Consider the following 72,089-nt stretch of genomic DNA (forward strand, 5'->3'; position numbering starts at 1 on the left):
AATATCTAATGATATAATGCTAGTCATGCACACACTTTGCAAGACTCAAATTGTAACCAAGATTAAACTCTCCAAGGACTTGGTGTACATCATGGCTTTCCCCCAACATGGCCAACCTACACATCATGCTCAACAACTTTGAAGGCAAGTAAATTTGAACTAGTGCTCCAAGCTAGGACTTGTGTAAGTGCATGTCATTAGTGCTCCTATAAAGTAATGGTGTGTATCCTCTCTCTCTCTCTCTCTCTCTCTCTCTCTCTCTCTCTCTCTCTCTCTCTCTCTCTCTCTCTCTCTCTCTCTCTCTCTCTCTCTCTCTCTCTCTCTCTCTCTCTCTCTCTCTCTCTCTCTCTCTCTCTCTCAAAACACCTTCCCCATTAACCATACCCCAAGGTGATTCACATAATTTACATGTAATAATCACACACACACACATTCTCTCTCTCTCTCTCTCTCTCTCTCTCTCTCTCTCTCTCTCTCTCTCTCTCTCTCTCTCTCTCTCTCTCTCTCTCTCTCTCTCTCTCTCTCTCTCTCTCTCTCTCTCTCTCTCTCTCTCTCTCTCTCTCAACACCTTCCCCATTAACCATACCCCAAGGTGATTCACATAATTTACATGTAATAATCGTGTGTGCGTGCGTGCGTGTGCGTGCGTGCGTGCGTGCATGTGTGTGTGTGTGTGTGTGTGTGTGTGTGTGTGTGTGTGTGTGTGTGTGTGTGTGTGTGTGTGTGTGTGTGTGTGTGTGTGTGTGTGTGTGTGTGTGTGTGTGTGTGTGTGTGTGTGTGTGTGTGTGTGTGTGTGTGTGTGTGTGTGTGTGTGTGTGTGTGTGTGTGTGTGTGTTATACAACAAGACATTTAAACTAACATGTAATGCTACAAACTTGATAAAAAACTATATTTGGATGACAAATCAACTATCCAAGTAAACACTTCGATTAAAGTAATCACAAAAGAAATTACAAAGGAAAGATGAAGCCCACACTTTACAAATTTCATTGAACACTATTTTACAATAGAGTACCAAGGAACATAATTGCAAGAGAGAATGGTAGGATATGGGTAGGAGCCATCTTATTATTCTATCAAGATAAGTAGCCTTAGGCATGTTGTAGGTTCAAGAATTTGGGTTATCCTCTATGTATGAGAGAGGATATTTCCATTGCCAAATATCCAACATACATATGAACATATTTCATTAGTAGTATGCATTTTTGTAGCATGATAAAGCCATACCAATCTGATATGAACATTACTCTAAAAAAGGAGTAGTAGAAACCATGGATTAATGGATGCTGCAACCAAAACCTTCTCCAATAGTAGCACTTATTAATACCTAGCTAAACCTAAAAATATGAAATTAATTTTGGGTATAAATGAAAATATTGATAAAATAATATTATTACAAGTAAAACAATTGACTAATGCGTGTGTTGGTGTAAGTGACAAGATATAAGTGCTTCAAAAATTAGCCAAGGTGAGTGGAAGGCTATCCCAAGAAAAACAATTTTGAAATTCACACTTTTGGTAAAGATTTCAAAGTTATTTAGAGCGTATGGCATGTAGGCTTTGTGCATGCTAGAACTTTTGTGAGGTGATTCATATACATGAAAAAATATATAAATTCTCTGTGCCATGTATATATCTCTCTTGTCATAACTCCATATACATTTTTCCAATGTGCATATTTCTATTCTTATTGATTTTCTTTGCTAACCTTAGATTTGGGACCATCAAACCATAACCACGTAAGATCTGGCAATCATATAATTCTTTGAACTTCAAAACCAAATTGACATTGATCAAAAGATATTATAATCATTACTTTTCAAGATCAACTTGAAAGAAAGATAAATTGGTTTTTCGACCTTTAAAAGCTATTTGATAAACAAATTTAGGCTCTAGAATGACAATAAATTAAGCTCTATAATGAGCATCATGCACTAATAAATATGCACAATAATCAATTCACACACAAAGTCAAGTCTAAAACTTGTCAACTAGTATGAACATAGAGTTGCTCACATGGTCATGTGTGTCAATCAAACATATGAATCAAATTATGTGGCATATCTATTACGCATGCTTCTATATTATGTTAATTCTATACTATTTTATAAGAAGACTTCACCAAGGTGCCTCAAACAAATCATCAAACTAATGTGCCCTTTCCCTCCAAGCTAAGAACCAAAAAAAAAATTGCATTCATGACCATGCAACTGAGAATATTAAACCCAATAGTATTAAGCCAAATCTCTCTCTGATTTGAATATGCCCTCTACTTTTACGAGCTACCATTTCCCAAAAACATTTAGGGAGACATAGTTCACATACAACGGCACAACCTAGATCAACAACCCCCTCGTCATAACTCTCTCTCACCAATAATGGATCATAGACTAAAAGTATTCCAATTGAAGGGCACAAAAGAAGGAAGATCTAGCCTCCAATGGGCCATACGATTTGGTGAATGGAGGCCAAGGTAAAATCATACCCTCTTCGACTCACCATCTTGGCCTAGTGGCCCTTGAAATATCCTCTACCCATAAGTATTTGATGTGGGAGGCACAAGAAGGCACACTTACTACATTTATGGTGGCCACCACAAGAGAGAGGAGATGCATGAACTATTTGGAGAGAGAGAGAGAGAGAGAGAGGGGGGGGTGCATGGGTGGGTAGGGTTGTGTGCACACACACTTGTGCATGTGCATGCACATTATAAGAATGCATTTGTGGATGTGGGAGTGAGAATTATTGATAAATAAAATCTAAAACCAACAAAAAAACTAGATGCTTGAATTATTTGAAATTTGAGAGTGAGTGAGTGAGTGAGTGAGTGTGTGTGTGTGTGTGTGTGTGTGTGTGTGTGTGTGTGTGTGTGTGTGTGTGTGTGTGTGTGTGTGTGTGTGTGTGTGTGTGTGTGTGTGTGTGTGTGTGTGTGTGTGTGTGTGTGTGTGTGTGTGTGTGTGTGTGTGTGTGTGTGTGTGTGTTAGAAAACATATCTACAACTATGGAATGTGAGGTTTATCTTTAAATTAAGTATAGAATTAAACAAGGAAATGTGTGATTATGGAATGTCTAAAAATTATTGCTAAGTAAAATCTAACATTAACAAAATTCCAAGAAATTTTTGGTTTAGATCATCTTGTTTATACCATTAGGATGGGCGATCTACCCTCGAACTTGGGAGAGTGCAAAATAATAAAGAATATAGATATAGACAAAAGTAGACATGAGTTGCAATCAAAGTTGTTGAGCATGTGATCATTACAATTTATAAATCTTTATTTTACAAATTAATGTAATCAAGTCATTAAATCCGATGACATGTAGATAAACTTGACTATAAAGGCAACTACATTCTTCATAAATATGATGCTTGCCAAAGTGATATTTTCAAACCTTGTGTTTACTACAAAGTTACAAGTCAAATTTCTCTTTTAAGAAGAGGAATATTTCCAGTCTACTTTCGGAGAACAATGACAACTTTAATCTATTGACAAGGTCACCTGAGTTTGCTAGAACATCAATTCAAGGAGTAACTTGTTTGTTTAATCTATTTTGCTTTTATGTGAAAAGACTCATGTTGTAACCAAGATTAAACTCTCCAAGGACTTGGTGTAAAAGACTCATGTTGTAACCAAGATTAAACTCTCCAAGGACTTGGTGTACATCATGTCTTTCCCCCAACCTAGCCAACCTACACATCATGCTCAACAACTTTGAAGGCAAGTAAATTTTCCAAGCTAGGACTTGTGTAAGTGCATGTCATTAGTGCTCCTATAAAGTAATGGTGTGTATCCTCTCTCTCTCTCTCTCTCTCTCTCTCTCTCTCTCTCTCTCTCTCTCTCTCTCTCTCTCTCTCTCTCTCTCTCTCTCTCTCTCTCTCTCTCTCTCTCTCTCTCTCAACACTTTCCCCATTAACCATACCCCAAGGTGACTCACATAATTTACATATAATAATCGGGTGTGTGTGCATGCGCGTGCGTGCGTGCGTGCGTGCATGTGTGTGTGTGTGTGTGTGTGTGTGTGTGTGTGTGTGTGTGTGTGTGTGTGTGTGTGTGTGTGTGTGTGTGTGTGTGTGTGTGTGTGTGTGTGTGTGTGTGTGTGTGTGTGTGTGTGTGTGTGTGTGTGTGTGTGTGTGTGTGTGTGTGTGTGTGTGTGTGTGTGTGTGTGTGTGTGTGTGTGTGTGTGTGTGTGTGTGTGTGTTACAACAAGACATTGAAACTAACATGTAATGCTACAAACTTGATAAAAAACTATATTTTGATGACATCGACTAGCCAAGTAAATACTTCGATCAAAGTAATCACAAAAGAAATTACAAAGGAAAGATGAAGCCCACACTTTACAAAATAAAAGGAATTTGTTTCATTGAACACTATTTTACAATAGAGTACCAAGGAGCATAATTCCAAGAGAGAATGGTAGGATATGGGTAGGAGCCCTCTTATTATTCTATCAAGATAAGTAGCCTTAGGCATGTTGTAGGTTCAAGAATTTGGGTTATGCTCTATGCATGATAGAGGATATTTCAATTGCCAAATATACAACATACATATGAACATATTTCATTAGTAGTGTGCATTTTTGTAGCATGATAAAGCCATACCAATCTGATATGAACATTACTCTAAAAAAGGAGTAGTAGAAACCATGGACTAATGGATGCTACAACCAAACCTTCTCCAATAGTAGCACTTATTAATACCTAGCTAAACCTAAAAATATGAAATCAATTTTGGGTATAAATGAAAATATTGATAAAATAATATTATTACAAGTAAAACAATTGACTAATGTGTGTGTTGGTGTAGGTGACAAGATATAAGTGCTTCAAAAATTAGCCAAGGTGAGTGGAAGGCTATCCCAAGAAAAACAATTTTGAAATTCACACTTTTGGTAAAGATTTCAAAATATTGAAAGAGTATGGCATGTAGGCTTTGTGCATGCTAGAACTTTTGTGAGGTGATTCATATATGTCAAGAATCGCGTGATGGGGGAATTTGCATGAGCTCCTGCACCAAACACACACTGTATGCATAAGAGGAAGATCACTCAAGAACACAAGAAGAGAGATGGAGGCCAAAACGTTTTCTTGTTGGTTTCTTTTTCTTCTTCCACACACTATACAACGTACACAAAGTATAGATAAGATACAACATAAAGGAAAGTGGCCTACTAAGTCAAGCACTGCATAACCGACTACACTAATTGACTAGCACTATGTCTTTGCCAGCTATAGGTAGGTGTAACAAACTAAATATAATAAGCGATAAGTCAGTGGCCATGTGAGTATCATAATGACCACCAACATGCTAAGTGTAGACGTGCGGACCCATCTAGCTAGGCGGTCCATCATCAATGTCCACACGTGTTGAGCTTGCCATCTCAACACTCCCCCTCAAGCACAACTCTATCTCTACAACTCCAAGTAAGCTTCGGAACTTTCAAATATTCTTTGCACCCAATGCCTTTGTGAAAATTTCAGCTATCTGATCCTGTGTGCTGACATATACCAAGTCAATCTCTCCTGCAAGTACCTTCTCTCTCACAAAGTGGTAGTGCACCTCAATGTGTTTTGTCCTAGCATGGAACATTGGATTCCTAGCTAGCTGTATGCTGCTCATGTTATCACAATGAATGACAATTGGACCATCTCCCTGCACATCCAAATCACCTAATAACTTTTACAGCCATACCACCTCACATGCTGCCATAGTGTCACCTCTATACTCAGCCTCTGTACTCGATAAAGCAATTGTAGGTTGCTTTTTGCTACTCCATGTAACTGCTACACTACCAAGGGAAAACATGAATCCACTTGTAGATCTTCTGTTTGACACGCTACCAGCCCAGTCTGCATTTGTGTATTAGACCTGTATATCCTTACCTGCCTCATAAAAAAGTCTGTAATGTAAAGTGGACTTCACATACCTCAATATACATCTAACTGCATCCAAATGAGGCTTTCTAGGCATCTACATAAACTGACTAAGAAGGCCAACAGCATAGCTCAAGTCTGGCCTTGTGATAGTCATGCAAATCAAACTCCCTACTATCCTCCTGAACATAGTAGGGTCTTCTATCTCATCCCCAACGTCAACACTCAACTTCACATTTTGCTCCAATGGTACTGAAAGAGGCTTATATGCTGTCATACCATACTTGGATAACATATCCAAGCCCTACTGCCTTTGGAACAGCCATATACCATCATCACATCTGATTACCTCAATACCAAGAAAGTATCTTAGCTCACCCAAATCTTTCATCTGAAGATGTGGGGCTGCTCCTTAGTCTCCCAGACCAAGGGCTCACTGTAGGTGTAGTACCAGATGATGTTTCTGATCCACTAAGACTCCGTGATTCTTGTTTATCTCTCTGCACATAGCTATCCTGATCATTATCATCATCCAAAACATCACCACAGCAGGTGTATACCAACTTTCCATCTCATCGAAGATAACATCCCTGCTCACTCTGAACTCACCTGTGATAGGGTTATAACAATGATACCCTTTCTGCTCTAAAGAGTATCCAATAAAAATACATTTTTTTGCCTTTGGATCAAGCTTCTTCCGTAGCTCATCTGGCACATGAACATATGCAACATAGCCAAATACCTTCAAGTGTGATACATCAGGCTTCTTGCGAGTAAAGCGTTCTTTAGGAGTCATCCCATGAACTGCAGCTGTGGGAGTTCTGTTCATAATGTAAACAGCAGTATGGACAGCCTCAGACCAAAAATGTTTGGGCATATTCTTTTTAGCCACCATTAATGCCCATGCAACTTCTGCAATATGCCTGTTTTTTCTTTCTACAATACCATTTTGTTGTGGGATATACCTGCAAGTAAATTTCCTATTTATCCCATGAGTCCTCAAGAAGCCACTGGACTCATTAGAGAGGTACTCTCCTCCTCCATCTAATCTCAAGCACTTTACTTTTAAGCCTAGTTCTCTTTCAATAGAAATGCTGCCTTAAAAGATTTGAAGTGATCAAACACATCACTTTTTTTCTTCATGAAGTATACCTATAACTTCCTTGAACAATCATCAATAAATGTGGCAAAGTATTTGTTACCACTAAGAGATACATTCTGTGTAGGCTCCCAGACATCTGTATGCACGACATCAAGTATTTTTTAACTCACTTCTCTATCATGCAAGAAGGGTTGTCTTGCTTGCTTACCAAACTGGCATGCTTCACAAACTTTATGCAATTCTGCAACTCTAAATGAAGGCAATCATGTAACCAATCCTCTGGACTGTATTAATTTCAACCTTTGCACATTTGCATGTCCAATACGTTTATGCCATATTTCAATATCTGCAACTACTCCTTTTCCTTTACCATACATAGCAGCATCCATTGCAGAAATTCCAACATCTAAAGTAAACATTCGGACAACTCTACTTCCTTTGCGACCAACCTGTACTTATCATTAAAGTCTTCTACAAAACAACCTTTTGCATTGAATCGGACCTGCAACCCCTACTCTACCATTTGGCCAACAGATACTAGATTCTTTGTAATTGATGGCACATGTAATACATCTATCAGACTCTTTGTCTAGCCATCATACAAGGACAAGGGAACCTTTCCAATGTGTAAAATTGGGTGGCATGAATCATCACCCGTCTGCACATAACTTGGGATTTGTAAGTCCTGTATCTCTCCAAACCATTCAACATGGCTGGTCACATGATTAGATGCACCTGAATCGACATATCATACATCATCATGTGTCCCCTTTCATGTAACTACATTCATCATATACTTCATAACAAACAGACCCTCATTTTTATCTTCATTTTGTCATGAAGACGATGCATAGTTTCCTTGCTGCAATTTACCACTGCGAATATCATCCTTCTTAGCATAACAATTGGCTGCAATATGTCCTACTTTGCCACAATAATGGCAAATAATATCAGAATTTCCAGAGCCTCTGTTCTGCCATCCACCTCTTCCTCTAGAGCTCCCCCTACCTCTAAAGTTTCTTCTGCCTTCAAAAACCTGCATTTCACCAAACTGTTGATTGAACCTGTTTTATTGCTTATCACCAACACATCCCATATGACGGCCTCTCGAAGAGGATCTACCACGTCCCCTTTCTGAACTCGAGTAAAATGCTTGGACATATTCACCACTTCTTTCAGATGAATCACCATGCATATTGATCTCTTTAGTAATCATGAGAGAGATCAGCTCATCAAAATCTGAAAATGGCTTCTGTACATATACTGAAGTAACAAATGATTTCCATGCCTTCTCATTGTTAAACCACTCAGAGTGGATGAAATCAAATCATCATCATCCAGCATTGTATCAATCGCTGCTAAAGCATCTGCAATGCTCCTCACCTTCAACTCATACTCATTGACAAACATTTTCTCTTTCTTCAAGGCATTCAACTCTTGCTTGAGTTGAATCTTTCGTGCCTTTGCATTTACTGAAAACATGCTCTCAAAAATTGTCCAAGCTACATGTGAAGTTTCTGCATTCCTGATATGTCCCAGCATAGTATTATCAATGACTGCAAATAGCCAGTACATCACCTTTTTGTCTTTCGCATTCCACTCTTTCCATGCTTTTAACTCATCTGTAAATCGGAGGGATACCCAGCTCTGGCTCCTTTTCTTCACCTGAAACAAACTCATAAAGACCCTTTCCAATGAGAAAGTTCGTCACACAAAACTTCCATGAAGGGTAGTTGTTCTTGTTGAGCTTCTCAATAATGGGATTTCCATTTTTCTCTGCCATTATCACAAACAAGGATACAACATAGCAAGCTAGTCTTCTGCAATCTTTCACAATACGTACACAACAATACACCGAGCAACCTTTTTCACTGATTGCTCAATAGTATATATAATATGCATCCTGTTTGCAGATAAACCTTATGTTTTCTTCCTGCAAACACCTCAAAAATTACAGATTCACAATCTGCAACCTGCGCACCCACTTTCGGTCAAAACAACCGAAATCACACTATACCCTGAAACTGTTGTCTGCAACCTTGCAGCTCTAAAACGGGGCCTGAAACAATCTCAGACGCCCAAAATAACTACGGAAAAGCCATAAATGAATAATTTGCAAAATATACAGTGATTTGCTTGCACACCGAATCTCACAGTAATATGAGATTTCTGCTCGACTAAACCCTGCTCCACAGGCACTATCCAAGAGAGAGAGTGGAAGAATGGGAGAGCTTCTTACCCGTTGCTTGCTTCCTCGAATCTTGCTTCTTCTCCTTCACTTCAACCTTCAAAATCAGCCTCTCTCAGTGGTGCGGCTCTGATACCATGTCAAGAATCGCATGATGGGAGAATTTGCTTAAGCTGATGTGCCAAACACACACTATATATACAAGAGGAAGCTCACTCAATAACACAAGAAGAGAGATGGAGGTCAAAACATTTTCTTGATGGTTTCTTCTTCTTCTTCCATACACTATACAATATATACAAAATATAGATATGATACAATATAAAGGAAAGTGGCCTACTAAGTCAAATAATGCATAACCGACTAAACTAATCGACTGGCGCTATGTCTTTGCTAACTGTAGATAGGTGCAACAAACTAAATATAATAAGTGATAAGTCAGTGGACATGTGAGTATCATAATGACCACCAATGTGCTAAGTGTAGATGTGCAGACCCATCTAGCCAGGCGGTCCATCATCAATGTTCGCACATGTTGAGCTTGCCATCTCAACAATATACATGAAAAAATATACAAATTCTCTATGCCATGTATATATCTCTCTTGTTGCAACTCCATATACATTTTTTCAATGTGCATATTTCTATTCTTATTGATTTTCTTTGCTAACCTTAGATTTGGGACCATCAAACCATAACCACGTAAGATCTGGCAATCAATAATTCTTTGAACTTCAAAACCAAATTGACATTGATCAAAAGATATTACAATCATTACTTTTCAAGATCAACTTGAAAGAAAGATAAATTGTTTTCTAACTTTTAAAAGCTATTTGATAAACAAATTTAGGCTCTAAAATAACAATAAACTAAGCTATATAATGAGCCTCGTGTACTAATAAATATACACGATAATCAATTCACGCACAAGGTCAAGTCTAAAACTTGTCAACTAGTGTTATAGAATCCAGATACATACTCGACTTTCTTATATACTTAAAATATATATATGGCGAATATTATGTTGGCACAGAGGGAGAATAGATGAGAGAAAAGAAAGATGTAGAGAGAGAGAGAGAGAGAGAAATTGGCAACACACTAGGGACTGGAAGATGGGCCAGTCCCCCCCCCCCCCCCCTTGTGGAGTTATATTATATTGACAAGGAGCAAGCTCCTCCGTTACACATAAGCCAATTCTTACTTGTAGATCTTGGAATCAAGATCACGGTTCCTTGCACAATATACAACCAGCTAACACTTGCACAACTTGGAAGTTGGCACCTTTTGATCCTTCTTGAGTCTCCTTCTCTCCTACACAATTTGTGTAGGGCTCTCCTCTTGGTGTTTGATTTTAGCAGAGCTTTCGCAGCGCTTACACCTTCTCTTCTCCTCTTGGAACTTGATTTCAACAAAGCTTCCACAGCACTTGATTTCAACAGGGCTTCTGCAGCACTTACACATTCTCTTCTCCTCTTGGATACATGCAAAGTGATACTTCCTTCACCTCTCCCTTATACCCAAGGAGAGCCTCCTCTTTTATAGGCTTTCAAGAGCTTCTCTTCTTAAAGAGAGAGTTGAGTTTATTTTCATGCAAGATGTGGTTGTTCCACTCTGTATCACTAATTTTGAGATATCTCTTTGTATGTTGTTTGGATGAAAAAACGTCCAACACGAAAGTTGTAGATCTCGCTATTTCTGATAACCCTCCCAGCTCGTTTTTAGAGATCACTTTTCTATTGCGATATATTTTAAAAATAGATTTTCCAAAAAAATAACTTTTTAAACTGTACTCTTAACTTGTGGTCCATGCAACCACCTTGAGTCATAGATAAGGAGAGTTCATTAGATTGCCTTGGGCCTCAACCTTAAGATTGAATTCCACACAAAAGCTTGTGTCATTTTAAACCTTAAAAGGAGAAAATCACTTCTCTCCTCACTTCTAGAGGATCACGTCTCTCATCTTTCTTAATGAAAGAAAATATATGAACCCTTGACTTGTAGGGGACAGGATGACCCCAAATGAATGCAATGCTCATTACACACAAGTAAACATTCCCAGGCGTCCCTAGATGTACACATAAATACATATACACAATGTTAATGCATTTCCTCCTCTTAGAACTCAATCCATCTTCATTTATGTGTAACTCCTTGGTTCTTGTGTATACTCTTACACTTGGCAGACACTTATTTTCCCCTTCATAACTTGTACTGCATGTACCAGATATCCCTGTCACATTGCTTTGATCACCCCATTAAGTGATGCACTAGGAATACTGATCTCTAAATGGTCTCATAGCCATGCTAAATCATCATCAACACTTAAAGAAATGTGAGTCATTAATTAGAGAATGCGTAATAAGCAATCAATTTAGTGACATCCCTTTGGCTTCTAAACAGTTGACCTCAACTGTAGAGGGGATACATAGTCCTTAAGAAGATCTGGAAAGTCTTGTAGTTCCCTCTTAGTCATAAACTGAGCGTCCGATGGAGGATAATTCTTAAATTTAACCAGATACTTCCGTAATACCTTACCTGACCTTAGAGTATTGTCCTGATGGTGTAAAATTCTTTCAAGCACAATTAACTCTTCTATTTCTTCTATGTTAGGTAAATCTTCCTTGATTGGTTCCATTGGAGGTTCTCCAATATAGGAACGTAGCAAACTTATATGGAAAGCATTATGACTGTTCCAATGACTTGGTAGATCCAAACAAAAAGTCACATCGTTTATCATATATATGATCTTGAAAGGGCCATAATAGCGATTAGAAAGCTTAACCACTTTACCCTTTTGACCTTTTTGCTTCTTCAAGTGAGCCTTCTCAAACTTAAGAAGAACATATTGAGAACATATTGTCCCAACTTGAGATCTAACTTACAACGATACTTATGTGCTTTGCATTTATGCTTTTCTTATGTCCTTTGGATAGCAGCTTTTACTTGAGTGAAAGTTGTATCAATGTCTCTAACAAACTCATCTAGTGCAAAGATCCTATCCTTCATAAGAAGAATGGGTGGTAAATGAGGCTTACCATAGATAATCTCAAAGGATGCCTTACCAGTACTAGAGTGCACTATATTATTGTATGCAAACTCTACTAAATGCAAATATTTTTTCCATTCTCTTTGATTATCAGAGACATAGGATTTCAAAAGGTCCAAAACAGTAGAATTAGCACTTTCACTCTGCCCATCCGTTTGAGGATAATAAGAGGATGAAAACTTTAACTTTGACATGAGGTTCTCGAAGAGAGCTTGCCAAAAGAGACTAGTCATTCGGGGATATCGATCACTTATAATGGGCTTAGGCATGCCATGATGCTTGAAAATATGAGCAATGAATATCTTAGCCATATGATCGGGTTTGATTGTCTTTCGCACAAGTATAAAGTGAGCTTACTTACTGAATCTATCGATGATAGTCTAGATTGCATCATTGCCTGCTTGTGTGCGAGGAAGCTCCATGATAAAGTCCATGGCTATACTTTCCCAAGGCTCATTGGGAATAGGTAATGGCTTCAGTAGACTAGATGGCTTATGCCTGTCATACTTTACTTTTTGGCATATCTTGCACTCGTGGACATATCTTTCAATGTCAACTCTAAGTGTGGGCCAAAAGAAATATATTTCCAATTCTTGAGTAGTGGGTAGAATACCCCTATGTCCAACATATGGAGATGCATGTGCTTCATCCATTACCTTGTGTTGCAATGGTAATGCTATGAAAATTGCTTGATGATGATACAAATAGCCATCTCGAATGGAGTAAGGTGTAATCGACTGACCTGAGTTAAGCTGATTCCATATGGTTGCTAAGTCGGAATCAATTGCATACATTTTGGGTAAATCCATGAACTCTTTATGGTAAAGAGTTATGATTGCATTCACTCGAGGTCGCCGTGATAGAGCATCTACTACCACATTCTTAGTTCTAGATGTGTGAAGGATTTGAAAATGAAACATAGACAAGAAATTTGCCCAATGCATCTGTTTCTCTTAGAGCTTCTTCTTAGTGAGGAAGTATCTTAGACTTTGGTGATCTGTTTTAATAACAAAATCTGCACCAAGTAAATAGTGTTTCCATACTTAAATAGCATGTACCACCGCCATAAGCTCTTTCTCATATACTGAAGTATGTAGCTCATGGTCCTTGAGGCATCAACTCTCAAATGCTACTACATGATGATCTTGGTTAGCACAACTCCAATGCAATCCTCAAAAGCAGTACAATGAGCTTCAAAAGGTTTTTGAAGATTCGGAACTATAAGAACTGGTTTCTTGAGTCACAAGAAACTTAATTCTTTCAAAGGCTTGTAGTTGCCTTAATCCCCAACAAAAAGGCATTTGCTTCTTAGTAAGGTCATGTAGAGGAGATGCAACATATGCAAAACCTCGTATGAACCTCTTATAGTATGAACATAGGCCCAAGAAACTTCTAACTTCATGTACATAAGTAGGTGTAGACCATTCAATAATGGCTCGAACCTTCTCAGGATCCATTCTCACCAAATTGTGAGAAACAATATGGCCTAAGTAATGAATTTCCAAAATGTAAAATTCACTCTTCTTAGCAGTGACATGTAGTCTATGCTTGCAAAGCTCTTGAAAAACAATAGATATATATTTTCTATGCTCTTCTTTAGACCATGAAAATATTAGAATGTCATCAAAGAAGACACATGTGAACTTTAAGTGAGGTCTGAAAGTTCTCTCCATCATTCGATTGAATGTGGCAGGTGCATTAGTCAAACCAAATGGCATAACTAAGAACTCTTATAGTCCAAATGTCGTACAAAAAGCTGTCTTATGAACATCTTCAGGTACTATCCATATCTGGTGATAGCCGCTCTTGAGATCAATGCGACTAAAGATACTAGTCCCTTGCAACTTATCCAATATATCATCTATCCTTGGGATAGGAAAACGATTCTTGATTATGATCTTGTTCAAATATCTGTAGTCTATGTACATACGGAAAGAACTGTCTTTCTTTTAAACAAGTAAGACTGGAGAGCAATATAGAGAAGAGCTAGGTTGAACTAACCCTTTTTCCAACAATTCACTTGGGTTAGGATCTCCTCTTGCTAACTTGCACTTACTTGGTAAGGTGGTTGGTTAGGTGGTGAACTGCTTGGGATAAGATCAATTGTGTAATCTTCCGAGCGCTTAGGAGATAACTCTCCTGGGAGTGAATCACTAAAACAATCTTCATATTGTTTAACAAAATCATATCTAGCTTCATCAATTAAAGAGAGGGATTCTTTTAAAGTCTGAGACTTAGAAGCATTAGTTGGTATTGTGTGTTCATTAGAGGCACCAAGTGCCCTTGAATCATTAGTTTCTTTTGACTCTCTCACAAAAACCACGTATGCAGAAATAGCTTTCTTCATTTCTTTAGAAATGCTAACATGACTAACCATTGGCACATGCCAGTCTCCAGCATTAGCAATGCATACTATGTTCTGACCCTTGAATTGAAATGCAAGGGTCTTCTTAGCAAAATCAGGAAGAGATCTAATCTTGTTATGCCAAGGCATGCCTAAGATAACATCACAGTTACCTATGGGTGCAAGTAGAAAAGATTCTTAGTTGCGGTAATCCCCAATTCTAAGATTCAACTTCCCTTGAATAGGAGTAGAATTGGTTATAAGTCCTTCAAATATCAAACCTAATCCAATTGGTGTTTCCAATTGATCCAATGGAATTTATAGCCTTTCAACAGTAATTGCTGACACAAAATTATATGTGGATCCTCGATCAAAGAGTATCAAAACTCGTTGATTGTTAAGTGTCCCCCAACCCTTTAAGAGTTGTCTTTTCTTCTCATTTGAATAAGTGTTAGCTTGCACATCCGGAATAGAATTTGAGGATGGCGAAGAAGGATCTTTAACCACATATGCTTCCTTCCTTTTGTAAGGACAATCAAGCTTCATATGCCCTAACTCACCACAAAGAAAGTATCTTCCTTCCTCTTTGTACTTTTGTATCTCAAAGGGTGAGAGATACTTACATTTCATCTTATTACCCTCTAGCTTTGAATATTGATCATGGATAAAGGTAGGTCTTGAGAGATACTTGCATTTCTTCTTATTACCCTCTGGCTTTGAATATTGGTCATGGATAAAGGTAGGTCTTCTTCGATTAGTCATGTCGCTTGGTTGATCATAGAGCTGCCCTTGTCTAGCTCTATAAGAACTCATCTCCAACTTTCGAGATGTACCAGGTATATGCAAACTTTCAACTATGATGGTAGACTCCATCATGCGAGATAAGGTTTCATGTGGATACACCTTCATGGTTTTGTGTAAATGAGGGAGAGGGCCAGCTTCAAACTTCCTTTTCGTCGCTTCATCGCTGATCTCCGTGAAAGGAGTAACCTTGAGAAGAGTAGACCAAAACTTGTCCACATAACTAGTAACATTTTCATGCTCTTTCTGGCCTAGCCAATCTCACTCCTCCTTGACATCATTCTCAAAATCAGAAGTCAAAAACTTAGAATAAAATTTCTTCTTAAACTTTTCCTAAGTCGTAGGTTTCCTTCCTTTCAAAATAAGAGTCAACCATCAACTGCTAGCAGTGTCTTTCAAGTGCATGCCTACATGCCTTAGCTTGGACTTTTCTAAGAAATTACCATCAAAAAAAGCAACTTCAAATTGCTTGACAAAGGCTACCGCCTTAGCAAGATCTCTCTTACTGAAGTAAGAGTCAAGTCTTAGACTTCTTAAGCTTGCTTCTCTTATGGTCCCTCTTTGTCCGTTTGCGGATTGCACAAAACTTAGAACCAAAAGAGTAGAAACTAGAAGATGAGGACGAGTAGAACCAAGAAGGTAGCTGGTTGCTGAGGGAGATGACTCCCTCCTTATCCGCCTCACTCTAGGTGAGGTCTTTTTATTCTTCTCTTCTTCCTTATAGGAAGCTTCTCAACAATTGAATGCTTTGCATCTTCACCATTAATTGGTGCAATGGTGTTTCAGTATCACCATCTTTTGGAGGATTCAATCCTTCATAAGTAGCTTCTTCCCTTTCGCTTAAGCTGTCAATCAATTGACATACTTTGAGAATCTCCAACAAGCTACGATACTCTATCAATTGAGCTTGTAATTGCTCACTTGTAGATGCTACATCAATTGCCATCTTTCCCTTCTTCTTGCAAGGATCACCTTTACCTTGAGGAAAGCAAAGAAACCTGCTCTAATACCACTGTTATAAAATCCAGATACACGCTCGACTTTCTTGTATACTTAAAATATATATATGGCAAATATTATGTTGACACAAAGAGAGAATTGATGAGAGAAAAGAAAGATATAGAGAGAGGTAGAGAAATTGGCAACACTCTAGGGACTAGAAGATGGGCCAATCCTCCCCTTGTGGAGTTATATTTTTGACAAGGAGCAAGCTTCTCCATTACACATAAGCCAATTCTTACTTCTAGATAAGATCCTTTAAAAAATTTTCCAACCACCATCATGCAACTGAGAATATTAAACCCAATAGTATTAAGCTCTGTTATTTGAATGTGCCCTCCACTTTTACGAGCTACTATTTCCCAAAAACATTTAGGCACACTCACTACATTTATGGTGGCCACCACTAGAGAGAAGAGAGAGAGCATCGATGGATAGGGCTATATGCGCACGCACTTGTGCATGTGCATGCACATTATAAAAATGCATTTCTAAATGTGAAAGTGAGAATTACTGATAATTAAAATCTAAAACCAACAAAAAAAACTAGATGCTTAAACTATTTGAAAATTGAGAGAGGAGTGATTGATAAATAAAATCTAAAACCAACAAAAAAAACTAAATGCTTGAACTATTTGAAAATTGAGAGAGAAAGAGTGTGTGTGTGTGTGTGTGTGTGTGTATGTGTGTGTGTATGTGTGTTAGAAAACACATCTACAACTATGGAATTTGAGGTTTATCTTTAAATAAGTATAGAATTAACAAGGAAATATGTGATTTTGGAATGTCTAACAATTATTTCCAAGTAAAATCCAACATTAACAAAATTCCAAGAAATTTTTGGCTTAGATCATATTGTATATACCATATAGGGTAGGTGGTATACCCTCAAACTTGGGAGAGCGCAAAATAATAAACAACAAAGATACATACAAAAGTAGACATGAGTAGCAATCAAAGTTGTTGAGCACGTGTTTATTACAATTTATAAATCTTTGTTTTACAAATTAATGTAATCAAACTATTGACATGTTGATAAACTTAACTATAAAGGCAAATACATTCTTCATAAATATGATGCTTGCCGAATTGATATTTTCAAACCTGGTGTTTACTACGAGGTTACAAGTCAAATTCTTGGGTAACATAATATGTAGAAAACGAGGTATGTCACAATCCATTCTCAAACATCGTTACAATTTTTTGTGAGAAAAAAGATATCACATTTTTATTTTTCTTCAGGTACTCTCTAGTTGCCATGTAGCTCGAGTACATATATTTTGGTGCTCTCATGATTGCATCAATGTCTTTATATATGGATAGATAGTAGAAAAACGAGCTCCGTATAGTGCTCTCATATAGAAGATCTTGCTAGGATGTATGAGAAGAAAATGTATAACTTTTGAGAAAAACATTGAGAAAAACATTATTATTATTACTTTCCGTTTCTCTTCTAAGATCGACATTACCTACAAATAATTGTAACTGCCGTGTCTTTTACAACATATTATAATTTCTCTTTTAAGAAGAGGAATATTTTCACGTCTACTTTACTCTCGGAGAACGAGGACAGCTTTAATCTATTGACAAGGGCACCTGAGTTTGCTAGAAAATCAATTCAAGGAGTAACTTGTCTGTTTAATCTATTTCGCTTTTATGTGAAAAGACTGACATAAGAGTCGGACAAAGAGAGGGTCTTGAGCTGTACTGAGATTATGGCTAATCAGCTCGAGGAACACAAAATGGATTGAAGATATACATGCCAGTTATTGCTCCTATGAAACCGAATGTACTGCTGCAAATCATTGAGCAAGCAATTCGTTCTGTTTTTGGCGAATTATCTCTAAGCAATCTGTCATGCTGCACGAAAAGGCGGACCCATGTAAGTTTTGATTGATGTTGGACCCTTTCACCTACACATATTGATCAAGATACTCGCTTGCAGTAGTATATTTCACGTCTGGGTAAAGCTCTGAGGCCTCTGCTCCTTCTGGCCCGATCTCAAAGTTGTACTGATCTCCTCTCACAAATATGTTGTGCACTGTTGCTAGCACAATATTCTTCGGAATGGGCGAAGCTGAAAGAAAACAGGACAAACATATCATCATTCATGCAACCATTTATCAATTTGACATGCAGTACATAAAAGGGCTGCAAGACAAACAGGACAAATATGTCTATCACTGATGCAACCATTTCTCAATTTGACATGCAGTTAATACACAGGCTACAACAGTACTTGTTATGGTAAAATCACCACGACTCATCCATGTGACAATCTACAATCAGAACCTCTGAATGCACTGCAATCATCTCAATCATGCTACAATTAAACAGGTTAACACTAGTAAAATCCACAACTACATAATCATGCAACTATCTGTCATCGGACTCTGTCAATGCACTGTAATCATCAAACCATCATCTTAACTCTCACTGCACTATACTCACTTTTGATCAGCTCGATCATGTCCTCCTCCTTCACATATTCCCTCTCAAGCTTTGAACCAATCTTGCCCTCCCACAAGCTCACAAGCTCATTCACAGTCAAAATATTAGCAGGTGGTCTGATGTACACGATCTTGTTCAAAGTCCTCGGGTCATCAATGGTCTTGATGGTGTAGGAACCAATATCCTCTTCTTTCACAAAGATCGCTGCAAGCAAATCCAAAACTCCATCATCACATTATTTGTACGCCAAATGTAGATTAGTAAAAGACAAACTCACCAAAGCCACGTACCAAAAGACAAACTCACCAAAGCCACGTACCTTTGACATCTCCTGTGCCGTAGATAGTGACCTTGTCTCTGGGAGGGGCAGGCTTCCCAAACTGCACCAAGTTGCTGAGAGTATACCCTGCGAAAGCATTGCTGGAGACGTATGTGTAAGGAATTCCTGCAGCCTCGATTTTGCGACGAATGGCAACCTTCTTGCCATACATTGTGTTTACAGGCTCCATGGCCTTGGCTCGATCCACATCGTTGCCAAACTCCGAAGGCAAGAACCTCTGCACAAGCCATAAACCTTCACTTTCCCGGAAACCTTGCTCAGGGTGACATCTCGGCATTTCAAAGAAACATCACTGAGAAACTTGCGAGAAATTAAATGCCTACACCCTCCTGAGAAGCCAAAACCTTCAATGCAGATTCCTACTATTGCATTTGCGCATCATGAGAATTCAGGCTTACCTTCACAGTACCAACTTCTTTGATGGCAACAATGATCTTCTCCTGCTCGGGGATAGCCGGCCCTCCGACAGTCGAGATGACAACATCTACCTCTTTAATGGCGGCGACGAGGCAGGCGTGGTCATCGAGGGAGCCCTACAATGGAAGCAAGACACCAAGGATCTCTCTCTCTCTCTCTCTCTCTCTCTCTCTCTCTCTCTCTCTCTCTCTCTCTCTCTCTCTCTCTCTCTCTCTCTCTCTCTCTCTCTCTCTCTCTCTCTCTCTCTCTCTCTCTCTCTCTCTCTCCACACACAAACAAACAAACTATAAGCACCTCGATAAGCTTGATGCCTAGGGATTTGAAAGACTCGACAAGCTCGGCTTTGGCAGAAATGGTGGCGGGACGGATGAGGATGGAGGTCGGGTGGCCGTGGGCAATGCTGGCGCGGGCAACATGCTTGCCGATGTAGCCGGTGGCGCCGATGATGAGGACACGGCTCTTGACATCGGCCATGGCAGCAGCAGCAGCTCTGGATGGTGATGCCTCCTGATATCAAGATGAGACAAATGTAGGCCCTTGAAGCACACACGGACTCTGAGAGAGAGAGAGAGAGAGAGAGAGAGAGAGAGAGAGAGGACAGGCAAAAGCAAAGATAGGTTCAGTTGGATGTCTGTTGCAGGCAAGGCAAATCGTCACGCAGTAAGTCTAGAGACAACACTAGTGCAGAAATGCTACTGAGCCGATGCATGCAAGGGGCATATATAGGACTGTGACAGTGATGAAATGAGAGAGAGAGAGAGAGAGAGAGGGGGGTGCTTTATTCCTTATTCTATTCGTGGCCCGTGGGGCTTTTGAATTGAAATTCCTTACCGTTCCACGAGGCCTGGCCGCCCCCTCCCTCGTGGCCTTCAACACACTAAAATCCCCTCTCCCATTTAATGATGTTGCTTACATTTCCCATAACCCAACCTTACAAATACAATGCAATAGGTCACAACACCTACAATAAAGGGGCCAATAGTGCCATCTAAGGGTCTCAATACCTAGCATAAAGGGGCCAATACATTTACCATAACCCAACCTTACTAATACAATACAATACGTCACAATACCTAAAATAAAGGGGCCAATAGTGTCATCTAAGGGTCATGTCCCACATAACATAGGTCATGACTCGGCCTTTTCAATCTCTATCCCTCTTTTATGCCAAGTGTAAGGCTTAAAACGCTGCCACATGCAGCTAATTTTACTTGCTATCCATGCAAGTAGTGCATGTGATGTCACCCTAACAATTCCCCATTATATCTTTTTTTTTCCTTTCCATGACCTACATAAAGTGTTTCCAATAGTTGAACTCTATACATCACAGAACAGTAAAATAAAAAGTATTTGGGGCATTCTCATATTTTTATCGATGTGGATGTAGCTATAAATCAAGGACCAGGTGCTCCACAAATCCAATTGGCTACAAATGGATTCAAAAATTAGATGTTATGTTTATGGCAGCATAAGGAAATACAAAGCACGATTGATGGCAAAAAGTTATGCAATGAGGTATAGGATTGATTATGAGATAACATTCACTTTGATAGCTAAAATGGTTGCTATTTGTGCTATTTGTTGTTGTGGTTGCATCAAAAGGATGGGTTTTTAGATGGATGTGAAGCATCCTAGAGAAGCAAGTGTCAATAGCATGGCAAGCGAGGATTTCTTCAAACTTGTTGTGTATTGGATTCTTTATGGATGATGTAGATCATTTGTTGTATGTCAATGAGAACCAGAAATTATTGTTATCATTTGCATTTACATTGATGTTTTGATTGTTGGGGGGTGACAGTGGTGGTGAAGTAGAGAGAAAGGCTCTCTTGAAGTAGGAATTTGACATGAAGGACTTGGGTGAGCTACTTCCTCAACATTAAGTTCACATGCACCAAAGAGGGCATGTGGCTTTTGCAAATATATTTTGCTTTGGATATTTTATCCAATTTGGATATTTTATCCAAATATGATTTGGGTGTTTGTAAGTATATTTCTATGCCCTTAGATTGAAATTTAAATATGAGAGTCGATAACCAATGAAGTGCTTTAGAATACTACCACGTATAGGAAGATTATGAGTAGCTTCACCTACTTGATGCCTTCAAAAGTCAAGACCTAATTTGAGTTGTGTAGTTGGATTAGAGAATCGATTCATGCAACTTCTAAGGAAGCCACACATGGATGCTATGAGGCAAACATTAGACTATATGAGTGCTGCTTTGTATTTTGCACTCTTTTATAAGGCTAGCATAAGGTTGCAATTGTTTGGATACATAGATGCAATTTGGGATGATAATACATCCAATAGATGATCTACTTGTGGGTCATGTTTTCCTTTAAGAGTTTTGTTGACACATGGAGTAGCAAGAACTAACCCATAATGGCCTTATTGAGTATGCATGCAAAGTGTAGGGGTGCTTCTGTGGTAACATGCGAGGTAGCTTGGCTACATATATTACTTGGAGATTTTGTGCTATATGTGTGACAATCTTAGCAAAGCACAATTGGTAGAGAACCTAGTATTTTCTCTGAAGATGAAATACATTGAAGTGCACTACCACTTCATCAATGAGATGCTCTTGGCTAGTGATAGCAACCTTATGTACATGAGCATAGATGATCATGTTGTCATTATCTTCATGAAGGCCCTCAAAGTAGAGAAGTTTTCTGGATTTTGAGCCATGCTTGGGGTGTGAGAGTTCGTGTTGAGGTCGGGGGGGGGGGGGGGGGGGGGGGGGGAACTATCAAGATATCAAGCTCAACACATGCATGGTTTTCTTTTTATAACGAGCACATGGTAGCAAATATGAAGACCTTCACCAATGATATTGCCATTAGACTACATCAACTTGGTCTATCTACAAAGGGGGATAACATTCTTATCATGCTAAGTCACTCACAGGTGGTCTCACATATTTACCATGGTATATAATCTCATTTTTATCAAGTATTCACCTATGTTGTACAGACCTTTCTTGTTATGTTTGAGTGAAGAAGAAGGGGATGAAGATTCTAGTCTTCATCTTTATGTGTGCTCTCTTGTGTGTATGTGAGCTCTCTCTCTCTCTCTCTCTCTCTCTCTCTCTCTCTCTCTCTCTCTCTCTCTCTCTCTCTCTCTCTCTCTCTCTCTCTCTCTCTCTCTCTCTCTCTCTCTCTCTCTGGAGCCGACAGTGTGAGAGTTTTAATATGGAGCAGCCAGAGATCATGAGAGCATTAGACCCTGAGGAGTTGGGGATCAGTCGGGAGTCAGCAGATACTGGGCCAGACGCCACAGGGTATGGAGGGCATTTACTTGAGCTTGGTAGTAGACATCATCTCGTTATTTATAACGGGATGGCACGATGGCCATATTCAGGAGGTCTTACATGCTTCCCACATGGGGGGGCGAGAGTACTGTGGATTATCTGCTCGGACCGATCGATGGGATGCATACTATCGAGTCCTTCGGCCTTGGGAGACTTCCACTCGGTGCCGATCACACCTTTCTCAGTTTCTCACTCCTCACCTCATTACCATCACCACCTGCAGATATCATACCCCACATGCATACTACCATACACTTCACTCATGAGCTCTCACATGTTTACTCACAGCATTTGGAGGAGCACATCACGTCACTTGATCCATACGCACCCCTTGATACACTGACCACTGATATCACACGCATTCTGCATGATTCTGCTACACTCAGTTTTCCACATCACACATACACGCACCCCCCTCGGACCGGTACCATGCCACAGAACAAGTGGTATGATGATGAGTGCAGAGATCTACGTCGACAGCTACGCGATTTGGAGGCTAGAGGAGAGATCACACACAGACAGGCGCAGAGACGCATGCACCGCTTGACACGCCGTAAAAAGCGGGAATGGGAGGAGGAGAGATATTGGGATATATACCACCTTCTTATGAGCAGAGATTGTGCAGAGGCATGGAGGCAGATCAAAGAACCACGCTCACCCACACCGATACATGACCTTGCAGTATGGCATGGATACGCACAGAGTTTATATCATGTACCCGCACAGCCGCTGGTACCCACACCATGTACACCAAGACCAGGTATTTCATCCTTTTTCACCACTAGTATGGTGAAACATGCTATCTCACGGTTACAGCATGGCCGCGCTCGAGACCAGTTTGATCTTCAGACAGAGCATATTATATATGGCAGAGACACATTGGCTCCACTCATTGCTCACCTCTTCAACCGTGCATTGTCTGAGGGGTTCCCTGACTCATGGACAGAGCACACCATTGTACCTATCCACAAGTCAGGGGATCCTATGGATCCTAACACATATAGGACCATCATGATTGGGCTAGTTTTGGCCAAACTTTATGGCACGGTGATGGAGGAGGAGCTCAGCACGCTGGCAGAGAGAGAGTGCATGCACACACCCGGACAGGCAGGGTTCAGACGGGCATTTTCTACCATAGACCACATCTTCACTCTCCGTTGTCTGATCGACCAGACACGAGTGAAGAAACAGAGATTATATTGTTGCTTTGTGGACTTCCGCAAAGCCTTTGACATGGTTCCGAGAGAGAGAGGCTTTTCAGATGCCTACTTGATCTGGGGGTGGATGATGACATGATGTGGGGTATTTATGCACTATATGAGCAGGTTACTAGCAGAGTCAGATGTCCGGGAGGTATATCAGATCCCCTTGTGAGCACCATTGGTGTGAAACAAGGATGCCCACTCTCACCGACTCTATTTGGGCTATACATTGATGAGATAGTAGAGTTTATTCAACAGCGAGCTGGTGGAGGTATAGATCTCAGTGGAGCCACAGTTCATATCTTACTATATGCAGATGACATTGTGTTGGTCTCAGATTCAGCTCAGGGATTACAGTAGCATTTATTAGCATTGGATGATTTTTGCATACAGAGAGGCATGATAGTGAACCTTGGTAAAACCAAGGTTCTTATATTCCATACATCAGCTCAGATACGCAGACAAAGTATTTTCATGGCAGCAGGAGGGAGTATTGAGGTCACTGGATCATATGTATATTTGGGAGTCACCTTTACAACAGCTTCAAGGACTTTCTCAATGACACAGGCAGCTCGTGACCTCCTCACTAGAGGATACTCAGCATTGGCTCTTATGGATCGACAGTGTCATCAGGCACATTTCCAGGAGCCCCGCACCAAGGGGTGGCTCTTTGATACTCTAGTCACTCCAGCACTGATGTATGGAGCAGCTATATAGGGGCCAGGCCTTGCCGATTATGTATGGACATTGATGGAGAGACCTCAGGTGATCATGATATCTAGATTGATTAGCAGCAAGGCCTCAGTTCCACATGACATTGTGCGAGCAAAGCTTGCCACACCGCCCATGCTAGTCGAGGAATTATTTCAGACAGTCTGCTTCCTACACAGATTTCAGGATATGGATAGAGATCGCATTGCATACAGAGCATATATGGCATCTCAGGAGATGGCTCGAGCGGGGGATACCACATCATGGTATTCATAGACTAGAGCTTGGTTTGACAGACATGGGCTGGACATTGATAGACTCCCACCTCTTCTATATGATACTCAGGCTCCCACTTACACCCTCTCTCTCTCTGAGAGGAACAGAGTCATCAGACAGGAGATATGGCATATTTATATACAGAGGACATGGGTCAGCCCTGCACTGCCACTGCCATCGAAGATGGCACATTATTATACACAGTTCTTGAGCATATCAGAGCAGGGATTCATAGAGATTCCGAGATATATGCATATCTATATGCCACATCGATTGAGAGTTCTTATTGGACAGCTCAGGGTATCATCACATCAGCTTATGATTGAGAGTGGCAGAGCCAGTGGCATCCCACGGGAGGAGAGGATATGCCCCCTTTGCAGATCAGAGGTGGAGAGTGAGGAGCATTTTGTTCTTAGATGCTCGGCATACTTAGAGTTGAGATCTAGATACACATTGAGCAGCTCACTTCAGGGATGTATGACTGATATGGATCAGAGATCATTTGGCCGTTTTCTGGGAGAGGCATGGCACATCAGAGAGCAAAGCACACAGCGGGTCCCAGTCAGAGAGGGGCCCACCCAGATGACTATTACACAGTTCTTTTAGACAGAAAGAGTGAGAGCTACTGTACCAGCCTCCAGCCAGACCTCCGGGCTCACACTACAACAGGATGAGGACCAGCGTACCCAATGCCGCACGAGGATCCGTGGGTTTCGGATCCCACAGCCACACCAATAGGAGATCCGGAGGATTCTTGATCTACATCGACAGCAGACTGAGATCCGACAACACTCGACACATTGGATCTCAGATCTCCAGTTTGCTCTTTCTCCATCACCGATGTACCACATCCTGCATCCAGGAGGGATCACCTGCTATTAGCGACTTTGACGACTGCTACTACATCCCAGGATAGTATATCTCCCTGCATCTGTTACATATACACATCGCACCACTTTATCACAGCCGACAGTTGTTCCCCTATCACAGCCGACATTTGTTCCCCTTTTGTAGCCATTATCTAGAGTACCAGAGCTACATACGCACATACACATACATGACACTTATCACACTCACAACACCGTATTTTCAGTTTCCAGTTTTTAGCTTTTCATTCAGCACTTTTATTTTTGGATAGCTGGACCTCATTAGTTGTATCACAGTTTGTCTCATAGGCCAGTTTTGGTCTTTAGAAGACGTTAATATAACTTTCTCTCTCTCTCTCTCTCTCTCTCAACTTTAAATCTAGTTGGAGTTAAAATGATCATGAAAGAGTAAAGCCATATATCCATTAACTCTCTCAACTTTAAATCTATTTGGAGTTAAAATGATCATGAAAGAGTAAAGCCCTATATCCATTAAATGCAATAACTAAATCTCAAAGCAAATAGAACTCCAAAAAAAAAAAGAAAAAGAAAATATTTTTAAAGATTGAGAAAAAGCAATACAACATAGTTTGATAAGCCAATTGTACACCATCTAAGGAGCATGTCTAAACCACATGTATATGTATTCCAAACGCCAATATTGGTAGAAAAATCCATGAATCCCAATCATTAGCTAGAGGCCATAAATGAAATGAAAAATTGGATCAAAGAAGTGGAAAACTAATTCGAGGCAAGAATTAAGGAGGTGGAGAGCAACAATGATGAGTGCTTAAGAACAAGAACACCTTAAGACCTCAATAGAGATAGATCTCTTGAAAACCCTAGTACCATTTCTCTAGAGCAAGAAAAATCCTATATCATCATAGAGATCCCTTGCATGTCACCTAGATCTTAGTACCTAACCATAGGTAGCATATCACCTAGATCTCAATACTTAACCATAGGTAGCATATATCACATTAATTTGAGGAAGTCGATTTAGAGCTATCATGATAACTACTATAATTTCCATCAATGTTAGTGTGCCTCTACCATTACTACTTAAGGGTAATTCAAGTATCAAGAAAGCCTCTAAAGATTGGCTAGAAGGAAAATAAGGAGAACCACAAGATGTAGAAAGACGATCACCTAGCCTACTAATATCAAATCTGATGCCACATCAAACTTTAGGTGCATTACATGTCAAAACTTAGGGGATGGATTTCAGAGCCACATTAGTTCCATCTCTAGGAGACACAAAAAAAAGAATGACACATTCATGCATTGGATTTAGCATAGTTGATAGGTAATTCTTGAAGAGAAAAGTCACCCATCAAGAATGCACACTTCAACTTGATTGTGGATGATGGCTCAAAGATAAAGCCAATTGAATTTCTAAAATATTAGCCAATGCAAATTAGAAGAGTACAATTTTGAAAATCCCAAAAAATAACAAATGGAATAGATGTCAATATTTTCTTAGGAAGATGTTGGATCAAGAATTCAAGATTCATAAAAGATTGGAACAATAGTGTAGTGTGTTCTTTACCTCAACATGATAAAGGCAATGCATCGTAGAAATGGAAAGCTAGAAAAACTCTCCTATGGATCTAGATGTTATCAAGATAGGAAGACCATCTTCTAAGGATTAGCTATGTAAAAAAAGGATATTCCCTTTATAGAGTTAAAATGAGATTAGATGCATATTCTAGCAACCCTAGACCTACCATTCATGAACAAAAAGAATGTAGATGTATTAACTCTAAGTTGATAAGATCAATGTAGATAATATATCTCAACTCTAAAAGATAACCCATGATACAATCAACTTACCTCAAGGTTAGATTGATTGAGAAGAAAGAGTGCATATTGGATGTTATCATGGATGAAGAGATAGACCCTAATACCCTACCTATGATTTTAGAACCCAAATTGGACAACTTAAGCTTGTACCAACTAATGCTAACCTCAACCCATACAAGTGTACACATTATCGACTATTAGGGCGGTACACGATAGTGATGAATATTGAACTTAAAAATCCATTGATATCACTTCTATATCTACCGAACTATGAAGAAGTTAGAGAATAAGTATTGCTTTGGTGGGCATTTTAAGATCTAGTGTCAAAAGAAGGAATTGTGATAGATCTTGCCAAGGTCAAAGATGTACAAGAATAGTTTCCCCCAACAACAATCAAAGAAAAGCACAGTTTCTTAAGATTGACTAGATGGCACTAAATCTTTATTAAAGATTATACCTTGATTGATACACTTCTCACAAACTTGCTAAAGAAAAAGACTTACATTATATGGACACAAATTTAGCAATCCAATTTTGAAAGACTCAAGAAAAGTTTAGTAACAAACCCCCTTTTGAAGATTCCTAGACCTAAACTAAGGGTTTGAGGTTATGATAGATGCAAACTCACTACAAGATACAGGCTTCATACCGACGTTCAAAGCGATGAAAAATTTCACCAAAAAAATTGCCCTTGTCGTCGCTAAACATGTCGGTATTAGCGTCTCCATAGAACCGTCACTATCAGCGTAGCTATTGGCGTCCCTATTTGAAACGTTATTTGTGTCGCAAATAACAACACAAATAGCGACGCCAATTGCGATGCAAATAACGATGCCAATAGCAACGCATGCAGTAAATTTGTGATGCTAATAGTGACAGTTACAGAGAAAAAAAAATATGTGGCAGGATAGCACTATGTGTTGTATTTACGTTCTACAAATGGGTTACATGTAAAGTATACAATGGTCATCAAAATGAAGGCAAAGTGTACTTGAATCCACAAGACTGATACATAAAGTAAATACAAGATTGTTTAATGAAAGTACTCATGGAATCATGGCAAGATACAAAGGATGATAATAATATAGTGCATAGAAAATGCCTACATAAATCATAGGACCAAAAAAGAAGAGGATGTGTGCTCCACGAATCCAAGCGCAAGCTATAGATCCTCGCCATCGGAAAGCTTGTCCCGCCGCAAAGGAGCATCGAAGTGACTCTACAAAAAAAGAAACAAGTACACATCAATCCACCATACAATAATGCATTTTAATTAAAATTAGTAACTACAAATAAGAAAGATGAGTGACTTACTGGGCCACTGCATGCATACAATCTATCGATCAATGTAGTGAGACAGTGTCTCTCTGCATATCAAATCTCTAGGACGATGGGATCACGGTTTGTAATGGAGTACTGCAAAGAAAGAAAAATACAACTGTTAAAAACCACAATTGTCGGTACAAGCGATATTCCAAAAAAATAAGCAAGAAGAACAAAAGAAAAACTTACAAAGTCCTCCAGATAAGTCATGTGGCCACTACTCCCAAGATGATGGACCACTCCCGCCTCTAGTTGTGCCCTCAATGCCTCGCGTTGCTATCTCCAATGTCCTGGAGAATCTGTAGCTTCCTTCCTGAGTCAGCACCAGTCATCTACATCTAGCCACTCGGGCTTTGAGGCCCCACTCTTAAGTGCCTTGCGTGTGTTTGATCAACTATGTGACATGTACACACGCATGCACTCCATCATCTAGTCTGTGGAAAACCTATCTAATGTGGTGGGTACTAGAAACTCCTTATGCAAGGATGCTACTACGTAGTCCTTGCTCCCCTCCGGTATGTTCTTCCAATGATCCAAGACGTGCTGCTGAAAAACTTGTTGGCACAACTCTCTCATGCGAGCCATCACCCTCCTTCCCTCATCATTCATGATGACGGCTCCTGTCCTATCATCTACAAGGTATCCATACCCCTCTGGGGTATATCTAAGATGTGTCCTCTCCCATTTGCGACCACACTTTTAGGCATATCCAAGAGATCCATGTACATTTGGTGTACCCACGAGAGTGGTATCTCTTAGAGTAGCATCCATAGGGATGCCACCTTTGCGGACGACTGAGCAAAAGCTAGAGTAACTAGAGTAGATGTCCCCATAGGTGTGACAAATCCCACAAGTGATGCAACTCTAGCAAAATAACGAGATAGAGACACTACATCGATACCTCCACAACAACCACTTAAGCCACCCTCTCTCGAACCTGTACGAGAACGAGGAGAAGCACTTGTATCTCGAGTTGACCGTAGGCTCACCGCATCCATGTCTCCACAGCATCCCCTAGAACCACTCCCTTCATCTGCGCTGGAGTGTCAACCTCGTTACTGGAAGCTGAAGCATCAGAGCATGCCGAAGTAAATCTAATGAAATGGCCTGATGGTATTTAAGACAACTCTTGGTCCGCCATATCTCTGAATCAAGCCATCTGATCTGGAGACATATGTGTGAAGATCTCCTGCAGCTCCTTGTCACTCATCCCTCAACTCATCCTACTATCTAAATATTCATAAAGGTTACTTGTACATACAAAAATTGATATTAACATAATCAATATAAAGATTCAAGCAAAGCACAGCAATATAACTCTAAAATTTTTTATCTTACTCAAAATGCATATTCTAAAGTACCCTTATAAGCGATTCATCAATGAATTGAGTAGGTGGATGCTTCAAGTATGACATAGCCTATGGTCCCATGTCAATCTCTTGATACAACTCTGTATACACTGAAAGGCCGATAGAAAGGTCACTACAAAAGGATGAGTCCACCTCGTTCTCAAAGAATTATTTGTCTCATGTCTTTCCATCATCGTTACCTGATTCTGCCTCCATCTCAGGCTCTAATATTGTAGGAAAGTCTGAAAGGATGTCTATCTCCTCTGGTATTGATGGTATAGAATGGATAATGCCTTCCAAGTGGTAGATTGGCTCAGGCACTCCATCCATCGAATGCCTAGAACTCTTCTAACTGGCCACAATAGGTATACTCCTTCTTGGGGTGAGATGTCACCTCCCTAGAAAAAATTTTACGACCATATCCAATGTTTTTTATATGATATTCAATTAGTTTGTGAATATAATGCATGATTGATATACACTTTTCTTACTGTTTGCTCAAAGTCTGAGATCACTTGATCAATGATCTCCGATTGAAACTTGCTGAAGCGTCGTATGTGTTCTATGGACAAGCAACGCTTTCGTCTAATTGCCAACTTGCATTGAGAGCAAGGACATGGGATACACTGATTAAAATACGCTCACAATTTTGAACATCACGACCTTCATCGTTTTCTACTTGGTCTACATTACAACAAACAATTTGCTTTTGTTCTCATTCTCTTTTTCTTTCTTAATTTGTTTGAGAAGGGATTTCTTCTCTTGTAACTCAACAAAATTAATATCAACTAAAGTCTTGGTTTTTTCTTTGCACATTTCTTTGCACTCTTTGTTTTATGTTCTCTCCCCTTTCTCTTTCATGTTTATTCTCTCTTTCTCATTCTCTCTTTTCCTTTCTTCTTCTCCCTCTCTTATTTCCTATTTCTCTTTCTCTCTCTCTCTCTCTCTCTCTCTCTCTCTCTCTTTCTTTGTTGCCCCTCTCTTTGTTTCTCTCCACCCCCTCATGTTTTCTCACTCATTCTCCTCTCTCCCTTTCTCTTTCTCTCTCTCTTTCCCATTTCTTTGTTATTTTTCATGTTTATTTTGTCTCTCTGGTTCTCTTTTCCTTTTCTTCCCCCTCTCTCATTTCCTATATTTCTTTCTCTCTCTTTCTTTTTTGCCCCTCTTTGTTTCTCTCTACCCCTTTATATTTTCTCACTCATTCTCCTCTCTCCCTCCCTCTCTATCTCTCTCTTTCCCCATTTCTTTGTTATCTTTCATGTTTGTTCTCTTTTTCTCGTTCTCTCTTCCTTTTCTTTTCCCTCTCTCATTTCCTCTCTCTCTCTCTCTCTCTCTCTCTCTCTTTGTTGCCTCTCTCTTTGTTTCTCTCCATCCCCTTATATTTTCTCTAATTCTCCTCTCTCCTTCCCTCTCTCTCTCTCTCTCTCTCTCTCTCTCTCTTCTTTTCCCTCTCTCGTTTCCTATCGTTCTCCCTCAATGCACCCATTCTCCTTGCTCTCTCATTTCTTCTCTTTCTCCCTCAATGCACATCATTGTTTAAAAAAAAAACAAAAAAAGAAGAAATTAAAGAACAAGAACAAACCCTCTCTTTGTTTTTCTCTACCCCTCGTGTTTTCTCATTCATTCTTCTCTCTGCCTCCCTCTCTCTCACTATTTCTCTCTTTCTTTATTATGTTTCATGTTTATTCCTTCTCTCTCTCTCATTCTTTCTTCTTCTCCCTCTCTCAATTCCTCTCTTTCTCCCTCAATGCACATCATTGTAAAAAGAACAAACAAAAAAAAAGAAATTAAAGAACAAGAACAAACCCTCTCTTTGTTTTTCTCTACCCCCTCGTGTTTTCTCATTCATTCTCCTCTCTTCCTCCCTCCCTCTCCCCTCCCTCTATATCTCTCTTTTTCTTTATTATGTTTCATGTTTATTCCCTCTCTCTCTCGTTCTTTCTTTCTTTTTATTTCTTCTTCTCTCTCTCTCTCTCTCTCTCTCTCTCTCTCATTTTCTCTCTTTCTCCCTCAATGTACCTTATTCAAAACAAAAAAAAGAAAAGGAGAAAGAACAAGAACAAACCAAGAGGGAGCAATGTATTAACTGCAAAGGCCTGAGGACGGATTCTTCCTCTCCTCGTCGCAACGACAGCTCCTCTTTGCCCTTTGTGCACTTCCTCCTCTTCTTCGCAAACGGCTGCGGCGAGAAGCTCTTCTTCTCTCTCTTTCTCTCCCTCTCCCTCCCAAACACACAATCTATTTCACTCTCTCTTTCGCTCTTTATGGCAAAATGCCGCACTCAAGTTTTGACTGTTTTTTTTTTGTCTGAGTATTGTCACTATTTGCATTGCATTGACGCAAATAGTGACGCCTCTTATAAGGGGCACAAATCTCTAGGCTATGAATTCCATGTCAAGATTGTGGGAGAGAAGGAAGGAGTCTCACTTGTAGCTTTCTTGCTTGCACAATGGGGGAATACGCACAAGGGTGGAGGCTGAAAACACTTTTTCTATTCTTAGTTGTGTAAGCCAAAAAGAACTCTAGTACATAGAAATAGAAGAACCCTATATATGGGTCTCAAACCAAACTCAACTAACTAAGGTGGCATACTAACTGAGCCACGAACTAGAGTAGATAAGGATAGCTGTCATCTAGCTATTATTCATGGGCGGTGTACTAACCGCATCTGCAAACTGACAAGTCGGTGACATAAATGCACAACGGTCACCCTGGCATATCATGAGTGGAGCTCGATATCTCAACACTCCCCCTCGAGCTCAATCCCAATTCCTGCACACCAAGCAGGTCTATGAACTTGTGCAGCTTCTCTACACTCAATGCCTTCGTGAATATATCAGCTACATGATCCTCTGTGCTGACATAAACTAGATTAATAAGACCTAGTAAAACCCTCTCCCGCACATAGTGATAATGCACCTCAATATGCTTTGTTCTAGCATGATAGACTGGGTTATTTGCCAAGTGTATACTACTCATGTTGTCACAATAAATGACAACTGGCCCATCTGTAGGCTGATGCATATCATAAAGTAGCTTATGCAACCAAGCTACCTCACATGCAGCCATTGCTGCACCCCTGTACACAGTCTCTATGCTCGACAAGGCAACTGTAGGCTGTTTCTTGCTGCTCCAAGTGACTGCAGCACTCCCAAAAGACAACACATATCCACTGGTAGATCATCTATCAGAAATACTACCAACCCAATCAGCATTAGTGTATCCATGCAACTGTATTTGAATCCCAGTCTCATAAAATAGTCCATACTGCAATGTGGACTTCACATATCTGAGTATGCATCTAGCCGCATCCAAATGTGGTTTCCTTGGAGCCTGTATAAACTGACTTACCAATCCAAGAGCATAGCTCAAATCTGGCCTGGTAATAGTCATATAAATCAAACTTCCTACTATGCATCTGTACATAGTAGGGCCTTTGAGAAGCTCACCTGCATCTGCGCTCAACTTCACATTCTGCTCCAAAGGAACTGAAATAGGCTTACAGCCTGTCATCCCATAATTGGACAGCATGTCCAATCCATACTGCCTTTGCAAGAGCCATATCCCACTTGGTGATCTAATCACCTCAATGCCCAAGAAATAACGCAGCTCTCCCAAATCCTTCATCTCAAACTTTTGCTTCAATAGCATTTTCACATGAAGGATATATTCATCATTATCATCTGTGATAATCAAATCATCAACATAAATGACAAGCAGCATAATACCTTTCTCTGTTTTTCTCACATAAAGTGAAAAATCTGCCTTGGAAATCTGAAAGCCAATAGTGACAAGATACTGTCCTATCTTGTCAGACCATGGTCTAGGTGCTTGCTTCAAGCCATACAAGGCTTTCTTCAACCTGCAAACAAACTCTGGATGAACAGCATGCACATAACCTGGTGGCTGCTCCATATAGACCTCTTCTTGCAAATCACCATGCAAGAAGGCATTCTTTACATCCATCTGATGTAAAGACTATCCCTTTGATGCAGCCATAGCAATGACTGCTCTTACGATTGCCATCCTTGCAACCGGACTGAATGTTTCTTCATAGTCAATGCCATATGTTTGTGCATACCCCTTGACTACTAATCTTGCCTTGTATCTGTTCACAGAACCATATGCGTTGTGCTTCACCTTATAAACCCACTTACAGCCAATTGCATTCTTTTCTTTAGGCAAAGGTACCAACTCCCATGTAGCATTTGCTTCCAAGGCATCCATTTCTTCATCCATGGCTTTCTCCCATTTTTCTTTTCCCATGGCTTGCTAAAAAAAAGTGGGTTCTAGTTCCTGTATCACTTTGACTATATATGCATAGTGAATGGCTGTAAATCCATCATATTTCAGCCTATCCACAGGATACCTAGCTCTGGTAGACCTACGCAAAGTAGGCTCACTTCTAGGTGCTCTCAAAACATCCCTGGTCTTCCTTACTCCAGGTGTAACAATAGAAGGAATACCCAACTCATCATCAATGCTCTGTTCTGAGCCACTGGATTCACCATCCACATAAGAGTGACCTGCATTCACATCAAACATGGGCTGATCTACCTTCTCTTTTCCTTTTCGTGATACCTGCATACCACTATCTGCATTGCTTTGAGACGATTCTCCTGATCTCAATCTGCCTGTCCATGGCGAAGAATGTGAACCACTGCTAGAGGACGCTCCAGGTCCACTAATATCTTGTGACTACTGCTGTGAATTCTGTGCAGCATTACCATTTTGTGCATCTACATTATCAATCACATTTACTAGTTTATACTAGCTACTCATCTCATTAAAAACATCTCTGCTCACTGTAAACTTACGAGTAGAAGGGTTATAGCATCTATACCCTTTCTGCTGCAAAAAGTAACCAATAAAGATGCACTTCTTAGCTTTTGGATCCAACTTGGATCTCAACTCATCTGGCACATGAACATAGGCAATGCAACCAAAAATTTTCAAATGAGAAATATCTGGTTTCCTACCAGTATACCTCTCCTCTAGAGTCATCCCATGTATTGTTGCAGTGGAAGTCCTGTTCATTATGTAGACTGCTGTAGGAACTGCCTCAGCCCAATAAAAATCTGGCAGGTTTTTTTCATTGAGCATGGCACGAGATACCTCTCCAATATGCTTGTTTTTCCTTTTTGCAATTCCATTTTGTTGTGGGGTATGACTGCATGAATATTGCTGCTTTATGCCATGCTCCTGTAGGAACCTTGCAAACTCATTTGAGAGGTACTCTCCCCCTCCATCTGACCTTAGGCATTTTATTTGCAGGCCTGTTTCTTTTTCAACCATAGCTTTAAGAGTTTTGAAATGTCCAAAAACTTCACTTTTCTTTTTCATAAAATACACCCAAACTTTTCTGCTATAGTCATCAATAAAAGTGACAAAATAATGACAACCTCCAAGAGATGCAGCTTTAGTAGTCCACACATCAAAGTGGATTAATTTCAATGGCTTCTTACTCTCTTGAACATGTCTAGGAAATGGTTTCCTTGCCTGTTTTCCAAACTAACAGGCTTCACATACTTTATGCATTTCTGCAACCTTGAATTTAGGCAATCCTGCAACAATATTTTGGGCCTGCATTCATTTAAGTCGTTGTACATTAACATGACCAATGCGTTTATGCCAGATATCAATATCTGCAACTACACCGGTCCCATGTGCAAACATTGCTGCACTCAATTCAGGCATGTCTGCATCCAATGTAAACATTCTGCCTTTCTTCTTTCCTTTTGCTATCAGGCGACCTTTATTTTTCATATCCTCAACAAAGCATCTATGAGGATTAAATCTGACCTGCAAGCCTTGCTCAACCATTTGACCAACAGAAACCAGATTCTTGGTGATATTTGGGACATGAAATACATCTGACAGGTATTTCTTTTTCCCATCCTGCATAGACAAAGGAAATTTTCCAATTTGCACAATAGGATGTGCAGTATCATCACCAGTCTCCACAAATCCTGGTTTTTCCATTTTTCTTGCATCCTGCATCCATTTTGCATGACTTGTCATGTGGTTTGATGCACCTGAGTCAACATACCACACTTTGTTGCTTTCTTCTGCACTTGTCACAGAATTGTTCATGTGCTACACCGTAAACAAATGCTCATTTCTGTCATCACCCTGTCTACTAGAAGATGCATAATTTCCTTGTTGCAATTTCCCATTCATGATGTCATTCTGCTTTTTATAGCAGTCTTTAGCCATATGACCCATTTTACCATAGTAGTAGCATTCAACATTGTTGTTTGCATTTTGGCCTCTTTGACATCCACCACGACCTCTTTGGCTCTCCCTGCCTCTAGAGTTACCACGTCCTCCTCCATAGGACTGGTTTTCTTGAGTCTGCTGCATATTTTGATTTCTACCACAGCCTCCAGATCGGCCTCCTCTACCTCTGCCTCTACCTCTTTCAGCATTTGAGTAGAAGACAGTTTCTTTTGAAGTTCCTCCTGAAGAAGATGCACCACCATTTCTCTGCTCCTCAAAAATTAGAAGAGCAATCAACTCCTCAAAATCAGGAAATCTTTCACGAACTGAAATGGATGTCCGAAACTGTGCATAATCCTTTCCTAGACCATTCAAGGTTACAGAAACTAAATCATCATCTTCCACTGGCGACCCAATGGAAGCAAGTGCTTCTGCAATCTTCTTCACCTTCATGTGGTAGTCATTGATGCTCATACTTTCTCTTTGCACATTATGCAACTCTTGCTTGAGCTACATTTTCCTAGCTTGCGTATTTGTGCTATACATTTTTGACAAAGTATCCCATGCCTCCTTTGGCGTACTTGCATCCTGAATATGCACAATCATAGAGTCTGAAATACTGATAGACAGCCAGTACATAACTTTCCTGGCTCTCTCATGCCATGCTTTAAATGCCTGCATTTGCTGTTGATTGGGAACATTAAGAAGAATTGGTTCTTCTTCATTTCCTGCAACAAATTCCCAATATCCTTTTCCCATAAGGAAATTCGTCATTCTAAACTTCCATGCTTGGAAGTTGTTCTTGTCAAGCTTTTCAGTTACAATCTGTGAAAGAGAATCAGACGCCATTATAGAACACTGCAAAAAATTCTGTCATTGCAGAAAAACACAGCTTCACCCTCACAAGGGCAAATCTGCAAAACTGACGAAAGTGGTATTTGACCACACAGTCACTTCCTAGTGACGATTTTGCATAAACAAGAAACAAGGATGATTCTGTAACTCCCAATGTCTCTGCACACAAGCATATGATGCAATTTCTGTGGTAACTTTTCACCGACATGTAGAACAGTGGTCGCACAACATAAAACATGGCCTTTTCCTGAGTGCATGCAAAAAACTTTCGCCTCCAAAACACGCCCCGAAATGGCCTCAAATAAAAAAAACAGAGCAACCAAGGGCTAAAGCCCTTACCCACAGCATATACTGCTCCCTTGCTACACTGCGAAGGGCATCTCAATCTGAGACAATGCACTCTTGCACTTTCCGGCTGTGCTACCTGCAAAGACTTGCTCCTAAAACAGAAAAATGAAAGCAACACTGGTCCTCTTACCAGAACACCGTGAACTTGGCTTGCTTTCTTGAGCTCCTTACCACAAACAAGGCTCTGATACCATGTCAAGTTTGTGGGAGAGAAGGAAGGAGTCTTACTTGTAGGTTTCTTACTTTCACAATGGGGAAATACACACAAGGGTGGAGGCTGAAAATAGTTTTCCTCTTCTTAGTTGTGTAAGCCAAAAAGAACTCTAGTACATAGAAATAGAAGAACCCTATATATGGGTCTTAAACCAAACTCAACTAACTAAGGTGGCATACTAACTGAGCCACGAACTAGAGTAGATAAGGATAGCTGTCATCTAGCTATTATTCATGGGCGGTGTACCAACCGCATCTGCAACTGACAAGTCAGTGATATAAATGCACAACGGTCACCCTAGCATATCACGAGTGGAGCTCGATATCTCAACATTCCATTAGTAGCATTAGTCTTTTACTTTTATATATGGATCGGCCTATGTAATTGTGTCTTAAAATGTCATGGGACTGACTACATGTATGTCAGGGTGCTGATTTTGGTATTCAGAGAGTTACTTTCTTGATGTCAGTTGTGTGATTCTGCAATAGAGAGAGAGAGAGGCAACACCATGCTCTTATGGCTGCTATAAACTATTCTTGATAATTGTGTCATGATCTTTAAGTGTTTGAGTCTCTAATTTGCATTATGGAACCACTAAAACTCTCGTTTATGGTAGTTGAAGTCTATACAGATAGTATATTTGTGTTTGTGTTCTCTATTTTCAAGGCAATGATGTGTTGTTGTATTCTTTGTTTTCTTGTGATGTATGCCCTAAACACTTTGGCGATCCTGTTAGTTTCATGGAAGTTGTTTTCTTGATTAAGACACAGATCTGGAATAAACAGTAGGAATGCTAATGGCATTGATATTTGATAGGGTGCCTTCTATGGATAGTATTTATGTTAGACAATTATCCCTATATATCCAACCCTATCCTTACCAGGAGCAGATCTAGGGAAATCAGGGAGGCTTTAGCAAGACAACACAACAGATTGCAAGGCTAGATGATATGAGTGTATCAGAAGGCTTGGACAGGCTGGATGAGGAGCAATTTATTGATGCTGGGAAGATTTCTTTGGAAGGGGGTACCTTTGCAAGTACCTCAACAGTCTATCATTCTCCTGCTACTTCAGCAGAGTCTCCAAATTTGTCCAATGATTAGGGTATATTACCTCTTGAACATCAAGATACCCCTCCTAGGCAGGCATTTGAGAGACTACAGCATGTAGTGTTGGGAAGAACATTTTTGTTAAGAAGGGTTAGAATTCCATCTCAGAGGGTTATGAATTTTGATCCATTACCACCTCAGAGGAAGCCCACGAAGAAAATTATAATGAATTAGAATCAATTAGTTAATCTAAAGGTTCGAGCATCCAAATTTTCAGGCAAGAAGAAAGAAGACCTTGATTTCCATGTGGCACAAATCGAGACAAGATGGATAGCCAGCGGCTTTAACCAAATGTATGGGGACCAGGTCAAAAAGCAATAATTTGTTGCCACCTTCAGGGGAAAGGCTATGGACTGGTTTGCCAATTATGGTATGGCAGCCTTCAATTCATATGATGCTTTAAAAACAACATTTTTAGGGAGGTTCCATAATAACAAAACTCCATGAGATATTTTAAGGATGATCAAGAAGATCAAACAAAAGACTATGTTGGTGGAGGACTATGCCCAGAAATTCAGGAACCTATTGAATAGGCTGGATGCTGATGATACACCTTCAGTGGAAATGCAGATCAACTACTTTATGAAGGGTTTGAGAGGTAAGATTCAGGATCCCATTGCCAATGTTGAGATGGGTCAGAATGATACATTAGACACATTGATTAGGGCAACTATGACAGTGGAAAAAAGACTTGGTACCTCTCGATCTAAGAACTATAAAGATGAGGATTCTTAAGACTCAGATTTTGATGCAAATTCAGAATTAGATTCAGACACAAATACTAATGCTAAGGATAGTGATTACAACTAAGATTCAAATGATGACTCAAGTGATTCTGATGAGGATAACTCTAGCAGGAGGAGACATTAGAAGAAGAAGAAGACATCAGGATCAACCAAGACCAACAAGAAGAAAGCAAAGGACAAAGATAAGAAGAAGTCAAAGGACATCAAGTTGGATAAAATGATAAAACAAAAACTAAAATATTTGGATATTTTTGAAAGTAAGAAGAAGGAAAAGCATTGTGAGATATGTAAGAGAAAGGGCCATGAAACTAGGACTTGCTGGTATAATCCTAATGTCAGGATGGCACAACAGATGCCAGTGATGCATGCTAGGCCAAGACCTATTCAACCAACTATAGTAAATCAGACTATTCTTGACACCATACCACAGAGACCCTTTAGAGGACCTAGAAAAATGTAGGCAAGAGAGCCTTGGGGAAATTTTTAGGCACAGTAGTGCAAACTACCCAAACAGGAGCATGCCACTATTGTGAGGTCAAGGACACTTTGTTGGACCAAACTGTGAACTTTGGGCAAGACATAGGACTGAGAGAGGAATGCCAGTAGCAAGGTCCTGCAATGACGAAAGAGCTGTAGGAGCATCTCATCAACAACATCCACATGCCCCAGTTGTAGCAGTCCTTATAGAGTTACCTGATCAAGATGAGAAAAGGCAATCTCCTGATGGTGAATGAACTACTTGCTGTAGGAAAATTTAGCAAGAGAAGGTTCAAGATGAGGCAAAGGAGGTGTCAGGTAATATTAACGTTGCAAGTATGCATGCTCATTGTGATTGTTCTAATTGTATTGAAACTGTGGAATGTCAAGAGGAACCAATGGTTTTAGTAGTAACTAGGAGCCAAGCTAGTATGAAGCTTGATTGGCACAAACAAGAGAAGACAAGGAAAAAGGTAACAAAACAAGTTAGAAAAATGCAAAAAATGGCTGAAGAATTTGAATCTAATCAAGTTGATGATGTAGGGGATTCAAGTCTACAGAAACGTGAAATGTAGGAGCAGTTTCCTAAATATTATGAGTATGTTCCTGAACAACGGAATCGGTCTCACGATGATCAGGAGCAAGTTCCTGATAGCATAAATGATGGAAAATTACAGCAAGGAGGCTCTGAGGAGCTATTTCAAGCTTTAGCAAAGTGTTCTTTGCATTTGACCTTGGAGAGAAATTTGGATCTAATACCAAGATTCAAGGAGAAATTACTTTTGAAGATCAGGCAGAAGCAACAAGAAGTTCTTGAAAGTATAACAGTTCAAGATCATGTAGTTCTTTATTTTCAGGCACTCATATTAACTCAACATGAAGTTGTGGATTATCAAGTACCCACCATTCAAGTTGAGTATGTAGAAAGAAAACATGATGATGTCTCATTGGATGGAGGTTTAGGAGTTAATATACTTCTTGAACATACATATTTGGCAACTAAGCAAGAAGAGTTATTCCCATCCCCATTTCAGGTCCGGATGGCAGACCAAAGGAGATTGCAACCTTTGGGTATTCTTAGAAATCAAAAAATTTGAGTAACTGACCTGAAGTTTAGGGTCAGTTTTGTGGTCTTGAGAATGTTAGAAATTGGAGAGTCTTATACAATGCATTTGGGAAGACCTTGGTTCTCTTAGACTAGCTACACTTAAGCAGGATTGGGAAAATGACTGTGTGTGCATTCTAAGAGGACTTAAGGAAATCAAGTTATCCACAGTGAATAAGGTTATTTTAAAAAGTTCAGCTAGACCTGTAGTAGCTCAAACTATTAATCTTGTAGATGAGGTAGAAGATGATGAGGAGGAATTATTTCTTCAAGGAAAATTTTATGTGGTTCAAGTTTTTGAAATAGATGTTAATGGTGTTATAGAAGAGTATCAGGAGCAGCCCAATATGGCTGGAAATGTAGTCCAGCAACAACAAATTGTTCAAACTACAGTACAAAATCAGTCAGGGCAGAATTTGGAAGGTCTTCCTGAAGATTAGGAGCATCCTGTATTTCAGGACAAGTCTAGGAATGAGTAGAATAAATTAATTCAAGACCAAAGTAGGACTTATCCTGAAGTTTCTTAGCAAGAAATACCTTAAAAATAGCAAATTGATATGGATAGTTTTATGGACAGTTCTGGTGCATTGGATGAAGAAGGGCAGAAAGCTATTGTTCAAGCTAAACTAAGATATGAGCACATAATGATAAGATCAACAAAGAGTGGTTGAAGATGAGGTTCAGGAGGTTAACTTGAATATAGAAGGAGAGCCTAAACCCATCAAGGTTAGTATTTTTGTGGAGGACAATTTCAGGCAGGATTCAATTCAGTTGTGCAGAGAGTTTCAAGACATTTTTGCTTGGGATTATATAGATATGAAAGGATTTGATCCAGATGTGTGTCAGCACAGGATAAACTTGAAGAAAGATGCTAAGCCTATTGTCTAAAAGAAGTATAGAATGAATTCTAACTATGCCAAATAGGTCAAGGAAGAAATTGACAAGCTTTTGAGAGTTGGGTTTATCAAACCGGTTAATGAGGTTACTTGGTTATCTCCTATTGTTGTAGTGCCAAAGAAGAATGTCCTCATCTTGAATGAAACTAGGGATATTGATTACATAGTGATTTTTGGTCAACCCAAGTGGCATCCTCTTCAGGGCAGTCTTTCCACTGGACAATATATTCTCTAAGTGTTTTGCTTCTTAGAGTTTTCTCTTGCATTTCAAGTATCTTTTCTAGTTGAAGTTCAAGGAATCCTTGACTTGGCATCACAATTTGTTGGTTGTTAAGTACATGGTCAGGGTTAGGAACATACGCTTTCAATAGACTGACATGAAATACATTATGCACTTTCAAGTTATTAGGGAGTTGCAGTTTGTAGGCATTTGGTCCTAGACACTCTAGCACCTTATATGGCCTACAATACCTAGGACTTAGCTCCTTGAATTCCCCCAAAGATAAGGAACTTTTCTTTTGATGAACTCATATGAAAACCATGTCACATTCTTTAAAAATGTGTTCTTGCCTTTGTTGATCGGCATAATATGCCTTCTGCCAATCCTTGGCAGCTTGAATATCTTGCCTTATAGTCTTTACTTGATGATCCATTTATTCTAGCATTTGCCTAAATGCCTCTATCCATAGGGTAGGATTGAAAAAATTTATTAGGGTAAGACAATCTTGCCCATATAGTGCTTGAAAAGGAGTCATTTGAATACTTTGATGGTATGATGCATTGTAGGTAAATTCAACTAAGGGTACATATTGGATCCATCGTTTGGGCTCATTATTACAATAATCTCTCAGTATGTCTTCAATAACTTGGTTGACCCACTCTGTTTGACCATTGGTTTGGGACTGGTAAGCAGTACTGAAGCAGAGTTGGGTTCCTAGAGCTTCGAACAAACTCTTCTAAAAGTTTGATGTGAAGAGAGAATCATGGTCGTTGATAATTCTTTGGGGTAATCCATATAACCTTAAAATTTCCTTAATGAAAAGCATGGCGATATCAGAAGCCTTGTAATTGATTTTTACAAGAATAAGGTGTGTAACTTTTGTTAGCATATCAATGACTACCATTATGGAGTTATATCCTCCTTGTACCGGGGGTAATCTAACAATGAAGTCCATGCTGATATACTCCCATTTCATTTTAGGGATGTCAAGTGGATGGAGCTTTTCTAGCAACTTGACACCTTCGGCCTTAATTTGTTGGTAGTTTAGGCATTATTCGGTGACATACTTGAGTACATTACCCTTGAGTCTTTCCCAATAGAAGCTTCTTCAGACTGTATTAAGAGTCTTAGTATAACCAGGATGACCCAAAAATGGAGAATCATGAGCTTCCTAGAGCATTTTCTTTTTGAATTCATGACTTGCAGGAATACATAGTCTTGTCTTGAAATAGGCAAGCTCCTCGTTTATGGAAAAAGCTTGATACTTAGTCTTGAGTTTTGGATTTGAATCCTTGATGGAAATTTCTCTTAACAATCTCTGATAGCTTGGATCCTTCATTACCTCTTCTTTAGCCATTTCTACAAGAGGGTTATTAGGCATTGAAATGATTGTAGCAGGAGTTCGAGCCCTAGAGGGTTTCTCTAGGATTAGGGCATTAAGAAATGGTTTATAGCTTAGAGCATCCACAATCACATTCTCCTTGCTTGGTTTATATTTGATTTCATCGGTGTAAGGTCTCAATCCACTTCAAGCTTATATTGAGGTCTCAATCTTGTAAGGTCTCAATCCATCGGGGTTGTCTTATATTGAGATATGGTTGAGTAAAAATCCACTTCAAGCTTTTATGATCAATGACTAGAGAAAACCTACTACCAAGTAGGTAGCATCTCCATAGTTTAAAGGCATGAATTACAACAAGTAATTCTAGATCATGTGTGGCATAGTTTCTTTGGTGGATCTTTAATTTTCTTGAAGCATAGGCTATTGGATGTCCTTCTTGCATAAGCACGCAACCCAAAGCAAGAGAGCTTGCATCAGTTATGACTTTGAATTCTTTGCTTAAGTTAGGTAGCCTTAAGATAGGGGTGGTTACTAAACTCTGCTTAAGCTTCTCAAAGCTAGATTGTTCGGCGGATGTCCATATAATGGAGACGTGCTTTTTGAGAAGGTCGGTGAGAGGCGCAAAAATTGAGGCATAATCTTTAATAAAGACTCTATACCAACCCATTAGCCCTAAAAAGCTTCGAACTTTCTTGACCGTTGTTGGGCGTAGCCAATCTTGTACATCTTGGACCTTGGCAGGATCCATTGAAATGCCATCTGTCGATACTATGAATACTAAATATTTAATCTACTTCTTGAAGAAGGCACATTTGTTCTTTTTAGCATACAGTTCATGGGCTCTCATTGTTTCAAGAACTACTCATAGCTATGGTCCATGGTCTTCTTCATTCTTGGAATATGCTAAGATATCATCAAAGAAGACAAGGACGAAGTTGTCAAGGTAGAGTCGAAAAATGTCTTGCATAAACTTGTTGAGGTTACAGGAGCATTTGTTAATCCAAATGACATCACGATAAACTCATAATGATTGTATCTTGTGTTAAAATCAGTTTTAGGGATATCATCCTTTCTAATTCTTATTTGACAATAGCTTGATCTGAGATTGATCTTTGAAAAGACCTTTGCTCATTGGAGTCGGTCAAGAAACTCATCTATCCTGGGGATTAGATATTCGTTTTTCACTGTCATCTGGTTTAATCCACGGTAATTGATACAAAGACGGAGTGTTCCGTCTCTCTTTTTCTGAAATAGTACTGAGGTTCCCCATGGTGAATTACTCGACTGGATGTATCCCTAGTCTAATAGTTGCTTGAGTTGTTCTTTTAGCTCAATGGCTTCAGAAATTGACATTCGGTAGGGCTGTTTGGCGACAAGAGCAGTGCTTGGAATGAGTTGAGTTTTGTGATCCACTTCCCTTGTTGGTGGAAGCTCTGTCGGGTCTTTTGGAAAAACATCTGCAGATTCTCTTAGCCAAGATGGTTGATCCTTAGCTTCACTATCCTGTTCGGCCTTGTTGAGTTTAATTAGATAGATGGGTAATCCTTTCTTTAGTCCTTTTACTATTCAAGAAGCTTTAGCTAGCTGAACCTTAGGGTTCCCTGCTTCTCCTTGAGTGGTTACTTGTCCTCCCTTTGAGTTTTGAAATGTGATTTGGCCCTTTTTGCAATGGATATGGTCATTATTTGGAATTAACCAATCCATACCGAGCATGCATTCATAAGCCCTGAGGTTCATAATTTGGAAGCTCATTTTGGAAGAATTGCCACCCAAGCTAAATTCTACCTTGCTAGTTTGTTGTGTTGATAGAACTTCTTTGCCATTTACTAAATCCACAAGCAAACTAGATGCAAGGGTAGTGTTTAGGCCTAGCCTTTTTGCACATTTTGGTGATATGAAAGAGTGGGTACTTCCACAATCAATTAAAATTCGAAAGGCTTTACCTTGATAATTTGTTGGTGTTTGAATTATTGAGAATTGGTGATTTGGACCCTTCTTATTGAGAGTTCCGTGTACTCTGGCTCTTTCCATATTGAATTCCATTGTAGGATCTTTATCATTACTAACCTCCTCTAGGTTTATTCCAGCAACCTTCCCCTTGGCATCTTGGTTTTGCCCACAAAATTGACCTTGGTGGATGTTTGGCCCAAGCTTTGGGCACTACCTCTTGAAATGTCTTGGTTCCTTGCAATAGAAGTACCTTGGAGTCTCATTGATCTTTCTTGTGGATACAAAGTTTCCCATTGCATTTGATTTAGCTTTCTTCGTCTTGTTTGGTTGGTATTTCCCTTGGGCTCTTTTTGCATAACCTTGGAAGTTGCCCTTATTCTAACTGTTTGTGTTCCATAATTTTTCATTTCTTGGCATTTATTCGATCTGTTGAACTATTGGAGCTACTCGAATCAATGCATCCTATAAATGCGATGGTCTCATTGATTCAAGGCACGTATTCAAGGCGGATTTAGATCATTGCAAAATTTGGATACTTGCTGTGAAACATCCATCATATGTGCATATTTTAGAAGTGTTATGAATTTGGAGTAGTAAGCTTCTAGGCTTAGGCTTAATTACTTTAGGTTGAAGAACTCATTCATCTTGATATGTGGGTGGAAAAAATCTCCCACGCACAGCGTCCTTAATCTTGTCCCAAGTGATAGCACTTTCGAATATTCTTTGGTCCTTGCACCACTGTTTCCACTGAAGACAAGCATCTCCTGTGAGTTTTAGCTTGGTGATCATGGCTTGATTTGATGGTGCATCCCTGTAGCAGTGAAATAGTCTTCCATAGATTCTATCCATGTTTTTGCTTTAGTTGGAATGTCCCTCCCTTCACCATCAAACTTCGGTGGGGCTGGTACTGCTTGAGAAGAAATTTCTTCTCTTGAGCTTCTGTAATATTGAGATTCAGGGTGATGTTCTAGGAAATTATGCAAATTTTTATGATCAATTTTCTCTCCAACTATATTTAAAAAATATGTTTACTTGCTTAATCTACCTCATTAATTTAGGAAGGAAATTATGTACTTCTTGGCCTTCTGATAATAATCAGGGTTTACACTTCAAAAGAGAGTTTTAATTTTTATTAGAAAAAATTTCATCAAACATATAATATCTTCCAACTATTCATGATTCAAGGAGACAAATGGGTGGACAAAAATAATTCTTTATGTCAATAGGAAGGGAATACATTTTTTGAGTAGTTTGGGAGCTTGTATTATTCTTGGAAAAGGTTTTTCTACCCCAATCTAGGCATGGCATTGCGATACATCCATCACAAAGTAATTAGGATTCTGGGAATGGATATCCAAAAATCGATAATTTAGGGGAAGATCAGGTAATCCATCTTTCTTGTAGTTGCGACAACATGAGCGTCCTACAAACATGACTTGATTAGCCAGTATAACCTTTGTTACCTCCTCATAGATGTACCGGTTTAATTTGACTTATCATCCTCTAGTGAACATGTTTAAGTTTATTCTGGCCTCATAGAAGAGATAAATCTTAGCAACCTTAAGAGTTTCCATCCACCTTAGCCTCTTTAAATTATTCTAGAGGTAAGCAAGATGGTTTGCGTCAATGTAATAATACCCTCCACTTAACATTCATCATCTTTCATAATACAAGGGCGAAGGATTGTATATCTGATCTAATATTCACATCATTTGGTTTCTCTCTCTCTCTCTCTCTCTCTCTCTCTCTCTCTACTATTCGGCGCGGCTCGGCGGCTGGACGGCGGCTCGAGGCGGCTGCGGCTCGCGCCGCAAACATATATTAACAAGAGAATATTTTTACCACTTAAGGGAAATATATTTTATGTTGTAATTATCACTAGTATTATTTACTTGCATCATGTTCTATATCAAAGAGCACTCTAATACCAATAGTAATGTGTCCGCTCAAGCTGCTTCCTCGATGGTACATTCTTAGTAGCCCAACAAGAGATGTCTTAGAAAATGCCATTTGAGATGTTGATGAAAACCCTTGGAGTTTGCTAACTAGGCTTGCTTGAGTCTACCCCACAGTGGAAGTTTTAGCCGTTCCCATGAAGATTGATTTGAGTCTTTATGGTCAAATCAACTACTAACGGTTGATTAGTGTCAGTGGTTCGAGTTTCCACCCCTTTGTAGAATTTGTTGATTGATACAGGCTTACAAATTCGTTATATATCTTTATTTCACAACATAAAAATATAGTAAAGCAATCCCTTCTCAATAGTTCTTTTAAGAAAAATAACTTTTTACAATGTTTTCTATTCTAACTAGAATGATGTGAACCCGAAGGTATTATTTTCTCCAAGTTCAATTCCTAAACTAATATTGGAATTTCTAGGATACTATCTAGAATTTGAAGGGTAGTTGGCAGTTCATAAGAGCCTAAGGAGTTTATGACTAAAGCCCCATGATATCCTCACTTCCTCTTGCCGACTAGAGTTCCCTATGACAAGACCTTTCACGTTATGATTGGTCTCTACTCACTAACACCAAACAAAAAAGAAAACCCCTTAGAGTAGGTTTTATTCATGCTGGCCTTGGGAAGTTTTAGCACCATCAATAATATTGCCTTAGTCGTGGCATTTTGTGCTCATCGGAATACTACCTCAATCGGCGATCTGTACCAATCATCCATCTTTTAGTTTGATGACTTTAGGAAAGATTAGTACCTAGCTTACAATCACGAACATCTTATTTTGAATGCATTATACATCATCTTTTAACAAATTTTTTTTCAAGAAAAAACTTTTCTTTCCAAAAATAATAATATCAAGGCAAAACTTAGTGTAAGTGGCAATACCTTCCAATAGTCTTCTTGGATTTCCCCTTCCTCGGGATCTAGTTTGGATTGAATCTATATAAGAATTCTATTTTTGAAAATAACTCCCTTGGTGGACTTTTTTAATGGAGTTTCGTGGGTCCTTGCCCATGATTTTTTTAAAAAAAGATATTGGCTAGTTTTATTATGAAAAGTATTCTTTTGACAATTCCATCTCAAGGTCTTTTATATATCAAGAATTAGCGTATGTGTTTATCCATCAGAGGTTTTATTAAATCAATACAAATAAAAAATATTAAGTCTTTTAGGGACACAGTACCTTCCTTGTACTCTCCTTGGTACATCTTATACAAGCCAAAATTATTCCTTGGAATTTGCGGTTAAGAATTCCTTTAAAAGATTATATGCAAGAAATAAATAAAATCCTATTTTACGAATGAAGCTTTTTGTTGCTAATTCATGGGATGATGGCTTGCTAGCTGTCTTTATTATCAAAATATAGTATCTGGGGATCCATGATGAGTGTGTGATTGATGGTATTCACAGCTTTGTTTGTGATCCTAGTACTCGTAATTCCATTTGTAGTGATTGTGTCTATAGTGTTATTGGCAACTCCTATCTCCGCGACCTTCATAACTTTCTTCTTTGGGGCCATGGTCTTTAATCGCGAGATTGTAAAGCGGATTTTGGCAAGAGAGCTTGGGGTTGTCGCAATTGGATTGATGGGGGATGGTGATCACTAGGGATTTAGAAAAATCAAGAAGAGTCTTGATTCCATAGGGAAGTGGGGTAAAAGGGATAGAGGACTTGATTCCAAGAGCCTGCGGAGTATCCTCCTTGTCTTCCTGATGAGAATACCCGTCCTTGTGCTTCTCTTGCCCAACTCCCTCTTGCTCTATACTCTTGAGAAGAGCCTCTCCTCTCTTACTTAGGCTACTCTCCAATGGCTCCTCATACCTCATATTTATAGTTAAATTGAAGAAGAAGAGTTGTGGCCCAAGAAGAGGAGCTCTTTATGGAGGGTATCTTGGCAAATCAATAATTTGGAAGCTTTCAAGATGCAATATGATGTTGGTGATTTGATCTTTAAGGTCTAGAGAGACTGTCATAGATGCCATGACTAATTTGTCTAGCTCTCAGATGATCTTGCTTCAATCTAAGCCTCTCATCAAACTGAGAAGAGGGGGAAAATTTTGGAGTTTTCTATTGTGATTGAGAAGGAGAATTCAAGCTTTTGCTTGTGCTTTCAAGATATCCAATTTTAGGAGAAATCATGCACCGCTTTTTTGGTTAAAAAAAGGGGGAGGGGGACCTATTCGTCGCCATCTTCCTCTTAATCTGGTGCGCAGATTGGTCGCAGATAGCTCACGTGGTGAATCCCAGAAGGTCCCCAAGAACAAAGTACTCTACTTTTTAGCACAAAAACCCATGTAAAAGCAAGCACGACATGAGACAAGAGACAAATTGGGTTCAATCTCCCCCATGCCTTGTGTGAGCGCTTCACAAAGCATGTATTTAATGTATATTTCCAATCTTCATGCTAAAAAATAGCCCAATTACAAAAATATAACAAGCTTTTAGCTTTTGAGTTTGCTTTCTACCAAAAATAAGAAAATAAAGCTAATGGACGGTGCCCATAGAGTCTGGCACGCCCAATCTCAATGTCCAAATAGAAATAACATATCCAGGCGCATAAGCGCATACAAAATAATAATAAATAATCAATGTCTCTATAGACATAACAAAATATAGGCGTGGCGCCTATCAAAATGTAGTCCAAAGGTCGAAAATCCGCTAGACTCCAATGCTTTCCTCCGCCACTGCTGCTATCTCTACACATCAACTGAAGCATTCACAATCGTTAGTAAAATAACACAATTAAACTGACAAAAGTGAATACTTAGCAGTCTTCAGCTACATAAATAAATCAACTGGTTAGAAATAAATCCTAACCTTAATTTATTACGAGTGCGCACTGTAAACTCATAAACGTTTATTAATTTAATATGCATTTTGCGGAATCACCCGCTATGGAATCACCCATGTACACACTAAATTAATGAAACGCCCGAAAAGGACAGGCGTCCCCATCAACTTCTCGCACAAAGAATCCTCTTTGCGTATGAGCCCCGGTCATCTAAGTTTACAGAATCCACCGTAAAACCTCACGAAATCCACCGTGGAATATGCCTCCTGGCATCATACCCCCGGGGTGGGATAGCAATTGACCTCAATTGCTATTAGCTCAATGTGGAGTTAACAGAGTGGGGAAAGCATTTAAGTCTCTAGCGTGCATCCATTGTGCTTCTTCTACAGGATGGTTCTTAAATTTTACTAGATATCTAGAATACCTTCGGCCAGTTCTAGTGGTCATGTAGTCAGTGTCTATGATGGCTTCTGGTTCAAGTATTTCAGTCTCTTCTTCTAGTAAAGGTGGGTTTTCATAGACAGGGTGTATAGGTAATTGTCCTCTAAATGGTCTCAATAAACTAATATGAAATGTATTATGAATTTTCCAATGGGATGGCAGTTCTAACTTGAATGCATTGTCATTAATCTTATGAATGATTCTAAATGGTCCGTAGAATCTAGGAGCTAATTTGACAACTGGATGTCTATCTACACTTTGCAGTCTACGCTTTTCTATTCTAAGCCAAACATAATCATCAACTTTGAAATTCATGGCTTGTCTTTTCTTGTTGGCTTGTTTGGTATATGATTGTTGGGCTTTAGCAATCATATCCTTTACTTCATCAAAAATAGTGTTATGCATAACAGCAATATCATCGGCACTTTGTATTTTATTAGACAAAGAGGCAACAGGTGTAGATAATCTATATCCATAGATAACTTCAAAAGGTGCTTTCTTTGTAGATGTGTGCGGTGTATTGTTATATGCAAACTGTAATAAATGCAAATGAGTATCCCATGTCTGAGGTTTAGAGATAGTGTATGCACGTAAAAGATCTAGAATGGTGCTATTTGTGGCTTCTGTTTGCCCATTTGTTTCTGGATGAAATGCAGATGAGAGATCAATCTTTGTGCCTAGATTTGCAAACAGTGTAATCCAAAAATTATTACAAAATCTAGAATCTCTATCTGAAATAATCACTTTCGGCAATCCATGGTTAGTAAAAACAGTTTTAAAAAATAACTGTGCTGCTTGTGATGCTGTTAAAGTTTTCTTACATGCAATGAAATATGCTTGCTTACTAAATCTATCTACAATTGTCCAAATCATGTCATGGTTAGATTTAGTATTTGGTAAGCCAGTAATGAAATCCATAGATATATGTTCCCAAGGTTTAGATGGAATAGATAAAGGCATTAATAATCCATACTGTTTACCATGATGTCTCTTTATTCTTTGACAAATCAGACATTCAGAAACAAAATTAGATACATCTGCATCCATATGCGGCCAATAAAAATCTTCAGTTAACATGCGTAATGTAGAAATGATACCTCTATGACCTTGATATGGGGGACAATGAATTTCATTCAAGACAAAAGATCGGAATGGAATAGTAACACACAGTCTCTTTTCAAAGAACATGAATCCATCATTATATGACAATGAATCAACAGGAATGAAATTATTTTGAACTAATTTTTGCCAATCAGAATGAAAAGTAATATCCTGGTGATATGTGTCTTTCATAGCAATTAGAGAATCAAAAGATATGATAGAAATGTTATGAATTGCAGGCCTTCTACTTAATGCATCAGCAACTACATTTTCTTTTCCAGGTTGGTATTGAATGATAGGATGGAAACTTTGAATGAATGAAGCCCATTTGATATGACGGTCAGAAATTTGGGGTTGGCTAAGTAGATATCTAATGCTTTGCTGGTCGGTCTTTATCATGAATTCTGAACCCATTAAATAATGCTTCCATTGTTTTAATGCTTGGACAACCGCTAAGAGTTCCTTGTCATAAGTGGAATATTTGAGCTCAGAGGGTTTCAGCTTAGAACTAGAATATGCTATTGGATGGTTGTCTTGCATTAGCACGGCTCCTATTCCTGATCCGCTAGCATCTGTCACAACTAGAAAGAATGGTCTGTTAAAGTCAGGCAATTGTAGAACAGGGGCATTGGTTAATGCACGTTTGAGTAAGTCAAAGGATTTCTGCTGATTTTCAGTCCATTGGTAAACAATGCCTTTCTTAAGAAGTTTGGTCAGTGGTAAAGCAAGTAATGAGAAATTACGTACAAACTTCCTATAGAAACTAGCAAGACCAAGGAACGAGCGTAATTCATGTACATTTTTAGAAATAGGCCAATGCAATATTGCATCAATTTTCTTAGGATCAACTTTTATTCCTTCTTTTGATACAATATGACCTAGATATTCTATTTCTGTCTTAAAGAATTCACTCTTGTCAGGATTTGCAAACAATTGATTTTCTTTCAGTAATTGAAAAACTAATGATAAATGCTCATAATGCTCTTTTTCACTTTGACTGAACACTAAAATATCATCAAAGAAAACAATCACACAATATTGATATTTTAGAAAAATACGGTTCATCATTCTACTAAAAGTGGCAGGTGCATTAGTTAATCCAAATGGCATGACTAAGAATTCGTAATGGCCAAACTGTGTCCTGAATGCAGTCTTAAATATGTCGGATCTATCTAGCCTCACCTGATGATATCCAGATTTAAGGTCAATTTTACTAAATATAGAAGATCCTTGCAGTTTGTCCATAAGGTCATCAACTCTAGGTATAGGATACCTATTCTTTACAGTAATCTTGTTTAATGCTCGGTAGTCAATACACATCCGATAAGTATTATTCTTTTTCTTGACTAGGAGCACAGGTGCACCGAATGGAGAACTGCTAGGTCGAATTAAGCCTCTATTTAGTAATTCTTCTACTTGACTCTGGATTTCTTTTTGCTCTATTTGATTGTGCCTATATGGGGCTTTGCAAGGTGGTTGTGTGCCAGGTATTAGGTCAATTTTATGGTCTTCTGGACGTGATGGAGGTAAACCTGGTGGTAGGTCTTCTGCAAAACAGTCCTTAAAATATGCAAGAAATTCCTTATGCCTAGGGTGCATATGAGTTTCTTTTGCGTGCAATTCATTCACCCAAATGAGATATGATTTAGTATTCTTGCGTAGTGCACGTTTTGCTTGAGTATGCGAAAGCAGTGGAAACATATGAGATGCATGCATACCAAATAATGTAATAGATTTTCCTTGAAAATTAATATTCATTGTGTGTGTGGAATAATCTATATTGGGATTATGTTGGTGTCTCCATGGCATTCCTAGAATAATGTCACTAGACTGTAATGGGACAACTAAGAAATTTCTTCTTTCAATATATGGACCAATTTGAATTTCTAAATCTTGAACTTCTTGTGAGCCATTGTACCTAGTACCTAAAAATGCAGCTTTTACGCGATAGTGCGTAGGTACTGTATGCAATTTCAATTCCTTTACCAATTTTGCTGAAATAAAGTCATGCGTACTACCGTCATCATGCAATATAGTTCTTTCTTTTCCATGCACCATACATTTCATAGTCAACAATGAATGTAAAGTAGGCATACCTGGTAAAGTGTCGGAAGTAGTAGTAGGATCATCTTCTTCTTCAGTGAAATCCGGCATATCCTCATGCTCGTCTTCGTCCATAGCTCCAAGGTAGTTGATATGTGCTGATGGCTTCTTTGAATGACAATTTGCTGCGAGATGGCCTGGCTGGTGACACTTGTAACATACGATGGGCTTGGCTTTGGTCACATTATTTGCAATGGCTGGGAGTCTGGGTATATTTGGATTTGCTTGTGGAATAGGCTTAGGATTTGGATTGACAGTGGATGGTAATGCAGGTGGTTTAGGCCAATTCTTGCGGAAAGATGGTGATGAGAAACGACCTGGATTAAACCTTCTAAAATTGGAATTGAATTGTTTAGATCCATAATTACCGTTTGCTTGGAATGGCTGTGGTCGTCGATCTCTTCCACGTAACTTATCTTCAGTGTCGTGAGCTAAGGAGATGGCGTCTTCAAGGGTAGCAGGCTTGAACATATTCACCTCAGCGTAGTAATGTCCAAGAAGTCCAGACATGTACTTCCGCTTATGTGTCGTCTCTGGTACGTCTTCAAGCATACGTAGCTGTAGGAGTGCATTCCAAAAACGCTCTGTATACTGTGGAATAGGCTCACGATCGCGCTGTTGGAGTAAATCCCATTGCTTGATAGCCTTCTCATGAAATTGCGGTGGAAGGAAATTTTGCATGAACTTCTTCTTGAAATCTTCCCATGTAGCAGGACATTCTATGCTCTTGCGGACTACAGTCCACCAAAGTGATGCTCTATCTATCAGATGATTAGTAACACACTTGATTTTATCTTTCTCGGGATAAGTTTCCTCATGGAAATAGTCATCAAACTGGCTAATGAATGATAAAACAGTCTTTCCTTCTCTTATGCCATTGAAAGTGCGAAACTTGAAACTTCGTTTACTTATCTTAGATTCCTTGCGAATGGTTTGTGCTTCAAGAGTGGCATCGATGGTACGGCGAATCAGATCTTCAGCTTGAGGTTCTTCTTTATCAGTGGACGCTCCTTGTAGCTTTGTCAATTGCGCTTGCAAGGCTTGCCTAGCTCTTCGCTCTTCTTCCAATTGCAGCATGATAAGATCCAGCTTTTGTTCCATGGTAGGCTCGGGTAGGTCGTCTTCAGCCATAGGATCATCCATATGTGGGGTAGTCATCCTGTAAAACTCAACAAACCTTTCTCACTCAAAATCAGTTAGTGGGATGAGCGTAGCTCAAATTTGGGGTTACAAGGCTATGTATTTTTGGGTATTTTCTTCTTCAATTTTCAGAAATTCTGCAATATTTCTGTCTCCGTTTGCTGAAAGTACTTCAACGAACTTGTAGACAGGTAGAACAGCTTGCTGCGAACAACTTTCCAGTTCAGAGTTTTTGCATACGAACAAGTCTTCTATGAGTTTTAAGCACTAGTCAGTTCTGATTTAGTCTGACTTGCAGAGTTGCAGACTTAACAGACTTGCAGGGTTGTTGACTTGCTGGACTTAGCCGATTTGCAGAACTTGCAGGACTTGTTTACAAGTGACTTGCTGAACTTGACTTCTGTAGTGCGAGACCCGGAGTATTTTGACTTCTCTGCCCTGTAGAACTTGCAAAGTATGGTGTGTCTTAAGCTTAATTGGACTTAGTAATTAAGCTTAATAGCTTAATGGTGGACTAGCAGGCCGCCGTTTTTGATCGTGAGGGGGGGGGCCGTTTTTTTCCGCCGCGTGATTTTCGGGGCTCCTCTTGTTGATCGATTTGACGATTTGAAGCTTATAAAGCTTCTTAAGCTTAAGATTAAGCTTTAAGATCATACTAAACTTGATTAAGAAGAAATCTTATCTCTGTTTGCAACGACTTGATGAAGAACATGTATGAGTGGTCCTCCGCCGACAGAGATTGGTCCTTCGCGATCTGACAGTAGAAACAGGGGTTCTTGATCGCCAGAAGTCTGCCTGTATCGACGGTTCGCGACGAGATTGACTGTAGAGGCTGTTTGTTCCTGGAGCTCCGCCTTCGCCCGAGATTGGTAGCGATTGGAAGCCCTTGATCTCTGCTCCGCTCTGATACCACTGGCGCGCAGATCGGTCGCAGATAGCTCACGTGGTGAATCCCAGAAGGTCCCCAAGAACAAAGTACTCTACTTTTTACCACAAAAACCCATGTAAAAGCAAGCACGACATGAGACAAGAGACAAATTGGGTTCAATCTCCCCCATGCCTTGTGTGAACGCTTCACAAAGCATGTATTTAATGTATATTTCCAATCTTCATGCTCAAAAATAGCCCAATTACAAAAATATAACAAGCTTTTAGCTTTTGAGTTTGCTTTCTACCAAAAATAAGAAAATAAAGCTAATGGACGGTGCCCATAGAGTCTGGCACGCCCAATCTCAATGTCCAAATAGAAATAACATATCCAGGCGCATAAGCGCATACAAAATAATAATAAATAATCAATGTCTCTATAGACATAACAAAATATAGGCGTGGCGCCTATCAAAATGTAGTCCAAAGGTCGAAAATCCGCTAGACTCCAATGCTTTCCTCCGCCACTGCTGCTATCTCTACACATCAACTGAAGCATTCACAATCGTTAGTAAAATAACACAATTAAACTGACAAAAGTGAATACCTAGCAGTCTTCAACTACATAAATAAATCAACTGGTTAGAAATAAATCCTAACCTTAATTTATTACGAGTGCGCACTCTAAACTCATAAACGTTTATTAATTTAATATGCATTTTGCGGAATCACCCGCTATGGAATCACCCATGTACACACTAAATTAATGAAACGCCCGAAAAGGACAGGCGTCCCCATCAACTTCTCGCACAAAGAATCCTCTTTGCGTATGAGCCCCGGTCATCTAAGTTTACGGAATCCATCGTAAAACCTCACGGAATCCACCGTGGAATATGCCTCCTGGCATCATAATCTTCTTCTTTTTTTCTAAAGCTTTAAGCTTGAAAGCTTAAAGCTTTTAAACTTGCCTTGATTTAATAAATTTTAAATGGGTTTAGTCAATTGTAACTTACAGCCCATGACTTGTGTTTGTGTGGTGACTTCAGTGAAGGATGGCTACAATCCCTATCAACTAGGGAAAGTGTCGGGTTACAAACTTTGGACTATTTTGTTCAAGATTTCTTCTATTTAATGGTCTAGAATTATTCAAGTCTAATTGCAAGAAGTTGAGAATATTGAAAATAAAGTCAGAATATTAGAGCAACAAGCAGATCAAGTTGCCAAAGCTTGCTGATAAGGCTACTAGAATGTCCTAAAAATTGTAACTGTTTACATCATGACTTAATGAAACCCCCTTGGTGCAAGGTTTTTGCTAATAGCCTTGGGGGAGGTCTACAGCAAACCATATCAGCCTGTTATTGTTAAGATTCAATCAAAATCCTAAATCTTACAAACACAAGCTTATTGTTTCATGGTGCATCAATCAGTCCCTAAATGCATAGCCAAAAATGGAATTTATCCTAGTTGGTAGTCCCTACAATAGTTCTTGGATTCACACTTTTCGTTGGGACTTTTTCTATGGTTTCTAAGGTCTTGAATTTTCCTAATCTTCTTGGAGAGATAAGGTTCTCTCTATTTTTCATATTGCTTTATCTTAATTACACTCTTTGAGCCTAGTTATGCCCAAAGTGCTTTTCTAGTTCACGCTATGCTCTTATGATCCTTCAAGATTCTAAAGCTTCAATCCCTTGATTGATGGATTCTCAATACACTCACGTAGTTCAATCTTTTAATCTTCTCTTACGTATTGATGAAGATTCAGACAAGTTTCCTTACTCCTAATGTTGACATGGTGATGTTGCTATCTTGGAGTTCTAATAATGGGACATGGTCACAAAGAGGGGGATTAAGACCTAATCTTTTTCCCATTCCAAAACAAAATACAACACTTAACCATGAATGATAACTTCCTCTTGGGATCTCAAGAATCTTTTTCCCTTTTCTTGGGTTATTCATTGCATAAGCTATTTCACCAAGGTTTCTTTAGAACCTCATGCGAGTCTAATTAGAGCCAGAATGGTGTTTGGGTCTTGTTAATCCAGTGGCCCACTATCATATAGCATGATTTCCCCATATACTAGGTCTTTCCGTTAATCATTGGCCTTCTAATTCTTACAAGGATATTAAGAGGATAGTTTTTCTACATTCATGCTAGATAAACGCAATCTCAATATTTTCGATGGGAGATTTATAACTTGAAAATAACATGTCTACCTAGAGTTTCATCAACCTAGTTAATTTATTGGATTGATCTTGCCAAGCATTGCAAATTCATAAATAAAAAATCATTTTCTAAACTAAAACTTCTTTCCTCTTTCAAAATGAGTATCAACACATTCCTTTTTAATTACATTGGTTATACACAATAGGAAAACTTGGGATTGGCTTGGTAAAGCTGGTGCATTGTTGACGCTTGCTATTATGTTTCTTGCCTCCATACTTGTAGTTCCCAAGCTTCTTCTTTGGGTTCCATCACACAACACTCCTTAGCTTCTGTGGTCTTGAAAGAGAATCATTGATATGAAACTTGACATAGTGAATGTAATGTGGCTTTAGAAGCTCTTTGCCAAGTATGGAAAGAGGAGGGAAATGAAAATAGATAAGAGGGGAGAGAGATAAAGAAACCAAGAGTGAATGTAATGTGGCTTTAGAAGCTCTTTGCCAAGTATGGAAAGAGGGGGAAAATGAAAATAGATAAGAGGGGAGAGAGATAAAGAAACCAAGAGTATAGATAAAAAGGCAATGGAGACTTGAGCACATAGAGAGATAGGGATGAAATCTTGTTCTTCTTCTCTCTTCTCCTTCCACACAAAATAACTAAGTCTAAAACTTGATAAAATACTAATATGAAAGTACCACAATATATGTACGTGCTGTCACTAAGTGTGGACCTACTAAGGAATTACGAGGTTGCATAATAAATGTACCATAACCAAGGATGGACTATGTGAGTGTAGTCCAACTGTAGAATCACTGGTATATCTTCATGTTAGTCACCTAATATGCCAGTGAGTAATATTCTACCACATCACCAAGGCACTTAGTGGTTGCTAGCTCATGTGAAGCTTGACATGTAGAGATTGACTTCTCAATGCTCCCTCTCAAGCTTAGCATGAGCTCATGAACTCCAAGCATATTCCTAAAGCATTGAAGCTTCTCAGCTCCCAAGGTATTGGTGAAAATGTTAGTATCTTGATCCTCTGTATTGACATAAACCATGTCAATATTACCTACCAGAACCCACTTTCAAATGAAATGGTAATGAACTTTTATGTGTTTGGTCTATGCATGTAATACACTTGGTTCCTAGCTAAGTGTACGCTAGATGATAACCTTCTTATCCACTTGCACCCCCAAATCACCAAGTAGCTTACATAACCAAGCTACCTCACATGCTGCAATTGCAATGTCTCCATACTCTACCTCTATACTAGGCAAGGTAACTATCGGTTGTTTCTTGCTGCTCCAAGTAACATTAGCACTACCAAAGGAAAACATAAAAACATTGGTAGACTCATGTTTGAAATGCTACCAACCCAATCTACATCTCTGTAACCATGCAAGTCCAATGGTACACATGCACCATAGAAGAAGGCATAATCTAATGTGGACTTGACATAATATGGTATGCTCTACATTACATCCAAATGTGGCTTTTGTGGAAATTATATAAATAGACTCTCCAAACCAACTGTGTAGTTTAGATCTAGCCTAGTAATAATCAAATAGGTAAGACTACCCACAATCTTTTGATGCATACTAACATCCTCAATCAAGTCACCCTTATATGCACTAAGCTTAGCACTAACATCCAAAGATATAGAAATATGCTTGGAATTAGCCACACCATACTTCTTCAACATATTCAATGTATATTGTCTCTGTGACAACCATATATTCTTTGGACTCTTGATCCTCTCTATGCCAAGAAAATAACGAAGCTCTCCCAAGTCCTTCATCTCAAATTTAGTATTGAGGAGACTCTTTGCACTGCTAATATCTATCTCACTATCACCAACAACGGTCAAATCATCCACATATATAGTAATGACCACAATATTTGCATCACTCTCATGTACATAGAGTGAGCGAACAACCTGTGCTCTACAAAATCCAATGCTAATAAGGTGTTCTACAATCTTTTCGTGCCATGCCCTAGGTGTTTGCTTCAACCTATATAAGGCCTTACAAAGCTTGTATACATAAATTGGATGATTCTCACCCACATAACTAGGTGGTTGCTCCACATAAACTTCATCTTGCAACTCACCTTGCAAGAAAATATTCTTAATATCTGATGCATGATCTAACCCTTTGATGTAGCCACTACTGTGACAACCCTTATAGTAGCCATTTTAACTACTAGAGTAAAAGTCTCCTCATAATCAATACCATGAGGCTTTACATACTTTGACAACCAATTGAACCTTATAGCACTCAATAGATCCATATTTGACCTTGCAAACCCATTTGCACCCATTAGCTTTCTTGCTTTCAGTAGGTAGAGGCACCAATTCCCATATGTCATTCTCCTTAACTACAACAATTTCTTCATCCATAGCACGATCCCAATACTCATTACCCATTGCATCCTCAAAACAAGTGGGTTCCACATCCTACACAACCTTAGCCATGCATGCATAGCGATGAGCTACATGGCTATCATATGTCAATTGTTGCATTGGCTTTCTTACTCTACTTGACCTACATGGACTTGGATCACTACCAAGTGCTTGCACCTTCCACACACTAGGTGTTTTAATAGATAGAATCCCAAACTCCTTATCCAAGCTCTACTCAAAGTCATGTGAGTCAACATCGACACGAGAAAAAATTGATGATGCATCTATCATAATAGATAAGTTTGCAACTTCTCTTTACCTTTTCTTGATATATGTGATGTACTTGGTGGAGTAAACTATGACCTCAATCTACCACTCCAAGGTCTATCAATAGAACCATGACTAGGAGACTCTTTTGGTCTATTCAATGTCAGTGACTACTGTGCTCATCAACCCCAATTGTATTTTGCACATTACTATACCAGCTACTCATTTCATCAAATTCAACATCCCTATTAACTCTTAGCTAATGTGTAACAGGGTTATAACATCTATATCCCTTCTACTTAAGAGAGTATCCCACAAACATACATTTTTTTACTTCAGGATCTAATTTATTGTATAAGTAATTAGGAATATCTACATAAGCAATACATCCAAATATTTTTAAATGGAATAGGTTTGGCTTTTTACCTATAAACTTCTCTTTGGGTATCATACCATATACAACAACAATGGATGTCTTGTTCATAATGTGTACAATAGTAACAACTACCTCAGCCCAATAGTAATGTGGTAGGTTTCTTTCTAACATCAATACATGATTCATCTCTACAATATGCCTGTTTTTTTGCTCAACACCTCCATTTTGTTACAAATTATATCTGCATGTATACTACTTAAGTCTACAACATGATAAAAGACTGATATAAGTACCTCAATATATGTACATTCAGTTACTAAGTGTGAAGACTCTAAGGGAAGAAGATGTGGTATAATAAATGTGCCATAACCAAGGATAGACTACATGGGTATAGTCTAGTTGTAGAATCACTAGTGTATCCTCATGTTAATCACCTAATATGCTAGTGAGTAATATTTTGCCACATTACGAAGGCATGTAGTGGATACCAACTCATGTAAAGCTTGATATCTCAACAAGAAAAATACTTGGCTTAGATGCGTAGGAATCCTTCGATAGGAGTTGCACGTCTCTTTTGATATTGCCAACCTCCTCCTCTCTCTCTTTCTCTCTTTCTCTATTTCTCTGTTTCTCTGTTTCTCTGTTTCTCTGTTTCTCTCTTTCTCTCTATCTCTACTTCTCTCTCTCTCTCTCCTTTTATTTCTTTCTCTTTGTTTCTTTCTTTCTATCTCTACTCTCTCTTTCTCTTTATGTCTATCGACTTTAATTTTTGTAGTGTTAGTTTTTATGTGATTCCATTTTTGGGCATGACAAGCCCCAAGATTATGCTACGTTTGGCATTTGAGAGGATTCAAGGATAAGTTATACTACATGCATCTCTTAATGATTAGATGGAGCTTGTCAAGATGTTCATCCTAGTTAGAGTGGACACACAAGTCATCTCTTAAAGACTAAGTGGAGCTTGTCAAGATGTTCTTCCTAGTTAGAGTGGACACACAAGTCATCACAAAAAATAATACAAGCCACTTCCATATCATGTTCTCAAAGATTGTGACATGAGCCTCTTGAAGTTTTTTGTGTGTTAGTCAACCCAAATGGCATGATAGTATAAGTGAATATCTCCCATTTTGGTGGAAAATGTAATTTTTGGTCTATCATTAGGGTGGACTTGTACCTGATTGTATCCTGAAAACCTATCTAAGGAGCTATAGGCTTCTTTCTTTGCTACCCTTTCTATCATATGATCAGTGTATGGCGATGTATAGTGATCTTTCTTGGTTGCATCATTCAACTTCTTGTAATTGATGCATACTCAAATTTTGCCACTCTTTTTTAGTGCCACAATGATTGGTGACACAAGTTGGTATGCTCAATTTCATAAATGGATCATGCCCTTTGTAACTTGTCAATTTCTTTCCTAATGTGATGGGCATATTGAAGATTCATGGGATAGAGTCACTACTTGATAGGTTTGGTATCATCCTTAAGAGGAATTGTATGGTTGAAAACTTATGGTGGTATAGTCTTAAGGTCAAAGTAGTTCTAGGTGAAAACATCCTCGTATTCTTTCGTCAAGTTAATCAATTTGTGATGTTTGGGCCCTCCCGTGCAAGTGAGTGGGGCTTGGAGGGATAATAAAAGAAGAAAAAGAAAATTCTAAAGTTGAAAACTTTAAAACTTACATTTATAACTTACATGTGGTCATTCATCGTCCCATCACCACCAACCACCACCGTCACATTGCTTTTGAACTCCATCTCCATCCCACCATGCAACATCCATCCGATGATTGGTACTCCACCTCTTACTTGTGAACTTCAACTTCTCCACCACAATGAAAATAAGTTAGACAACTTAGAATCCACCTCCTCCCATTGTAAATTTCATCATTATTGGTTTGCCACATAGATCAGATCAACTAGCCGTCTTCTTCCCACCATGAATTGTCCGATATCAATATATGAAAAGGGGGATTATTTGAACATAATGACGATAAGGAGGAGGGGTACCCCTCGGCTATAAAAGCCTTAGTATTTTTCTCATTGAAGCATTAGTTTTTTATTTTTCTTATTCCTGGTACACACACACACAAACACACACACACACACACACACAAAGAGAGAGAGAGAGAGAGAGAGAGAGAGAGAGAGAGAGAGAGAGAGAGAGAGAGAGAGAGAGAGAGAGAGAGAGAGAGAGAGAGAGAGAGAGAGAGAGAGAGAGAGAGAGAGAGAGAGAGAGAGAGAGAGAGAGAGAGAGAGAGAGATTGGTAGAGATAGAAAGAAAGAAACTCAAGAAAAAGGTTCAACCACCGCTTCTACTCCACTAACCACCTCATTGTAATGTAGGAGAAGAATCCATGTAAATAATCTACACTAACTAATATTGGAGAAAAACTATAAATAGGGGGAGAAAGTGCTATTGTGGTGGTCTTTTATCATTTTGATCAGTCAAACTTGGTGAGTTAGTTCCATTTCTAGTTTCTTGTCCATCATTTTCTTAAGTTAACACAATTTAGGCTATGGCTTTGAGCCATTTTCTTATACTTAGACCAATTTCTTTTTAGCTCATTGGTTAGAGTTACTCCAATTAGGCTAGGTTTCCTTTTTGTACATTGGTAATAGAGCAGTGGTTTAGATCCAACAATATTGTCATTTTCAAGGTTAGATATGGCTACAATAATCTATGAAGAGTAATTCAAGATACAATTTTGGGTCACTTTGAGGCAAGACCATTAGGATCCTACAATTAACCAGGACTATAGTTGAAGACATTTGAAGGGGATCTGGGCAAAAATGGTGGTTTTCTTGCCATTTTAGCATGTCATGACTATCTTCCAAAGAAATTTTGGAGCTTCTTTGCCAAAAGGTGGACTGGAAGGAGAAAAAAGCCAACTAAAATAGCCTCTACTTTTAAGGGAGGGTTACTCTTTTTCCCTTCAAGCCCTTTTCTCAATGTTTTCCATGGTGGAAACCTTGATTTCTCTTCTTAGATCCTTCTATGGCTTCAATAGCACTTGCTTCTTCCTCCTTGCTCAAGGATCATGGCCATAACCATTGGGGCTAGCAAATCAGCTCAACATTCATGCATGTCAAGAGTATGACTCAACATTGTTTGTAGGCTATCCAACAGTAGGCCCCACAGCTAAGAAATCTACTCATGTCCCTTCTCACAAGATATGAGGACCAAAAGCAATGCTTTATTGGCATTTGAGTGGCATTATGATTAGCCTTGATCTATCCTACACTATGGGAGCAATTTACATAGTTTGTGTTGGTTGCTAGGATTGATTTAGCAAACAATTTGTTCAATACATAATTTGTGGAGTTCAAAGGCCTTCTAATGTTCTAATGCTTGTGCATGGCTTTGACCATGTTATCCTAGCTCTTTGCTTCATTTAGATGGCCATCTAACACTTAGGCTGGCATAGTTTGCATATATTTGAGGACCTTAAACAGCAACATGATTGCAAACATCTTCATCCTTACAACCATTCTTAACAATGTTTGCTTCATTTTCATTACCATAGTGCCTTGGACTATGGTAAGAGAATCAAAACCATTTCAATGATACAATAGGCGCAAAATGCAACAACCACAACTTATAAAGAAATCAATATTTGGCAATAATATTATGCATTTGGCCTACTCAAGATGAAGTTTGAAGTTTGAAGAGCTTCATGCCTACTACTTATGACAAAGGGTTTTTTCGAGGTTACATTTAGCTCATGCTGTTATAAATCAAGGTGCTTCTTTATAGTGGAGGAAATTACTTCTATCTTTTGATCTCTTAATCCAGAGCTTACATGCATTTGTTTGAAGGAGAGATCTATTGCAGTACCATAAGCAATTATGTCAATTTTGGGTGCCTTAATACGGTATCTTTGGTGGAATTTGAGTTTCTACATGCTCATTGCAAGACTCTCAAGTTCTTAAAAAATCACATTAGTCCTCTAAAGTGTTTCCATATGGTCCTTTGGGTGAAAAATAGTTCTTATAGTTCAAGTCAAGGCTAAAACATGGCTTAGACAGGGTGCTGTTTGATATAATAGGTTTCTTTATCTTCCTTCCATCTAGACAGAACCATTTATCACCAACAAGGAGTAGCATCTTGATCAGCTTCATCATCAAACCACAATCCTTGCATACACAACTCATACACCACATACACAAACTAGACATATAACAGTCACGTGAATGGCACCTCCAAGAATATATCGTTATAGCTCATTAAGAATACATCAAGAGTCAATGGAGTGTATCTCACTTAAAATCTTGATGGTTTCCAAATCTATCCTGGGAGAGAGACTCATCAACAAATGCCTTGGGAGGATTTTGAAAGAACTAAAAACAATACATTCTCTCCACAAGTACAAGATATCTAGTCAGAAGACAAAGAATATGGAAAGACAATATGTCCAACTAATGGGGATCAATATCCACATTGGCATTAAGGCACAACTTAGATACTGGCTTTTGATCATTATGAGAAAGACGGTGCATGAATGCTAAGTGCCATGAAAAATGAGTAGCCAATCTAACTAAAGGATCGGTAGCTTGATAATATATTTGGGCAAATCACAAATAACTTTAATAAGCTTGTCTGTATGAGTCTTCCATTCCCTTGGAATTACATACAATTAATGTGGGGACACATCAATGAATCTGTCTGACTCCATCCTCTATGTGTAGGTATCTATAAATCAAAACTTGAGTGGCTACTAACCAACTAAGGTGGAACAATAATAAAAGATATGGAAGAAGAAAATGAACATACATTAAAGGATGAAGTGATGGATCTGCAAAACCATAGAAATAAGAAAGCTTTAGAGATAGAAATTCATGCAATTTAACATAACTTGATAAAAAAGGAGTTAAGAAGTATATTAGAAAAGTAGAAAGGAGTGTGGTAGATGGTGGATGATTACAAGGAGGAGTAGGTGAGAAAACATGACCTATAATAAATAAAAAATGTGTAAAAATAGGAATTTGGGGATCTGCTTGAGGTTGAAAAAAAGAGAAGGAATAATTTGTGGATTCGATTGAAATATGGACAAATATGAGTAATGATTTGTGGATTTGATTGAAATATGGACAAATCTATGGGCCATTTGTTAATAATAAATGAGTGAAGGTATACCGATGGACCTAAAAGAGATCGACAATTATAAGCTTCAAAGAAGGATGTCTCAAAAGGTGATTTTGTAGAAATATGGGCTAAAACATCCTCCAGTATAGTTGGTTAGCATTTTGTAAACGTGTAGAGGCTTTTTATTATTGATGATTCAAGGCAGTAGAATCTATCATTGGATGCAAATAAACTTTAGGGAAGTCAGCCATTTTGGATGAATAAGCTTGGAAAATCTCATCTATCCATAACTCTAAATGTTGGATATAAAGAGTAGCTTGTAAAATAATACACCCCACATACCAAGACATATCCTCATCATTTGGAATCACAAGATCACCTTGAATATACAAGTAACACATTAGCATGGTGTCAAGTATAAGTGAGCCTTCAAATACCATCCTAACCACTTTCACAAGGAGATCAAAGGACCAAGCACCACTTCATCTATCCTCTAGAGGACAAAATCCATAGTGGATAATGTTATATGAAACATCAACTTTTTTAAATTGATAATACACAAAAAAGGAGTAATCTAGTGGATATATTTCATAAATGTCTCAAAGCAGGTCCACAAAAGTTCCATTCTAGATTGTAACCTCTCCACCTTGGCTTGAAATAGTGAAGATAACATCGCACTACATTGGAGAGAAGCCAAGTCCATAGCTAACAAAGAAGGCATTGGGGGTACACTAAAACTTGGTGGAACAAAGCGTGAGACTGAGCCAATTGTTCTTTCAAATCCTTGATCATGGTATTATGATTATCAATTTTGGAGTTTGTTGACTGTAACTCTATTGTTTGGGTAGCAATCAAAGCTTTGAACTCTTGGTTTTCATTAGAAAGATGATCTCTTTTCTTAGTGGCAATAGCTACTTGAGTTTTTGCTTCAATTGATTGGTCTTGTAAAGAGAATATCCCTACTTTCTAGGCTTTGAACAATTTAGTCTACTACTCCATTTGTTTGAATAGATTAGAGAAGGTTTCTTTAGTGGAGGCAAGCTCTGTAGTGGCTTTGTATAACTCCTCCTTGGATTGCTACATCTGATAAAAAGAAGAATATAATTATTGAACACAGACAATAACTGATATTTCTATGGAGCTTTGAATATCCTTACACAAGATAGGAGTGGTATCTCATGCTACCAAGTGGTGTAGAGAAGGAATTGATATTTTTATGTTACCATTTCTATGCACCCGAAACAATTTTTTAGATGTAAGCCATTCAAGAAGAGCACTTCTTGATGTAGCAATGACTGACACTATAGAAATTGGAATTGGAATTGTTTCAGCCACATGCTTTAAGTGCATTCTTTGAATAACTAGAGGAGGAGGAGAATCACTATCTTTAGGGATGGATGGGTTCAGGATCTTTTGTAAGAGGAGGAACCACAAGAGGGTTGTTAAGAGGTGGTGGAATTTCCTTGGCAAGGGTAGAGTGTGCCAAAAAAGCATACAAATACGACCCATAGATGACATTAGTCAGATTACCCCTAGCTACCTTGATAAAATGTTGATCCATTTTTATACAAAGATTTGAACTCCAGTCAATGACCACACCTTCGGGCACTGTTCTAGAGGTAGTGAACAACTCCTTGGACAAGTAATTGGATGGAGTCTTGGTAGGTATGAACCTACCCTAAAGGAATTGGCATAACAACTTCTAGAATGGATTAGAGATCATTGCTATCGAGACACCTGAGGTAGTAAGAACTTTCTTAGGATCTAGGATGGTGCTGGTTTGTTTTTGTAGTACCTTGAGAATGTTCTCATTAGCTAAGAGCTGACATGTTGCTCGAAAAATCTCTTCACAATAAGGAAGAGAAAAAGCCTTCCCCAAGTCTCTAGGTGTCATCACAACAATGGTATCTCAGACAAAATCAACCCACTTGCTATAAGAGATAAGAACTCATCACACAAAGGACTGTCGGCACGATCATTTTGTCTTAGTTTAGTAGTGTCCATGTGTTATTTGTCTGGTTTTTGGTATTGCAATAGTAACGATGTTGTCATCATGGGTAGATTATGTATGTTTTAATTTTTTTTTCTTGATATGGGGTTTCAAGGTGCTTATGTATATGCATATCACAAAGCTTTTGGTCACATGAGTAGGTAGGCCATGTCAAAATTTTTGTAGAATGTGATTTGCTTGGGGTCTTGTGTATGAGTTGATGATTTGTTGATCTCTTATCTATTTTTGTTGTGTTGTTTTGCATGTAGTTTTTTCTATCTATTTGGTATGCGTATCTTGTTATCATTTGAATGGCACCTCAACCCATCCAATATGTAGATAAGAGATCAACAAATTAGCAACTCACACACATGACTCCAAGCAAACCACATCCTACAAGAAATTTGACATGACCTACCTACTCATGTGATTTAAAGCTTTGTGATATGTATACACATAAGCACCTTGAAGTTGCATATCAAGCAGAAAAAAGTAAAACATACATACTCTACCCCTAATGACAACATCATTGCTATTAGAATACCAAAAACCACACAAACTATAACACATGGACATTATTAAACCAAGATGAATTGATCGTGTCTATATCAACTAACTAGTAGATTGCATTACCCACACTCCAATGTAGTGTGATAATTGAATTAGTGATTAGTGAGAAGTGATTGGATTCATATTTACTTTTCAATGGATTTTAGAAAATTATTACCAATGTGTAACTACATTTATTTTATTAATTAAATGTGCATGATACCTATAGGGTGCATGTGTGCACCTTGATTCGAACACGTACACTAAAAATCAACGACCACATCCTTTAAAAAAAAGCAAAAGAAAATAAAAAAATTTTCAAATTCGTAGTGTGAGAAAAAAATATAGCATGTATATTTATTTATTTATTTTATTTTGTATGTTTTTAAAAAAATTACAAAAATTTATTCAGAATGTGTTTGGCTTTTTAAATTGTTACATGAACCAATGGATGAGGTAAACAATAATAAAAGGCTTAGAAAATTTAATGGGATTTTTATATTTTTGTCATATTTTCATGTTATTTTGTGAATATTATTTGAAATTGTAAGGATTTTTGATGAAAATTTTAGTTTTTATTGGATTTTATTAAAAAAAAATTAAAATGTACATATTATAGTTGCTATCCTAAAAACTTTGACCATTTTATGCAAAATTTTTAATTTTATTTGACTTTTTAATTTGAATTTTTTATGTTTGTTAAAAGTTTTTACCAATTGAAATTAGCGGGAAGGCATGTACCTCGATTTTCTATGCTACCTGTGAATAGTAGTAGCTTAGTGGGATGAACAAATCCACATGTGCATCTCACATATGAATGTAAGCTTAAACGACATGTACACATGAACCATGAACGATCAGTCATCAACAAAAACACCTCACGTGGGAACATGGCCGATAGTGCCAAGGTTGGAAAACACACATTGCTTGTGAACATAAGCTAGCAAGAGGGTGAGGGTTGCGGGGTTGTGTTTTGTTTTTGTATACATCGGCATTTGTGTGGGAAGGGGGGACTTGCAAGGTGGGTTGATGGGGTAAGGGGGGTGTTTGTTAGGCTGCCGCGGAGGGGGGGTGGAGAGGGATGTTGAAGGAGTGGGAGGAGGTGGAGGAGAAGGAGGAGGAGGAGGGAGGTGGTCGTTGGTGGAAGTAGCCAAGGAGAAAGGTATTGGTGCCATTGACGTCCGGGGGTAGTGGTGCCTTGCATCAGTTGGTGGTGGCGGGAGCGATGGCTACCTACAGTGTGGGCAAAAGAAAACTCTAGGTAATGGCCAAAGAGGAGGTCAATGATAGTAGGTGGGGGTGGCTATGAGGAGCACGAGTGGCGACATGTGGTGGTGCCTAGTAGTGTTGGTAGACATAGGTGGGGGTGCAAACGACTATGGAGGCGACGTCATTGAGCAGTGGCAGTAGGAGGGAGAGGAGAAGTTGAGGAGGGGAGGAACAAGGAGAGATAGAAGGCTATGGAGGGATAGGGTGAGAGGCAAGTAGTGCACATAGAGGATGAGAGAGGAGGAGTGAGAACGAGGGAGAGGGAGAGTGGAAGGTGAGAGAAAGAAAGAAGAAAGAAAGAGAGAGAAAAGAAAGTGGGGGATGTTGGGGGGTAAAGGTGCCTCCACCTAGCTGCCCGTGTATTACTACACTGACAGTCACCACCCCACTGCACATTGCAGGTGGCGGGCGCCCGTTACTGTCACTTTATTCTTTATTCTTTTAATGACAGTTTGAATAAAGGAAGGCCCGGTCACACATTGTGACTGTTGGAGTTCCCATTTCTTGTCTCTCTCTTTCTTGCTCTTGCTCTCCCACCATAGCTCTCGAGTGCAAGCTTCGATCCTTCTCACCTTTCAACCGGTATCAGAGCACGGCTTCTCGACTCTTGAGCTTGGCTCGTGGCATTCTCAACTTCCCATTGACTCCCCACTCGCATTGGGTCTCCTTCCCGGTAGCCATAGCTCATTCTCTTGAGCTCCCATCACTCCCCGGCTTCCCGAGCTTCTTCCCGGCCTATTGAGGCACCATCAGGGCATTGACATTGAGGTATTGCTTCATTATTTCAGAGATTTATCTCAGTCCACAGGTCAGGTCTAGGTAAACAGGGTTCAGCCATAGCTCACACCTCTTGGAGCTTCCTTCACCTGGATCTTGCTTCCAGCCTATCAAGGCTTGCTAAGGCTTTGGGCCCCATTGTTGACACGTGGGACAATAGACGCCCCCAGCCAGCTCACTTTTTTTTTGCACCTGTTTCAAAAACTAGCCCAAAAAATCATTTTTTTTGTCATATCTCGGGCATTCGGAACCCGATTCAGGCAAGGTAAGAGTCTAAGTTGGGGTTTTGGCACGCTCCGGACGTAATGATGATGTCAGATTTGCTAAATTCTGATGACAAAATATTCTGCAACAGATTTCAAGTCTGAGAGAGCATGTATTTGTATGCCTATGGCTTATGTGATGCTTCTACTGATGTCTATTGATATCTGATCACTTGTGGATGTTATGCCTCTTATGTGAGATACATTTAGAGCTGATTTAGCTCAGCCATTGACTGTTTTGAACAATCCCAGATCTGTCCAAAACAAGACAACCACTTGTTACTTCAATTTTATGCTTACAGGTCTTGGCATTTGATGCCCAATTATGCCCGGTTGGTGCCTATACATACGAGAATATATGCCTATGGTTTGCCTATATATTTGAGCTTGGATTGAGCACTGATTTTCTTAGTTTACAGAGGTTATATGCTACTGGAAACTTCAGGGTTGAAGCTATTTATGCTACAGTTGGGTTATGCCTATTGGTCATGGGGTGCTCCTGGCTACTCGGTATGATGTCATGATGTATTTGGACTATGCCACATGTCTTGTTTATGCTCCATAATGCTTTTGAGCTGAGATTAGAGCTCAATTTGGGTTTGATTGTCACTTCTTTGTAGCTGGCATTTCATCTATGACATGGTTTATGCCTAGGCTACCCAGTACGGGTTAT

The 72,089-nt window shown here is 39.0% G+C and overlaps 1 protein-coding gene across 1 annotated transcript; it reads right to left on the bottom strand.

Annotated features, from left to right (window-relative positions):
- Nucleotides 1–17,973: 17,973 nt before the first annotated feature.
- LOC148037253 (phenylcoumaran benzylic ether reductase IRL1-like) lies at nt 17,974–20,287 on the bottom strand. Its single transcript, XM_087676179.1, has 5 exons — nt 19,859–20,287; nt 19,546–19,680; nt 19,127–19,364; nt 18,808–19,011; nt 17,974–18,433 (listed from the first exon to the last, which is right to left on the bottom strand). Exons 1-5 carry the CDS (start codon nt 20,036–20,038, stop codon nt 18,270–18,272), a joined length of 921 nt encoding a protein of 306 aa, XP_087532305.1. The 5' UTR covers nt 20,039–20,287; the 3' UTR covers nt 17,974–18,269.
- Between the last annotated feature and the right edge of the window lie 51,802 nt (nt 20,288–72,089).

Source organism: Lygodium microphyllum, chromosome 4 (assembly GCF_053477565.2).
Source record: "Lygodium microphyllum isolate KBCC chromosome 4, Lygodium_microphyllum_v1.1.10, whole genome shotgun sequence".
Taxonomy (NCBI): domain Eukaryota; kingdom Viridiplantae; phylum Streptophyta; class Polypodiopsida; order Schizaeales; family Lygodiaceae; genus Lygodium; species Lygodium microphyllum.

Excerpts from the sequence above, each read along its gene's own strand:
- LOC148037253 (XM_087676179.1), bottom strand. The coding sequence starts at position 20,038 with ATGGCCGATGTCAAGAGCCGTGTCCTCATCATCGGCGCCACCGGCTAC. Across the intron at positions 19,365-19,545 it reads AAGAAGTTGGTACTGTGAAG|AGGTTCTTGCCTTCGGAGTT; the intron begins GTAAGCCTGAAT and ends TGGCTTGTGCAG. Across the intron at positions 18,434-18,807 it reads CATGATCGAGCTGATCAAAA|CTTCGCCCATTCCGAAGAAT; the intron begins GTGAGTATAGTG and ends GTTTTCTTTCAG.